Here is a 72,089-nt window from a genome sequence, read left to right on the forward strand (position 1 = left end):
TTGTGAATTAAACTCTTTTTATATTTTATTAATTTGAATTTTATTAGGTAATTTTGAATTTTATAGAATTTATATTAATTAATAAATAAATACTGAAACTCTTTGCACAAAGGCCGAGAAAGACCCAAAAAAATTTAGTACTACACTTGATCTTAACCAAAAGGTGAGAAGGTGTGATTATTATTTCTTTAGCTGTACAGTTTTATAAGGTAGGACTTTGTAATTTGATTTAAACTCTTTTTATATTTTGTTAATTTGAACTAATTTTAATTTTATTAGGTAATTTTGAGTTTTATAGAATTTATATCAATTAATAAATCAATACTGAAATACTGAACTTGATCTTAGCCAAAAGACCAAGAAAGGTTAGCCAAAAGGCCGACCCAAAAAATTTTAGTACTACACTTGATCTTAGCCAAAAGGCCGAGAAGGTGTGATTATTATTTGTTTAGCTCTATAGTTTTACAAGAGACTTTCCTGTAATCTTTTTTACTTAAAACCAATGCGGGATTTTGTAATTTGAATTAAACTCTTTTTATATTTTGTTAATTTGAATTAATTTTAATTTTATTAGGTAATTTTGAGTTTTATAGAATTTATATCAATTAATAAATAAATACTAAAATATTGAAATATTGAAATACTAAAACACTAAAATACTTTGCACATTTAATAATAGTATGGATATAGATATAGATATAGATATAGATATAATAGAAGTACTAAAACACTTTTACATGACTCATCAAGCATTTTCTTTTATTGAATTACTATTATTCATGACATAGATTTGACCAAAGTTTCAAGTTAATTAATTGCTAAACTACCTATCACATTCGCACCTCTTTTCTGGACTTGAATTTTAGATATTATAAAAAGAATTATATGACCACTTATTAATATCTTTTTGGTAGGGTACAATATAATATTTTATCGACTAGTGAAATGTTTTGAAAATTATGGATTACTAACTTTGCATAAAAAATCTTGAATACTTCAATAATTAGTTGGGATGACTGCTCCACTTGAGTATGTAATCCAATCACCGGATAAGTAAAATGTTATAATGGGTATTTGTCTTGTATCGAATTTAGATAAGAAGTTTTTTTTTTTTTTTTTTTTTTTTTTTTTTTTTTTAATGAACAGTGAATCAAGTATAAATAGATATGTATGCAGCACTATGCTATTACCCAATAACTTAACTTAGCTTAACTTTTTGGGTAAATGAGTAAACGTCCACCCGTTATAGTTAGTATCAGAGTTAGATTAAATCCTTGATTCGGTGTCACACCAAGCGTTCGGTCCTAAAGGTGTTCAGCTGAGCCACCCGGGTAAGTAGGGTGGCCGACCGTAACAAGGGTGTTGCGAGTTCGGATGGAAAAAAATGTTACAAGGGATAATTGTCTCACATCATATCCGGATGAAAAGTGAATCGGCCCGCTACATCAGAACATTTCCATGAACGTGTTGTATCCATATTCAACATCTTGAACCCTTATATTTCATGAACACCCAAAAGTTAAAAATAATTTTTTATTATTTGGGACAGTTGGCTAACAAATTTCAAACATTTGATGAACATATTTTGGACACTTAACCAATACATCCTTCACTGAGTTAAATATAAAACAAACATAAAACAATTTTTAGACAATATTATGAGCAAACACCAATGTGTTGAACCTCTTTTTTTAGAAAGAAAATAAAAAATAAATAAATAAAAATTGATATTGTAGAAGGTTGGGAGTTCAAGATTATCCCATAACATAGGCCCCTAAATATATTTTTTAATATTAGAATAAATTCATCTTCTAAATTATATAACTGTAATATAAAAAATATAAATTAATAAAATTCTATAATTGTCTTACTTAATAAATATAGATTTATATTTATATTATTGTATCATGCTGCATCCTTGTCTTATATTTTTATTAGAATTTAAGTATTTTTGCTTCTAACTTATATAACTTTAATATTAAAAAATATAAATTAATTAAATTTTATAATTATCTTATTCAATAGATATAAATTTATATTTATATTATCATATACACGTCTTTATCTTCTTTAATTTTTCTTGAATTTGACGTGCTCATATAAATATCTGTGCTCATATAAATATCTGTATCTGTGTTCGTGTTTCTTAGTCTCTCTCCCTTACGGTCTTACCCATACAGAAACCACACACACAAATATCCACATAAAATTAGCAGCCGTCCAATTATGAGATTGAAAGTCTAAAATTAGGTGAACTAAAACAATGAATGGGCATGGACTTGACTATTGAATTTGTTGACTCTCTATTCAATCATATATAGTTGTTCGTTAACGGCTTTAAACAAAAGAAAGTTGTTATGATGAGGACACCTTTACGGTGAGCTCGCATCACAAGCATCATCATCATAAACTTGCTTTACCTATTATTATTATTATTATTTTTCCCCTGTCCAAACATTGTTGCTTTACACAAAATTTATACACATAATACATTTGTTGCTTTACACATTTTTCTTTTTTCTTTTTTCTTTTTTTTTTCTGTCCAAACATTGTTGCTTTACACAAAATTTATACACATAATACATTTGTTGCTTTACACATTTTTCTTTTTTCTTTTTTTCCTGTCCAAACATTGTTGCTTTACACAAAATTTATACACATAATACATTTGTTGCTTTACACATTTTTCTTTTCTTTTTCCTGTCCAAACATTGTTGCTTTACACAAAATTTATACACAAAATTCATTGTTGCTTTACACACAATTTCTCTCCAAAAATGCAGTTAACTTGATTAGACTCGAGAAAAAGAGATCATTTTAGGGTCCATCCTACCTGTCTTATTTCACTAGAAGCTTCTCAATATATATATGAGTAATGATAGGGGAATCGAAAAGATATCTCCAAATTAATACTGAATTTAACGTGATTGGCTATACTTATCACGTGTTAAACAATTATTTTTTAGAAACTGTTTAAGTAGATGAGGTGGACAAAAACATGTCAGATTCGGAACTTATTCGGAAAAATCATTCGGTAACCCTATCATTTTTCTATATATATATATATAACAACAGTCAATAATTTTTCCCCCTTTTCCCAACTAACTACTTATATATATATACCTTATATTTTCATTTAAGACAATATGTATTCATGGAACTCATCATAAAATTTTAACCCGACAGTCAAGCTATTTGCCGCAACCTTCCTCCTTTATTAATAAATCAAAGGTGGAGTTATATATGTAAGTAATAATATAGGGTAATAACTTATACATATGGGAGGAAGGAATTTTATCATCGGTGGGTCCATTCCAAATTGCCCCACTCTGGATTCAGCTCTCTGAGGTTAAGGCGGATCATTTATCACAAAAGGTAGGATAACGGATTGCAAACTCTTTTGGCCGATGCCTCAAAGTTGAATTGAGGGGCAAGAGTCTTGCTGAAGGAAATGAGAAAGGGATGGCAGATAGCAGGGTGCTGCGGATTAAAGTGGAGTTGGATGTGTCACAATCTCTTTGACAACATGTGGTGTTGTATAGCCCGACAAGAGAGGCTTCAGTGGCCCAAATCAGGTATGAAAAATTATCTTCTTTTTGTTATCGATGTGGTGTGATTGGGCATCACTGGAAAGTCTATCAGGTGGAAGGAGGTGCTAATCTTATGGGTTTTAAGGAGTATGGGGGTTGGCTTGGAGTCGAAGGATTTATTGGTAGGGATTTGTGGCAGAATGAGAAGGATGGGGGGGATAGTCGAGGTGATAATCTTACCAAAAAATGGCTTTACGTGGATGATGCCGATTCTGAAGGGGGGATGATGTGGGTCAATCTCCCTCATCCTCTCTAACTCGGCCTTTTCCAAAGTGGCCTGGTGACTCTCCTGGTCTGTTTAGGAGTCATATCGGTCCAAGTTCATTTGTTCCTAGACCTTCGTTGCAACCACCGGTGGTAGCTTTGTCCTATGTGGGGGATCCAAACCGGATGCCTGGGGGAGAGGGTCAGGGGGAAGGTTCTACTAGGGCTGTTGGTTTGAATTCTAGGCTGCCCTGGATCATCATGGTACAGGAGTGGTGGTGGATTTTACCCATGGGGGGACCAGTTGCCTGTTCCTGAAGGAAGGCAATTGATCGGGTCCTCCTCACAGAGTCATGTTGCTTCAATGCAGGTGGATGATGTTGATACCGTTGCTCCGGTCACGTCTCCTATTAAAAGTCGAATCTTACCTTTGGAGCGTTGGGACAAGTTGATCAAGGAAAGGCAGAAAGGCAAGGCGAAATCCTCAATAGGCAAAGGCTCATAATCTGACTCATCTGCCACTTCCAATAGTCAGGGTTCTTCACCAGCTAAGAGGGGTCAAAAAAGGCGTCAATCAATTTCCGAGGGATCTACAGGGGCTCAGATACAGGGCAATAAGAGGCGGAAGGGTATGGTGGGTGATGCTATAAGCAAGATGGCGTCGTTGAGCCCCCCTAGTAGCTTGACTGGTGTTAATTCTACTTCCTCAGGGGGTTTGGGTCTACACTTGACTGATTCCTTCAATTCTGACTCCTCCCAGTTGTTCGCTACCAAAATTGCAATGTTAATGGGTGCAGGACGGTCTCCTAATTCAGAAATTGCTTAAGCTTCGGTTCTCATGACGACGGTCATGTCTTAGCTTTTGCTTAGATTTCTTTGGAATCGTCTTGTTTGTTTTTCATATGTGGTTCTTTAAGACGGCTAGGTTTGTTTGCTTGGTGAATGGCTGTTCATGTAATGGCCTTTTGGCTTTTCTTGTCGGGACCCAAAAAAAAAAAAAAAAAAAAATTTGCCAAAAAAAATCAATATTTTTCAAATTGAGCAAATATGGTCTCAATTTGAAGATTGAAATACCTAAAATGTCCTTAAAGTAAAATAATAAAAAATTAAAACAACAGAAATTTTATTGAGGTATTTTGGAGTTTGTATTTAAAATAAAATAAAAAAAAAATGGTCAAAATTGACAACCAGTGGCAATTTGCTACAAATTTTCAAATTATTGGAATTTATATGCACATACGAGAGGGCAGAAGTAATTCTTGCACATTTTTTTATATATATAACAGGGTTTTTTTTCCAGCAATTTAATCTTATATATATATATTAAAGGGAAACAAGAATGTAGATTATATTACCCTATCATTTGAACCAAACGCAAGAGGATGAAGCTGAACAGTTGTTCCATGTTCAAAAGAATGACAGCAGGCCACAAGATTAAGAAAGCAATTGGTGCAACTTTGTGAACGGAGTTGTTTTGAGCACGATCGTTTTGTCTTTGAGCTGATTGATTAGACAAGAAATGATTCAGACAGCAGAACCAAAACACAATTTCTAACCATCACTTTCAATTCCCACATTTCAATTCCATTGCCTATGTTGACATGCCCACTCAGGTAGAGAAAGAACACAATGTAGTGAGCTGGCCCAGTTCACCCACAACCCACGCCCCTTTTGCACCCCATAAACACAGTACAAAGATCGTAAAAAAAACTCAACCATTTTCAGATATATATATAAATATATATATATATATATAAAGGTGAACAAAAACAAATCTGCCAAGAAAATGAAGAATGCCTGCATCAATGGACATTAGCGTAGATAGTATCATATATATATAAATATATATATATATATATATAGGTGAACAAAAACAAATCTGCCAAGAAAATGAAGAATGCCTGCATCAATGGACATTAGCGTAGATAGTATCATCTCTCCTTCCCGAAGAAAGAGTTCCAGAGTTTTGAGTCTGTCACACAGCAATTTTGTGGGTAGGTGCATGTTTGCTTAAACTTCCAACCAAAAAAACGAAGAAGAAATGAAGAATACTTATTATAGCCTGCAGTGGCTTTAATCGCTTCCATTCATCCTTTTCAACATAAGAGTTCCTCTTTATTGTCTTTCAAAATTTTCACTTTCCTTTCCTCTCTCCTAACATGATCACCACGACATGTATGAGAGAAAATTCTTCAACAAACCCTAGTAGGATAAAGTAGTTATCATATGGATCATGGCCTTCCGATGAGAAGGTTGAAAAACTATATAGTGTTTGTTTAACAAGGCACTGTGATTTGGGGAAAAGCTAAAATAAATACCAAATTACAGTTGTGGCAAGCATTCAATCAACCTATTTATTCATACAAATCCATTTGTAATGCACATTTACTTGAACGATGACCACACAGGACAGTTGGCCATGTTTTTCCTATTCCTTATTGTACTTGAATCTACCTTGATTTCTTACTGCGCATTCCCATCCGTGATTTCGCATATCTGAAATTCTGGTTAAGCAAAACCTTCGTGGCACAAACAAGAATATGATGAATAAAGGTCACATTAAAAACTTAACACGATGAGTGAGGACACTAATATAAAATAGGGCAATAAAGAAATGGGCTTCCAAAGGATACTCCAGCCTCATACCCTCACCAGGTGGTGATGAGTAGAGAATAGTTCCTTGAAGATGGTTTCTTGCTTCAGTTGAACAGGCAGTATCCTGCACATACAGTAGGAGCATGTCTTGGTACAAAGAAAAAACAGAATTACGGATGGCAAAGGTAAGCCTCAAGTGTCTTTCTAATAATCATCCAAACAACACAAATGAAATTTAGAAGGACAAATTTGCCTTCCCAATCTATGGAGATTGATTAAAAATACAAAAACCAGCTCCAAATGAATGGAAATCACTCTTGCTAGGTTTACTGTTTTTCATATTTGTAACATCTGTATTCTGTCGACTTGGGACGTTTTTGTTCAAAATCAATTTTCTCTTCCTTTTTCCTTTCCCCCGGAAAGTCAAGCAAGTCTAAGCGAGTTACAGTGATTCCCAACATGAGAGATTCTATTTAACTATTTGTGCAAAATCATTCAGCCCAATATATGGTGCATTTTGTGCTAATACAAATGTATTTAGCACGAATTACAGCTCTACTCATAAGACGCGTTGATGCATAAAACCTGATCATCTGCTTCGAAGACCACAGTAACAAATATAAAGAGCTAACCAGTTAAACCATTTATACACGATTAATTTCACAATTTGGTTTGGGATTTGATCAACTTTTTGTCCTCTAAACCATGAACCAAACTGATCCTAATGGTTCCAACATTTTTATAACTGGAACTGAACTGTTGGTGACACATAACTGAACAAAACCAAAAGGTTCTGAATGGGTCATGGTTTAGATGGTTCCTCTGTGCATCCCAAAATTAAGGAAAATAAGTGAAAAGCCTGAAGGAGCTCCTTCCAGACAAAAATTATTACAGTAAAAAGAAGGAATATAAAATAACAAATGCATCCGGAATGATTTTTAACTTTTATTAAGCTTGGCAGACCTAAGAAATCATTTTTATTAAGTTTAGTAGACCAGAGAAAATGAATCATCAGCACCATTACCCCTAAGCAAGGCAATCCAATTCTAAGGCTTCAAATCTCAGGATCTAAAAAACTCACTTCACTACTGGAAAGCAAGTCAATTATATCTTTTAATCAAAGGATACTTCCTTGATGCAAGCTGGATTTGAATCAAATTTAGGGGAGAGTTGGGCAATATACCCGTGAGGTTGAGAAAGCTGAGAAAATGAAAATTGAGAGAAGCAACTATATTCTTGCCAATCAAGATTCTCGTAATTAAGTGAAAAAAACACATTTCATCATAGGATTCAGGATTGCTAAAATACTTTCCATGCACAGAGCAACTTGTTTATGATACGGGCCTTATACTGAACTGTAAGCATAGAATTTTTTTCGCCAGAGATCACCCGACCAGTTTGAATAATGCAAGATATAAAGCCCTTTATTCTACCCAAGGCATACTACAACTAGTCACCACGCTTTTGCTTCCTACTTTTCCGTGTCACTGGATTTCCCATCAACCCAGTAAATGAAGGAATGAAATATAGATATCAACAGAGATTTGAGGGTCCAAAAGCAATTTACTTAATAAAGATGTTGATATAGGTATTAATTCGATAATAATGCAAAACAAGCAAGCATAGGATGCAAAAAATTCCCATTAGATTCAAAGAGCATCAAGCATCATAATACCACAATATTTAACCATCTAAATATCTTATAATATTCACACATTACCCAGTCACATGTAAAAGACAACACGACCAGATCAGTACCCATGAAATTCTTAGGGGAATTGAAACTATCGTCCCTACCTCAACCAGGTTAGGAGAGCTTCCAGTGAATAAAAAAAATCCAGTTGACATGCTATCTGATATATAGTTTATTTGTTTTAAGTATGCACTAAATAGGCAGGACAAATAGGAAAAATTGAGAGCGCAACAAAAGTCAGTATCTCATCATCTACTGAATCGGATATATGCCATAATTTATCCAAAACATGCAAAGAATAGAGATTGCACTTTCTAGACTAGATTTAGAACCATGGGTAGGTAATGGACATTCAATTAGATGAACCACTCACTCAGAATCTAAGAGACTTGCGTTTCCAAGCAGTTGAAAATCAAAGACCAGTGTAAAATCATTTTAGAATCCACTATTAAAAAGAAAATTGTTCACAGGATAGAAGTAATAATAATAATAGCAAAGGCAATTGATGGACCTACTATGTTATCACTTATCAGTATGGCCACAGCCTCAGACTTGCTCAGAATCTCAATGACCTCACCATTATCCCAATCATCCAATTAACTTTCAAAATTGTGTTACAATTTACAACCCTGACTCATAATATAATAAGCAATGAGAAAATCAACCCCAATGAATAAGGAAGACCCATCAGATCTTCAAAAAACTGTTCCAAAACTCTAATGAAGGAGTTATATTAGATTGGATAATCACCGGTATAAAGAACAGAAGCGCATATGTTTGACTGCATTTGAATTCCAATTAAAGAAAAAAGGTGAGCAGTTGAATGTACACCAAACTGCTTCTTTGTACCTTGTAATCAGAGCTGGCGGCAATTAGGATACCTTCATTAAGTTAAACAACATTATAAGGGCCTTGGCAACCAACCCTTTGGGTTACAACTCTATGAGGCACGTATAGGTTGCAGCATCAATGTAAAGGAAAGTCCTAAATAAATCTGAACCTAGGATTTTCTTATCAAGGACAATTTAGCTCAGCCCCGTCTGAAGCATTGAGAACCAGTCCTACAAGCTGTTTACGGTCCCAAACCATTTCTTGTCTGACCTCACAAAGGAACACGAATTCAAATGAGGATATTAAGATTTTCCCTTTTAAGCAACTTAAAAGAGAATAGAGTCCTGTTTGCACTTGATATTCACACACACACACAAATAGATATATCAAAATTGGAACTAACCTGACCATACAAAAGCAAAAAGTATTACGGAAACCAAGTTATCAATTTAACCTTTATAAAAAATAATAATAATAATAAGGCCACAACTCTTTGTCAAATACATTCTTTTAACACCGGCAAATTAATTAAGCAGAATAGAGAAAAGTGAAGTACCTGAAAGTCAACGAATGCAACAGGAGCTCCATATGTACTCTGCATCTTCAGTTTCAAGAATCCAGGATATCTGAGAGGCCAAAACAAACAGAAATATAAGTCCCAAGTCCTATGAACTTCAAAAAATAGGAAAAAACAATAAAGTAGTCTCCAAACCTTGAAAATACTTGAATTAGCTCTTCCTCTGTACAAGTAGGCCCTAGACTAGCAACAAATAGTGTCGGACATGGGGTAGCATTGTGCGCAATATGAGCTGCTGCAGTGTTCTGTTAATGCATGGAAAAGTCCTCAAAAATATGCAAATATGATAGTAAAAATTCAAGTGTGCATTAAATACCATTTAAATAGGGAGATATCGTTATCCAAATATAAAAGGATGATAAGAAAATCAAGGAAACAATGAAACAATGAAAAATTATGCTACAACTAAATGTCATTCGAAGTAGCCTTGGGATGTAATCTTTTATGTTGTCTGGAATCAATCTTTAAAGTAACCTTTGGATGCACAGAATTGGTTTAACAAGGGAGCAAGGAAGAAGAATATCTTCCACGTCAACCAAATTGCACCTCAAGTCTTACAGAATTTGGAGGTAGAAACCATCAATGAAACCAGTATACTGTCTCCATGAGTTTGATGGGTACTATTATCTAAACTTCCTAGTTCCTAAGGACCCCTTGAGTAAATGCATGGAAGCATTGATTTGGTCACTATGTCATGGGGATAGAGAATTGAACTATCTTCAAATTAATCAGTGTGAATCAGATCTATTTCACACAAGTACTGGGGTTGTATTGTCCTTGTTAGAATGACAAAGAGGTCAACTACTTCTAAAAAATGGCAAAAACATCTCGTCATAGAAAACACAGATTATCAAGAACATCAATATCTAAAATACATTGACTAGAAGTAGTATTATAACACTGAAGGGGGTAGCTTTTCAGTGCATGTTAAGTGTACTTCTGATTTCAAGCAAGTAATTTTTTCACAAGGAAAATAAATTAAAAAAGGTGAATTACCCTAACCCCCTTTGAAGTTTCAAGTAATCACCCTCTGATGAATTTTTTGGAAAAATCACTTTGATACCCCTATTAATAACATAAGACTGACTAGTTGTAATTGGAAAATCCCTTTGCTAACATTAATATCATTGTAAACTGTTTTCCTGATGTAATAATAAGGTGATGCGGGATAACTAATTTGCCTTTTCTTCTTTCTTATTTCTTTCTAACACCCTTTTCTTTCTTTAAAATCTCTGAGACATCTGATATTTTGCCTCTCCTTCAACCCCTCATCATTGTCCCAACAACCACTGCAAAGAAAACCTCTGCCATCCTCCATGTTCCCTCTCTGGAAATCCACCTCTAAAACACTCTTCCTCAATCCCTTATCTCTGTCTCTCTTCCAAAATACTATAATCAAAGGAAGAGACGCCTGATTGTGATGAGCTCATGCTACATGTGAAAGAAAGATGAAGAGTCGTGCATAGTCCGGTGACCACATCTGATATTTTGCCTCTCCTTCAACCCCTCATCATTGTCCCAACAACCACTGTGAAGAAAACCTCTGCCATCCTCCATGATCCCTCTCTGGAAATCCACCTCTAAAACACTATTCCTCAATCCCTTATCTCTGTCTCTCTTCCAAAATACTATAATCAAAGGAAGAGACGCCTGATTGTGATGAGCTCATGCTACATGTGAAAGAAAGATGAAGAGTCGTGCATAGTCCGGTGACTTGGGATGTATGGTCCATGTTTTTTACCATATTCGGTGTTTATTGGGTTATTCCAGATTCCACAGAAGGCAAGCTCAAGGTTTGGTGTGGTTGTATAGCAGGTTTGAAAGTCCGAGATGCTTGGAGGTCCACACCTCTTGTGTGTGGTGGGGATTGTGGTGTGAACACAATAGAAGATCTTTTGATGGAGTGGAGACTTCTATTTGGATGCTAAAGCATTCCACATTAAGTTCTTTATTCTTTTGGGTTCGACCATTCGGGAGAGAAATTGTAAATCTTTGGAGGAAGTTATCTTTTGTGGATAGGTTGAGAGGCTAGTGAACCTTGGTAGGCTTGTGTAGTTGTTATTTGGGTGTGCACCCTAGTTGAGCACCTTTTTAGTGAGTTTAAAATAAAATAAAATAAAATACAACACAGATAACTAATAATTTATAAATCAAGCACAAGATCATCTCCCAACTAAACCCCGACACTGCTCTCATCTGCACCACCTCCCTTCTCAAACTCCTCAGTGTCACCGCCCCGCCCTCTTTCTCTCTCAGACTATCTGTGGGTGATCACACCACTACCTTCTCATTCTCATCTTGTAAAGACAGACAAAAAGAGCAGCATCCATGGCTCCCAAAATATTCAACCATATTGTATGAAATTGAAGAAAGACTGGAAAATGAATTTGATCGCAAAACATCCATCTCTTTTTGGCAACATAAAACCCAAGCGCATTACCCACCATTTAAACATTAACCCATCTCTATTGAACCATCATTTCGTTCAATGAGGATTCAATCTGTTCAGTTTCAAATCCTGATGGCATCAAAAATCAGGGTTTCCCATCTTGGGAACAATGACAACAATCTCGATAGATGCATTAAATCATTAATTATCCCATGGCATTCAAACAATAATACAACTTCCAAAAGAAAATTCATTTGTAATTAAAACCGGCACAAACACCCTTACCACCATGTCCTCCCCCTCAACAACCTATTAAACACCACCAACAGCGAGAATTCACCAAGAAAATTCAAATTATCAAGCGGGTTCCACCACTGACAATTCTCTATCTAAACCTTCTCTTCGCTTTCTTTTTCCTTTACCACAGACCCATCATCACAGTCCATTTTGCCACTGCGGTCCATTATTTCTCTCTTTTTGGACCCTCATCTTTTCTCTCTCACTTCCTGTCTCTTTTTTTTTTTTTTTTTGACAAGTCTCTCTCACTTCTTGTCTCTTAGAGCAACTCCACCAGCATCTCTAAAATTAGGCTCTCTGAATTTGCCACGTCAGCATTTTCCAAGCACCATGTCAACATTTTGGAGTCTCCAAATTTTAGCCATCGCATGTACTCCAATGGTGCATTTTCGCTCTTCAAAAATATTAATATTTTTTTAATTTTTAATAAATTTCTTTTTTTAACTTTTCCTAGCGGCTATATTTCTGATGACTATATCATAGCATGTCTAACAGTATACATTTTCAGCGATTTTGGACCTTTTTGGCCAACCAGCCTACTCCAATGTGGGTCGCCAAAAGTGGGCCAGGTTTTTTGGATTAGGGAATGGGTCGCCAAAAACGGAAACCGTATGGCGATCGCGGCCTGCCACACACGGGCCCGCTTGTTTTTTTTTTTTACTTTTGTGGCCCAAAACACTGTAGCCCATAAACCACTTTAAGGGCGTGTTTGGCTGGGAAAAATTTTCAAAAAACCAATTTTTTTTTTTTTTTTCCCTTTTTTAGCTTTTGTTTTTTTCTTTTTTTTTCCCTCAACAAAATTGAACCAAAGAGCCGTTAAGACACTGCCTTATAGGCTTTTTTGGGCAAAAAAAAGTTTTTAAAAAATGGAGAAAAGTGATTTTTTTCCTTTTGTAAATTTTCAATGTTCCTATCGACATTATAGCCGTTTTAGGCACTGTTTGGCACCCAAACAGTGCCTTAACGGCTATATTGGCACGAAAGCATATTTTTAATTTTTTAATTTTTATTTATTTATTATATATATATAGATATTTTAAAAAACCTTTCATTTTTCCTCTATAAGTACATCAACCCCTACTATCATTTAACCCATCTATACTCTCTACCCTTTCAACCTACAACTATAACCACCAAGTCATGTTCTCAATCTTTTATTTATATTTTTAATACTCAAGTTCAATTCCATGGATCCTCCACCACCATATTACAACTACAACTCTCATCAGTTAAACCAATCAAATGATAATTTTTATCCCTTTTTACAATTTGTTAGAGAAGAACCTCAATTTCCGTCTCATCAACCTTCTCAGTTTTCCAACATTCTTACTAAAATGCCACAATCCAGCAACTCCCAACCTCCTAGAAAGCAAAGGGTTAGTTGGTCTCCTAATTGGTCCACAGCTGGAGATGAGACTTTATGTTATGCGTGGATGGCCATTAGCTCTGATGCAGTCATCGATTTAGACAAACAAAAGATAGCGTTATGGAGCCAAATTCATAAAAGTTTTGAGCAACATATTAGTGGTGCTGGTACACCTAAAAGAGTTAGTAACGCCTAAAAGAATTGAGAAATGGACAAAAAAGCCTTTAAGGAACTGCTTGTGTCAGCCAAACAGTGCCTTAACGGCTCTTTGGTTCAATAATGTTGAGGACAAAAAAAAAAAAAAAAAGAAAGCAAAAACACTGATTTTTGGAATTTTTTTCCGAGCCCAACACGCCCTTAAAGTGGTTACTGGGCTACATTATTTTGGGCCACAAAAGTTATATATATAAAAAAATAAAAAGCATGAAGACCCGCGCGTGGAAGGCCCGCAATCGCCATATGGGTCGCCCTTTTTGGCGACCTATTCTTCGATCCAAAAAACCTGGTCCACTTTTGGCAACCCGCATTGGAGTAGACTGTGTCGCTAAAAAGGCCCAAAATCGCCGAAAATGTATATCGTTGGACATATAAAGGAAGGAAATATTAGAGAGTGTAGGGGGATGGTGGTGGATTGGGATTGGGGGATGGTGGTAGCAGCATGCGGTGGGGGTAGTGAAATATATCTGTAATATATATAGTATAATATTTATATCATATACAAATATAATATATAAATATATTAAATTTCCAATTCTATATTACCATAGAGAAAAAATTATACATATATATATATATATAGAGAGAGAGAGAGGGGGGGGGGGGGTGGCGAAGGAGGGAGACGGTGATTATGGGGGTATGAGAGGGAGACGAGAGAGAAAAGGAGAGGAGAAAATCGTCATTCAGAGTAGTGTGTATGTTTACTTTTTTTATTTCACTAAACATAACAGCATTGTTGACATTTTACAAAAGATTCTTTAAAAGACCTGATGGTCCCTTAATAGAGTGGGGGTATCTTTACTTCCACATAAACAACAAGAGGCTGACATACCACATTTTTTCCTGAAAGTTTCATAAGATAGTGATTACTTGAAACCTCAGGGGAGGTCAAAGTGATTTACCCATAAAAAAAACTTATATATAAGTCATTCCCCAAAAGTTCTAACGAATGGTTCAACCTTCGTGGTTCCTTCTCAGTTATATTTCAGAAAAGAGAATAAAACGAGGAGTAAGCAGAAGCTGAGTAAACACTAAGGCTTCCTCTCACAATCAAATTACAGAAATACTGAACAAAAATTTAGAACTCTTCGAGAACATTCAATTATGGATTCAAGAAACCTCTAACCTTTCAAATATCAAGTGATAATCCGCATAGATAGATCAACAAACATTACAGGTGCCGGAGCTTTACTTCTCATTTTAAATGAAGATTACAAAGCTATTCATATTGAATTTGTCATGCAGCACTATCAGACAGCTGGCCCTGAACCCTTTATTTAGCTAAACTTGCTAGCCTATACTCGTCCCATAACTCAGAAACAAAACTTTTAGTAATAATCAAAAGGTTCAGAACCTTTCTTATATCACAGGGAACATTTTCTCAACCTGTTATAATCTACCAATAGTTTCACCTTCAAAAATCAAAGTGATCTAAAACATCTCCACAAAAATTCAAGCTATGATGTTCAGTTTGTCAGGGAATTCTCATCACCGTTGAATTGAATTCCTGGACGGAAGTTTCGGCTCATTCAATAAAAGGACAATATCTAGACAAATCCTACTAAACCGGACATTTAAAAAATTCTATTACCCTTCCTCTTCTGAATGAAACCCATTTTAAGCTTTTCAACAATTCTCTTTTCATCTTACTTCTCAACAGTATGGGCTCACTTCCCTTGATTTTTTTCAATGTTTATAACTACATGGTTTTTTTTCCCCCTTATAAGTGATCATAGTTAGAAGTACACTATACTTCACCAGAAATATATTTAGTGAAGGAGTAGAACAGCAAATTAAAAGTTAACCAAACTCAAAAACTATTAGTTGCAATTTTTTTGATAAGTGAAGAAACCCATTAAGGGTGCAATCCATGTAAATACAAGGTATACAACCTCCACAAAAAGTCAAGGGCAGAAACTCATATCTCCCAAGAACTATAAGAGCATCAACAGTGTCTTCCTTTTCATGACAGTCAAATAAATTTTAAAAGATCTAAATTTGGTTTTGCAAAAAGCTAATTTTAAAATGAATAAAAAGATTCTAATGCTGGAAGATGAAAATAAATGAAAAATTGAAATGCCTCTCGGTCGAAAAGAGAGATATACTTTTGAAGAAAGCAGAAATTTAAGGAATGATGATTTACAACTTAGCAAAAGCAATAATAATAATGATGATCGTACTTGAAAAATTGACTCATACAATTTCTTACCAGAATCAGAATGAAAAGGTTTAAATAATTTATAGGAACTGAACTGACTTGGAAGATAGAAATAAATTGAAAAGTAACTTACTGATTTTGCAGGGGTTGTTTCATTTATAGCTCTACCATCAAAGTTTCCAGGACTGAATAATGAGCAAGAAAATAAAAAAATTAGATGAGTTTCAAAGAAGAGGTATCTTATGTAGCAGATAATGTACTCCAACTTCAGGGAATTGGGCATGCAGTAACTGCTTTAACTAGGCCACGGACCTTTCAGCTAGATGCAATCATTGCAAGTAAAAATAATGTGCTGGTTCAGATAGAAGTAATCAGTTCCAATTAATAAAAATGTGCTTAAGTAGTGCAGATGACCTTTGTGTAGGTGGATAACCAATCATGTTGAAAGCAGAATTACCCATTCCAGGCATGTGAACGCTGCCAACACCTGTTAGTGCCCAAGCGTGCAAAACATGTGCTATGTGAGCTTTTGGAATAATGTGTTCTGCATGTGACTAACTAACTAGTATCCCAAGTAAGAGATCAGAAAAGAACCAGGTGGTGTTAGGAAAGTTTAGCAATCGCAGAGAGAGAGAGAGGTAAGAAGAAAGAAATTAAATCTACTCCGCATAAAATAATCCAGAATTTTTTTTTTTTATTGAAAAAATATATATACTATACAGAAAGAGCTTCTGATGGGAACGCCACATCTTACCCGCATCAGCACCACCCCATGAAAATGCAGCAGGTCCTTTAAATCTCTTGTCTGAACCAGGTCTTTCATCCTCTGATTTTTTTATGATCCACAAGTCCACAGAATTCAGTTTCCGAACAGTTAGCATGAAACAGAAGAAAGGTTAAAAATAAAAAATATAACTTGCAATTTTACCTGTTCTTGAGCGCTTAGATCTGGAATTAGATTTTGCAAGATCAATATATAAGGTCGACCCCTTCTCAAGGTCAAACACCATGCCCTGCAAACAAGATTTCAAACCAAGAGCTCTCAGTATGGCGCTTATCAGTGTTGTTAAAGGCGCGCCTAGGCTCGAGGCTCAGGTTTAGCGCCTGTTGTCATCCCAGGCTCACTGATGTTTACTAGGCGCGCGCCTCGGTTGCGCCTCGTCCTGTTTGTGAGGTGCGCCTAAGCGCACCTCACTAATATTTGTTTTAAAAAATACGATTGTTCTATTTCTTAAGCCAAAAAGGGTACTTTTGGCAACTTAATAAACAAAAAAGAAAGCTCAATCATACGATATAAGGAACTTTTGTTCAAAAGAATAAAAAAAAAATAAGAAAGCCCAAGAGTCAAAGTGTTAACCGAACAACGATAGAATGAGATTGTGAGACAAAGACGAAGCCCCAGTTGCAAAGATGAACGACACATTTTGCTTTGCCTTTCAAGAAAACAAATTTGTTCTCTGTTTTATGGTTGTTGGATGCTTGTATAGTTGATGGATTTACTTTTTTATATTTGATATTAATTTTTAGAATATTAATATGACTTATGAGATATGAATGTTACTATGGTAGTTTAAATTTTCAATTGTACGCCTCACTTCACTCAAGCGCGCGACTCGCCGTGCGCCTTGCGCCTAGGCTCCAAAGGACCTCAAGCGCCTTGGGGCGCCTTGGGCCTTTAATAACTATGGCGCTTATGGTCCTTGTATAGTACATGGAAAAGTGTACTGCTTTTAAATTAGAAGAGCTTTTACGTTTGCAAGCATTGTCAGCAAGAACATGAAGCACACAAATCTATATACAGCAGACTCCAAAATATTATCAAAGATTATCCATTAAGTAATACAATTTCAAATCAATATACAAACAACTAATGGCAAGATGTTCTTACATTCAGTGCATTCACCAAGTTTTCTGATTTTCCAAAAATTTCAAATCAATATACAAGTTTTCTGCGCATACAATTTCAAATCAATATACAAACAACTAATGGCAAGATGTTCTTACATTCAGTGCATTCAATGCTGCAACTGCTGACTGTTGGTCCATGAAGACAGCAAAAGCAAATGGCTGTGAACAACCCAAGAGCAATGTAGAGATCAGTAACCTCATTGAGAGAAATGGGAACTATATATGCAAGACTAGCTTCACAAATTTGTAGAGAGATGTGAATAGAAGTGTTTGCCAAACCATGATGAATATTGATACAGCTAAGTTTCACTAATATTTCCTCATCTTAAACCAAAAACAATACGCAAATAAAATTGACAACAAATGCGCAACTTAATTAAATAGAATTGAGGTGGTAATATTCTTGCAGATGAAGAAGCAAATATACTTTATATATAGAAGTCTCCGCGAACCAACACTAAACCATTATTTTTTTTTTTTTGTTTTTTTGACATAAGTAAATAGAGAAATGAAAGAAAGAGATGTAATGGCGTTTGGAGGCGGGTTTATGACGAAGGCTAAATGGGTAGTAGGCGAAAGGAAGTTTGGTCAAGACCAAAGACCACTTTCACAACTACAAACCCAGTTAAAAGCACAAAACCCGTACTATGATGCCATCATTTCCCGAGAAAGTAGTGAGAAAATTTTGCTGTGTAGGGCTTGAAGTAGCGGGGCACCAGTAGAGAACCTACAAGTTTTTCCAGAGCCACAAATATGCTAATGCATACAACTCTCCCCCTATTTGCATCAAGCCTTTTTCATTACTTCAATTCAACTTTTATTGTTTAAGCTCAAAATCACATTCTGTGTTTGTGTGTGTGTGAGAGAGAGAGTGAGAGTGCGAGACCCTAACCTAATATCTTTGGTATGGTTAAATCTGGACTTGTAATTGTTTTGTCCTATACATTTGGGCTAATACCAGTAAATAAGATAGAGGCCAAGGCAGCATTAAGCTATAAAAAGGGGTACATGACTAATACAGTAAAATTAAGTCGAATCAAATTTAGTGGTTGAACAAACCATAAAAACTGCATTGTATCAAACAAAGTGTTAGAAAAAGGTCATAATCTGTCAGCATTTAAATTCCTAATTTAATTCTCTTAACCATTTTCTGAAGTATGGAACTTTTAGGATCTCAAAAAATGGGTTTCTTTCAGTACTTCCTTGTCTAATGTGGTTAGGTCCCTATTTACTATAGCCATGCCAAAGAGTGGAGTGTTAGGTTAATATTTGTATGTTGGTGAATTCCGTTCCAAAGTTAACTTTTTTTGCTAGGGTATGTGAACAAATGTAAAGCGAGTCGTGTTGCCTGTTGGTCATAAGTCCTTGTCAATGGAGTTCAAGCACAAAGTGAGGATTGAAAATTGGGGATTGAAGCTACATTGGATTATCTTGACAATGTGCTTCATGAGGTTCAATTACACTTGGGAAAAGGTAAATGAGCCTTTAGAGAAAGACTCACATAGTTTAGAGCAACTTTTACCTAGGCTTCAATTATGGATAAAATTCAAATATTGAACTTAGATGATTTGGATAATTTCAAAAAGGTTACAGCTTTGGATTGTGAAGAAAATAAAATTCAAAATCCAAGCTCAAACCCTAGCTAATTTGGTTTGCAAACGAAACACCTACTGTAACCAAAAAATACCCAAATTTTCAATGTTCAATTTCGACATATCATCATGGTTATCAATAAGATTCAATATTTATTTGATATCAATTGGCAGCACTGAACAAGCCCACAAGCCCTTGAATCAAAACCGAAATCCAACCCAATTCATTTGCATCTAGGGAAATTTAAAGCTAAATACATGAAATTAAACACAACAATTGAACATGACTTTGACCACTTCAAAAATTTTAACAAACACAGCACATGGAATGGGGTTATAAGTACCTGTGAAGTAGAGGTAGCGGTTCGGAGGTGAGATGATTCGTAACCTGGGAACTCCCGAAAGAGATTGTAGATTTCTCGTTGCTTGACGTCTTCGGGAAGCCCAGCGACGAATAGGGTTCGGACATCGTTGTACGAAGGTTGCGGATAGTACGCAAGCGGCTGGTGAGGGTGGTACTGAAGAGGTTGAGGCACCGCCTGAGGCTGTGGTTGCGCTGCCCCAAGCGGTGGCTGATTAGGAGGTGGTGGGTAGTACGGGTAGTGGAGGCCCGCCGGAGGAGGGTAGTAGGCTGCCATGTCGTCCATTGGAAGCCAATACTCGATCAGTGTCGAAATCGAGCCCTAACATTTTGCCTCCTTTATGAAAAACATTCTGGGCCTGTTTCCACAAACCCAGGCCCATGCTAAAAGCCGATAAGGCCTGAAGTACCACTAGCCCGGCCTTAATAATTGGCTGTGTCAGTTGGTCTTCTTTGTTGTTTATGAGAGGGGTTTGAGTTGTGACACTTAAACCGAATTGTTGGAGTGAATTGTGAGATTGAATCATTTTGTTCGGTCATGTTTGTAACATATAACGAAAGGTAAAGATCTTAGGAAATATAAGTTTGGTGAGAGTTAGGCTTGATTGTAAAGTAATTCATGTTACATGTGATTTAAAAGTTGAAGTCTAAGACTCTAAAATGAATTTAGCATCAAATGGACTGTTCACATATACCATGGTCCTTATAATGATTGACTTAAGCCTATGACTCAGATGAGTTAAACTATATGGGTAAAATAGTCATTAAACATGCTGAAAGTCACTTTGAACCTAAAAATATTAAAATTCAAAGTTACAAGTGACTAACACGATTGACTCTAGACCAATTTCTCCTTTTAATAGGAGTTCTTCCTTTTCCATAGGAGCTTTCTCTGCTTGTCAGAGTAGATTGATTGGTGGTAGCCTTCTTTTTTCCTTCTCTTTTCTTGATCAATTTGGTGTTAGTTGTTCTTTATTCTCTCGTTTTTTTTATTTTCTGTGTGTCCCTTGTGCGTTTCGGATAACCATGACCTCTATGTCTACCGCCTGGTTATTGGGAACTTTCTTATCTTCTTGCAGATATGGTGGAGTGTTCAACCGTTGTTTGCTATTCGTTGTTCTGTCCCTTGGACTATCTACATATTGGGTTTTTCTTGGTTAGTTGGTTTTGGGGGTTTTTGGTTTATTTTGTTCCCGTTCTGCTTCTTCTGGTGGTTCAGCGATATGGTTGGGTGGCTGTTGGTGTTGCTTCTGGTCGGTCTTTTTTGGGGGGTCTCATTTATAGCGTGTTGATGGAGGGTTTCCTGCGTGTTGTGCGGTGGCTTCTTATTTCATTGGTGGGTTGTTTACGGCGTCGTTTACGGCAGTGGGTGATGATCAGTTTTCTTCAATTAAAGGTCTCCTCTGGTCGACATGTTTCCGGTCGATGGGGCTATCTGTTCTGTTTTTGGTTTGGATGATGTTTAGGGTACGAGGAATGGCGTCGTATTCCTTTGCTGGGATGGGGTTGAGGTCATAGATGTGTATTGCCAAAGATTTCTCATGGTCATTGGTGGGCCATGGCCATTTATACCCTCGAGCCCAGTGTTTGACGTTAATCCTTATCCTACTTCTCGTTTTCCGTTTCTCAAGGGCAGTTTTCAAGGTTTATTTGTTTTGTGTAGTTGGGGTGATGCAAAGTATCCCATACGTTTATGTCACTGATGTCATTACTTAGTTATTGCATTGGGTTATGTGGCTCCTTGATTTACCTCATCTTAAGTCGTCTTATATTGACTGGGAGCAAGAACAATAAGTTTTGGTGGTCCCAGTAGTTGGTGTAACGACCCACTCCACCACATAGTATGATATTGTCCGCACTGGCGAGCTACAGGTGCACAGTCCCACATCGCCTAGGTAGAGGAAAGGTGAAATGTTTATATATAAGTGTGTCATCTCCAATTGGTATGAGGCCTTTTGGGGTGAAGCCTAAGAGCAAAACCATGCGGGCTCAAGTCCAAAGCGGACAATATCATACCATGTGGTGGAGTGGGTCGTTACAAATGGTATCAAAGCCTGACCCAGCCGGAAGTGTGCCGACGAGAACGTCGGGTCTCTAGGGGGGTGGATTGTGATGACCTTGTGGGCGGGTGTGTTGTGGGTGGGTGCGAAAGACACTGTCAAGCTACCACACTGGCGAGCTACCGGTGCACAATCCCACATCGCCTGGGTAGAGGAAAGGTGAAGTGCTTATATGTAAGTGTGTCATCTCCAATTGGTATGAGGCCTTTTGGGGTGAAGCTCAAGAGCAAAACCGTGCGGGCTCAGGCCCAAAGCGGACAATATCATACCATGTGGTGAAGTGGGCCATTACAAATGGTATCAGAGCCTGACCCAGCCAGAAGTGTGCCGACGAGGACGTCGGGCCTCCAAGGGGGGTGGATTGTGATGACCTTGTGGGCGGGTGTGTCGTGGGTGGGTGCGAGAGACACTGTCAGGCTACCACACTGGCGAGCTACGGGTGCATAGTCCCACATCGCCTGGGTAGAGGAAAGGTGAAGTGCTTATATGTAAGTGTGTCATCTCTAATTGGTATGAGACCTTTTGGGGTGAAGCCCAAAAATAAAATTATGCGGGCTCTGTCCCAAAAAGGACAATATTATACCATGTGGTGGAGTGGGTCATTACAGTTGGTAAGCAAATTGCACACCTTTTAAGCTTAGGTTTAATCACGACTTGCGTTGTTGGTGGGATTGGGTCAGCCTAGTGCTCCAAACACCTTTTAAGCTTTAGGTTGTTATCACGACTGTTGTCGTGTCCTAGCTTAGTGTTGGGTTTATCTGTGGTTGGTTATATTGTCAGTTTTTGTGGTTCCTTGTTGTATGGATGTGTATCTGATGTTTGATGTAAGTGTCGTTTGGCGGTTCTTTTGCCAGGGTAAAAAAAATAATAATAATAAGTGACTAGCATGTCTACATGTGTAGTAGACGTCTTCATGGCCGCCTATTAGAAAAATGAACATAATGGCAAAGAAGTTAGAGACGTCTATGCCTTTATATTTCGGCCATAAATTACAAGTGAGAAGTTAGAAAAAAATAATAATAATAATAATAAATCTATACAAACGTCTATATGTTTGTATATAGAAGTTTATGCGCTTAAATATGCATATTCAACATTTATACATTATAGATGACGTACATGCCTTCGTGATTCAAGATTTAACCGAGAAGGAATTTTCTGAGCTCAACCCTAAATATGTCTACCTAAAAGGTTACATACGTCTCATAATAAAGTAAAAAAGTTCATAAATATCTATATGGATTTAGACAAACGTTAAGGGCCTGTTTACTAACGTTTTTACTTTCTTACTTTCGCTTTCTCGAAAAGTAAAATCATGATTTTGATTTCTTTGAGATGAAATAGAAAGTAAAATTATGTTTAGTAAATTGCGAGCTACTTTTGAAATTTGAAAGCAAAACACAAAAAGTGTGTTTAGTAAACTACTGTCTACTTTTGAAATTTAAAAGCAAAACACAAAAAGTGTGTTTAGTAAAAAATAATAAATTTCTGTTTTTGCTTTTGGTTCTTGAATTGCTTTTGGTTCTGATTTTGTTAAGATGCAAAATCAATATGTATAAAGAGAGAAATGGTTTGAAGTAGGCAATACACTCTAATCCATAATGTAATATTGATTGAACTTTTATATGCAGGAAATTACTGGAGTTTTCATGAAAAATTGCATGTTACACTATGCAGCCTACAGGATTATATACCTATTATGGGCTTTGGCAGAATTCCGAAAACGGGTTCCATTGTAATCAAAGAGTTGTAGCTACATAACTAATGCCTAATTAGATTGAATTCATGTAATAAAGAAATATTATGTATAATTAATTGTTATAGTAGTAGTAGTGTGTGATATTAATGTATCCCATCTCTGTTAGTCAATACCAATTTGTTCATGTAAATCTATTATATGTGGGGAAAGGCTCAAATGCTTTTAAGTAATGAGGCATTTCCCCTATAATAAAGTTGAAATAAGCCTGGGCAGATTATATTAGTATAGTAACAAGTGAAACACAACTCTAATTTTTCGGCCCAGCATACACATAATAGATCAGAATCATGCAGATTATAACATGAATTCAAATGGCATTTAGATACCAAATTAATCCAAATAAAAGCGACAGTATTGCAATATCCAAATAGAAAATTAATCCAAAGTGACAATATTACAATATCCAAATAGAAAAATAAAAAAATAATCCTAATAAAAGTGACAATATTATAATAAGCAAATAGAAGTGATTCATCTATCACGATAGCTGTTTCACAACTCATTTGCAACTGCATCACGGGTTTCACTTATCTCTTGAATTAGCTCATGTGTAACATTTACTCTCTGAGAAGTACCACCTAGCTCCACTTTTTCTTCTTCTTCTTCTTGAAGATTGGCATTCTCATCCCCATATTCATCAAAAAGATGATCTAAATGGGCTTCATCACGAAAAAAAATTATGTAATGCGCAACAAGCAATAACGATGCGTGCTTGTACACTCAGTTTGTAAGGAGGCATCAACTTAAGGATTGTCCAATGCATTTTTAATATACCAAAACAACGTTCTATCACATTTCTCAGTGACGAATGCCTATAGTTGAATAGTTCATGAGGACCCCTTATTCGTCTCCCCCTGTATTCCTGTAAATGATATCTTTCGCCACGATAAGGTGCTAAGAAGTACCTCATATTGGTGTACCCAGAATCCACAAGATAATACTTACCTGCATAAACAAAAAAATAATTAATTTTTTTCTAATTTAATATGATATCTTAAACATATGATATCTTAATTTAATACCTTTGGGTGGTAACGAAAAATTCATTGTAGGATCAAAAATAGTTTCCAATAATACTCTTGAGTCATTCGCAGAGCCTTCCCAACCTGCCACCACATATGTAAATTTCATGTCGAAAGAACAAATAACAATTACATTTTGTGTTGTGTCTGATTTTCTTCCACGATAAGGAATTTGTGAAGATGCTGGGACATTTGCATGGATGTGTGTACCATCAATTGCACCAATGCAATTCTACAACACATTATTTTGTTAGTAAATATAAATTCATAATACCAATTAATTAAGTAAAAATATTTATAAAAAAAAAACTACCTGAAAGAATGGAAAGTATTTCTCATTATGTTGAATCTCCAAGGGTACCTTATTCATATTTGGTGGACATATTATACTCTTCCCTAATTTGCAAACATACTTTAAAACTCTGTGGAAATATTTATACACAGTCCCCATTAAATGTTGATATCTTTCTGCCACCACTCGAGTACTCTCATTGTGTGCTAGAGTATACAAGAACATTGCAACTTGTTCTTGTACGGTTAAGTACCTAGAATCTTCCAAGCCCAATCCCTTTAAACATTCACATAAATTTCTAAATACATGTTTATCTTTCCTAAAGAGTCGATAACACCTAATAGGGTAGCCATTTACCAGTTCAAGTATATAGTTATGGCCTTAAAGCATAGAAATCATACATGGTCTTGGTGGAAGCATATAATGTTCCATGTACTCTATGACCATGTAAATAAATAACAAACGCACCCCCATTTCCTCCTTTTCATCTTCTTCATCATCATCAATTAAAGTAGGCAAACAAAATGGATCCATAATTGTAAACCTGATGCAATGAAACATGAGATGCATAAAATGATAATGCAATCAATAAAAGTTAGGGCAAAAAATAACTTCATCTTCAAATGACACATATAATATCTCATATTAACACAATAAAAAGGACACAAATTAAAGCAAAGAAATGATAAACATTAGCAAAACATTGTCAAAAGGCAAGTGTACTAGTTCTAAATCACAGACATAAGTTTACTAGCTTAAACAAATCCCAAATAGAAATTACAAACACCAAAAGAAAAAACATTGTCTCAAACAAACACAACAATTGCAACCCATCAACACATAATGTTGCAGCCTATCAATCTAGTCCCAGTTGCAGCCTATCAATCTAGTCCCAGTTGCAGCCTTTCAATCCAGTCCCAGTTGCAGCCTTTCAATCCATTCCCGCTTTTTCTCATCACTAAGTTTAACAAATACTCTAGTCTAGAGCGGGTCATCATGAAATTGTTTTAGGGCTTTGAAAAATGTGTCGCCATCAATTGGTCCCATGTCTTCTAAGATTTGCAAGCATTCAGTAATTTTAGCGGAGTCTTGATTAACTTGAGACATACCACTTGAGCTTCCACCCTTGTCTAGTGCCTCTGCCTTTTTCATAAAATATTCGTCATATCCACTCATAACAGAGGAAATTGTCTTTTGAAAGCTCTCTTTAGTTAATCTTGTACGAGCAAGGTCAGCAGACCGACTCATATGACGAGAAGTATCCACTACTTCATTGATCTCATTAGGATTTTTATCTCCCTCATCACTACTAATGCATGGGCTTCTATTTGAAGGGTGAGCATGATTACCAGTTGCATATGTATCACCAAATAAGTTACTAAGCAGATCATAATGTTTGCACCCTTTTTTCTGAAGCCGCTTAGCATGCCTGACTTGCTGCAATTATATATTATTGTTAATTTATATGAAACAATAGATAGTATTACAAATAATATATTCCAACTAACCTTTTCCATCTCCTCCCATTGGGCATCTGTAAGTGTGACTTGACCAGTTACAGGGTCCCATGATGAACCAGGGTTGGATAGAAATTTTTTGTATGTTTTATATCTGTCTCTCAACCTATTGAATTTATTCCTCAATTGTAGGTTCGTATACTTTTCTTTAGTTAACCTTAACATCCCTTCTTCTAAATTTTTCCATCCTTCAATAGAAAATGTAGTGCCTTTCTGATTTCCATTCTTTCTTTCTTCTTCCATCAAAGTTATTAAGATCTCTTCATTTTTTTCACTCCATAAAATTTGAGAACTTTGATCCTCGGCCACATTATCCTCATCCAATAATTGAGCACTTTGATCCATCACTACAACAATTAATACTATGTGAACAATTACTATATACCAAAGTTGCTAACACAACTTAATTAAGTACTTTGATCCATCGCTACAACAATTAACACACTTCTACAACTTATTAGATCAGAATAAAATAAATGAGCAAACAACCTAGCATTCACAATGATTCCACAAGAACATATAATACTGTAAAATAATATAAGGAACAAGATCTTGGGACAAAACAAAAAACACAGCATGCTTTTAAATAAAATGAGCATTAATCTTAAACTGAACCAGCATATCCTTATTCGATTAAAAAAAAAAAAAAACTCTTAATTTAAAAAATTCTGGACTGGGAACAAGTTGTATTCTTGAGCAGCAGTTTGTTTGCCAATTTGGATCTGATTCTCTCTAGTTCCTAATTAGTGCTATTAAACTAAAAGTGCAAGATGCATGTTATATCATATATGCAACAATGATAATCATAAATGTGCTGGGTAATTGAGAGACATCATTTTCAAACTCAAACTGAAATGAGAACTTGAGATGCACAAATTGATGATTTAGTTTATCCTGGGGAATTTTTGCTATATTACAGTAACTAAATTTTTGCTATATTACAGTATCTGAACTCCAAGAATTTATTCCTCAATTGCCAATTGAAAATTCCACTCATAATTAGTCAATTGAAAATTTCAAATACCAATACGAAAGAAAAGCCTCTGTTTTGTCGTGGAAATTATACCCGGCATAAATATAAAACACGAATCTAGGCCAAGCAGCAGGATTATTCACATTCTCCTTTTTACATGGTCAACCAAAAATGGACGAAATTTTAGGCAAAATTTTCAAATTAAAAAAATAGATAAAGAAAGACCAGATGAATTTCATGAAAACATTCAAATGGAAAAAGTTTCAAAAGCCAATCAAATAGAACCAACTATCAGCTTGTGAAGTGTGGCCAAACCAAACTCGGTTTTCCTTTTGAGAGTTACTACTATAGAATCAAATAGAGCCCACGAAATATATAAGAGATCTACTATGCATCACAGATCCAAAATTCACCAAAATTTTACTCCGTATAGCTCTCACCTAAGGGCCGCAGCCCATCAAGCCATTTGCAAAAAGATTCAGGAAAAGAAATTGTAGATTCTAGGGCAAAATCTTCATATACGAGGAGAGAGAGAATCTGAGAGGAGAGGGCGAACTTATAGGTGTTGTTGTTGGTCGGCCGCTGAATCTCCTTTGTCGATCTACGGTCGCAGATAAGGGATGAAGAATCGCCTTGGTAGAAGCAGATCTGAGGGCGAGAGGCTAGGGTTGCGTCGTTAAGATGATGACATAAACGAGGACGGATTTTAGGTTTTAAAGTTAGCGCTACAGTGTTTTTACTTAGTGCTACAATGTCAAAAATAGTTTCTCCGCACAGTACAAAAAGTAGAAAAAGTGAGCTCTCTTTACAAATTTAGAAATTACTTCCTTAAAATGAAAAAGTAAAAGTAATTTAATAAACGTGATTTTACTTTTATTTTTGCTTTTTCAGAATTGACAGTAGAAAGTAGGAATTAATTCCTGTTACTAAACAAGCCCTAAATAAACATCGACTTTCATTATACCAAAATCCAAACACACCTCTAAGTGCTGATTCTTTGAAATCATTTCAGTCAAAGAATTTTTTTTGACTCTTTAAAACTTAGGGTTAATTCACTGACACCCCCTTAGGTTTGGTCAAATATCACATTGAAACACCTTTTGAAAATTACTATCACTTAAGTCCAATTTTACTTTTTCGTCACTGACAATTTTACCCCTAATTTTTTAATACTTTTAATTCCAAAATATTATAAAACTAAAAGGACCAAAATGCCTTAATTAATTACTCTGACATACCATTATGCAATTTCTCCCTCTTGATGTTATGTCTCTGAAGAAACTAGAGAACAACCTGCAAGAGTCCCATTGCGTCACCGTCTCCTTGCGGAGCAGTAGGCTGGTGGTAGTGGAGGGCTTCCGTTGAGTTTGCTTTGCAGAAATAACAGAAATAGTCCAATGGGAGGAGATAACCATTTTGATTCTATGGTGTTAAATATCCCTCGTCTTCTCAATGGAGATTGTGAATTAAAGGGTTAATTAGAACAGATGATAATGATGGTAGGTAATTGTGTTGTGGAGGAGGGGGTTGCTTCGTGGTGAAGGGGCTGGTGCTGTGGGGGATTTTGGGTGAGTTGCTTTATATGAGAGATGATGAACTTTTATGTGTCTCTGCATTTAAGGTGATATATACATATACACATATATATACGAAGATGGTGGATGGTTTGGGTTAGTGTGTCACATTTCGCAATTTTTTATTTTTTCGGTATTTTTTTTAATTTTTCAGACGATTTTATTTTTTGCACCTCGTTTTGTGTGCTACACACCAATTAGCGTGTCATGAAGTGAATTGGGGCATTTCTTTGAGTTTAGGACTTCTAATGACCCGGTCATTTTCCTCCCTTTCCTTTTTCTCAAATTTTACGGATAAATTTTTTTCGTTTAATTTTCTTGCCTGAGTTCTGATTCTCAACGCTTAGTGTTGTCTCGAGTGCTCAGAAATAGTTTTCGAGACTCTTTCATTTGGATTGACAACTTCTTTTAAGAACCGAGTCATTTCCAGATTTTTACTTTTTGGATATTATTCACTTTTCGTCCTTTTTCCCTATTTTATATTTTCCCCGTTTGTCACTTTTTGGCACAACCTCACTTTCTGTGCTCGTAGTTGGTTTTTGACTTCACGTATCTTTATTCTAAGTGGTTTCCACGAAATACGTATCTTTACTTTTACAGAAAAGTACTCTAGTTGCTCCCAGTGTCCATAGGGGTATGGATGTATAGTTTTTCAAAAAAAATTTCTTTTCTTGGGGTGTTTTTCAAAAATATATTTTGAAGATATTTTATTTCAGGGGTTTTTAAGAAAATATTTTGGAAGATATTTTCATTCTAGGTCATTAGTGCAGTTTTCACTTTTTAGAGAGGCCATTGTGCAATTAATGAAAGTTATTACAAAAATGCCTCGTTTTGAGCCTGAATCCTCGTATGGGATTCATTTTTACATTTCGTCGAGTTGAGTGCCTTTAGAATTTCCTTCTAATCGTTTTTCTCCAGTTTCAGGGTTTCTGGCATCGGTTGCCACCAAACTTGTTCGAGGCATATCTCTCTACTCGGGACTCAGTTTTCGACGCCGTTTCTTCGGTTGTTCATATTTTCATATTTTGGTTCTTTTTTGTTCACGGAGGTTTGACGTTTGAGCTCGTCTATTCAAATTTCACTTTTCCGGACCCAGCGGGGCCCTTTCGGGGCACTTTTAGGGTTTTCCTATAAATAGGGGGTTATAAAATTAAAAAGTCATCTTCCCCTCTCTTCATGCACGACCAGAAGCTGCCATGGCAGCCCAAAGGGGGCTGCCACCCTTCTTCTCTCAATTAAACCTTCTTCCCTTTGTTAAAAAGTCATAGTGCCTTTGAGTTTTGTGTTTGTATGGACTACACGCATCTTTTCCCTTTATTAGAACCCATTTTTGGCCAATTTTTGAGTTCGGGTTTAAGGTCAAGTTAGGATTTTGGTAGGTCCTCTTTGGAGTTTAATGTTCACAACGTTGTCCCCGACAAAACCCCAAAGTATTGTCGGATTCGGAGCCGTTTCATTTTGGTGGCTTTTGAGATTTTCATCTCAAATTGAGGTAGGAGATGTCTTAATCTTTTATTTATGTTGTATTGATGATTTTATAAGCTTATGCCACTTGTATGCATGTTTTGTATTAATCCTAGAATTTAATTTAATTATTTTCCTTGTATGGGATTTAATTCTCAAGGATGTGTATAACTTAGAATTAAAGTATAGCATGATAGTAAATTTGGCCATGGTATAGTTGTTGACATATATTAAATTTAGATCATTTGAACAAGAATTGCAACTTTTATTTAATATTTTTCTTTTGTGAAAGATTAATTCACATCGCCGTACCTTGCATGAAATTAACTTGTGATAGGCTATTAAATTAAGTCTTGGCATGCTCTTTAACATATTTTAATTTTGGAGTATTTGGATGAGTATGAGAATCTAGAGATTTTAATTAAATGAATTAATTAAAATCGATTTAAGGGTTCCATTGGCTTAATTGAGTTTTAAACTTGATATTTGAATTGACTAGGACTTGTTTAGTAGCATATATTAATTTGGGACCATTTGAAATTGCTTTAGAAGTTAGAGAAATAATTATCATGATTTAATTAAATTCTACTTTGTTGTTCCATTGGCTTATTTAAGATTTTGAATGGATGTATGTAATGGCCATACAATATTGTTTAACATGTGTTAATTAGGGATCATTTGATTGGGATTTGAAACTTAGAGAAATTAATTAGTTTATTTAATTAATTTCCGTTTCTATAGCGTTAATGATTTAATCATGTGTTTGACATTGGTTATATGTTTAAATCATGATTTTGGACTTGTATTAGATTCATGGGTTTATGATTTCAATGTTGAGATATATTGTTATAGCGTGTAACGAATCGCACACTGAAAATTCGACATTTGTCATGCTTTAGTAGTCGTGGACTTAGAACATGTATTGTATGTGTTTCCAAATTCAGTTGTGCATAGTAGAGAGTTGATTATCTTGTATATACATGTTGATATATACGTTGTTACATAACTTGTTGATTTTGGAAACTTGGAGATGTCGTTGTTTGACTACGGCTAGGACATGGTTCTAGTACGGGGGATTGTCCCTCTACAGTCTAGTGCGTACATAGGGAGGTTACCCATAGGCTAGTAACCCTAAAGTAATTATGGTGTCGGTCTAATCCGGCGTGATATTCAAGTATCCACTTTGTTTGATTTCGCATTTCGTTTCAAGTTGATAACTAGATGATATCGTAACTTATTGTTCTTTAATTGATTTCTCGTTTTGAGTTTCAAGATGTTAACTTAGAGGAATCATACTTTATGCGTTGTATTGGAAGTTTCAATATTGGTTAAATTGCATCGATATTGTGAGTTATATTTTGATGTTCAAATTTAACTTAGGAATAATCCTATAAATTCATTAGAACATAGATGTTAGGTGGCATGATCCACTTTAGTTGTTTTCGTGTTTTAGATTTCAAGTTGAAAACTTTGAGAATCTATATCTTGATATTTTGCATAATATGTTTCCATGATTATTTGAGTTGCATGAACGATGTGATTATGCTAAAAATGGTCTAAGATAGCTTAGGATGATTCCTTAAACTCATTGAAACATAGACGCTAGGTGGCATGACCCACTTTAGTTGTTTTCGTATCTTAAGTTGCAAGTTGATACTTTTGAAAACCTATATCTTTTTTCTTTGTATAACATGTTTCTATGTTGTTTAAATTGCATAAATGATGTGATTGATGTTCCCTGAGTCTCATCTTAACATAGACGTTAGATGGCATGAGCCCCTTTGACTTGTTTCACCTTAAGGTGATAATTTTGTAAAATGTTAGGTTGACGCATGCTTATCTCCTACGAGTAGGTTTATGTTAGTCACCCACGTAGTGGGGACATTTTTCAGGTACAAGGACCTTGATTTGGGATGTACACTAAGCCATGGAAATTCGTAGACTTGAAGTATCATTTTCATGAAAATATTAGCATGTAATGTCATTTTGTAGCCTTATATGTCTAAACTTGTATCTTCAATTCCATATATGTAATGTGTACATAAGTACACCTTTTACGATGTATTTGACTTGTGTGAGATGATGTCAGAGGCCAATGACATGTATTTTGTATCCTATTTAATTTTTTGACTTCATGAAATATTATGAAAATATTGAAAAATGTTAAGTTATTGCTTCACCATGGTTGCATCGGGTGTGGAAATTCCATTTTCATTTTTTCCATAGGGTCTCATTAATCATGTATGAAGTGTGGCCAATGGTCAAATGGTAATTTGAAGCCATTTCATAATTTTAAATTTAAAATTTTTCATTTCATTTGCATTTTCGTCTTTTTGGCCGTTGAGGGGTCGGATTTTGCATCAGCGGTATTTTCAAGCCAGGGACCACTGTAGCACGTCCTAATAGGTAAGTTACGTTTGTGTGCATGATCGTTTTCAAGAAAAACCTCATCCTTGGTGATTTGAGCTTTTTATGGACTCATTTTGCTTTTTTTTTGCATAATTTGATTTTAGGGCATTTTGGGATTTTCCTTCGAGAAATAAATTCCGGTCTTTATATGATCACTTAGAAAACGTGATTTTGGGGGTGGGGGGGGGGGGGGGGTTTCTTCTTCTTGTTTTTCCAGAAAATGTCGTCTTGGTACCGAAAATCCCTCGCGAAGTTCAGTTTTCAGTTTTGCATTTTAGCAGCTTTTTAACCCTCATGACCTGATTTCATGGAGGGGCATTCTGGGTATTTTATAATGTGTTTTTTTTCATATTCTTCTGCGCTGCCAGGTAGAAAACTCAATTTTAGGGGGGGTTTCTTTTTTTGTATTTTTCTAGAAAAATACGTTTGGTAGCCCGTCTTTGATCTCAGATGTGGACAGTCATTGTAGCTGCTAGAAAAATACGTTTGGTAGCCCGTCTTTGATATCAGATGTGGACAGTCATTGTAGCTGCTTTTTGCCCTTTTATCTGGTTCTGATCTAGGGGCATTTTAGGGATTTCTCAGTGTGTCTTTTTCGTTTCCTTCCGCGCTTGTGATCGATGAGCAAATTTTAACATATAAACAGAGTGTGAGGTTCGGCATTACTGTCTGAATTCTTAATGAATGATGAGCGCTAAAAAGTGCCAATTTAAACCCCTTAAGCTTATGTATTCTAGGACCTTTATCTATCTTATCTTCTGCCTTAGCCTAATTTCATGTTATTTTCATTTTCAGGAACTTATCCCTAAAATAAGCTAATTCAGCCAAATTAGAGCATAAAAGAAGCAATCTCAAGCTGAATGGAAGAATGAAGCAAAATGGAAGCAAAGGTGGAAATCTGCAAACTTCAATCGATCATGAATATTTTCGATCGATCTCACATCGATCGATCTAGCCATTTCAAGATGGATCCAAGCCTTTGTCATTATCTAAAAGATTCCACCATATTCGATCGATCCAACTTTCCTCAAATCGATCGAAATCCTTTGATCTTATCTCCACCTACCACTTTTGTCTTTATTCCAAAAATATCTCAAAGTTATCTTTATTCTAAAAGGCACCGCTAAGGATGGATCGATCTCACCAACATTGGATCGATCTCACCAAAGTTCGATCGATCTCATATGAACTCGATCGATCGAACCTCCTCAAGTCCGAATTAAAACAAAGTCCAGCTCATTAAAAGATGGCTCATGGTGCAATCATTGAAGGGACCTTAGTGCACGAGTCCAGACCATTGGGTGTGACACTTAAGCCTCCTATATAAGGATTTTGAGCCATTTTTACAAGGAGGAGGGAATTCATTCATTGATCTTCATATCACATATCATCTATCTTGGAGAGGAGGCTAGAGCTTAGAGAGACATACACCATATTTGGGAGTTCTTCCATTCTTCTAGGGTTCCAACTAAGGAAAAGAGCATTTCTACCATGGAGATAGCCCTTGAGGGTTGGATGACTATATCAATAAGTGGCTAAACATCTTCTTGGGGCTAAAGTTAGCCCCAAGCATGCCTTCTAGACCTTAATGCTTTGTATTTTGAGGGGATTTATGTTGTAATGTTGTCTTGACACTTGATTTATATATAAATCTTGTTTATACAATGATTTGTGTGGTTTAATACTTTCTATTGATCATTTCATTCTATCCATATGTCTATGTATGCTAGAATAGATGTTCATATGTTTATCTCTAGTTTTTGTGATGTTGATGCATGTCTATGTGTGTTGATGCTATGGATCTAGAGATTGTCAAGGCATAACGCTTAAATAAAATACTTTTGTGGTTTATTTGATGGTTCATACTCATTTCTTGATGGATTGTGCCTCTCCCTTAGCTTAATTAGTTTAATTTTCATGTTCCTAGCTTAGTTGTAGTGTAGTTGCCTTAGTTTATTAGATGGGAGGACAATCCATGCTTATTGTTTGATGTTCCATACTTATGAATGCAAGTAGTATTATTCTCTAACTTGTTAGTGTGTTGATTGTGAACTTAAAGGAATGATTAATGGCTTAGTTTGATATATTGTGCTATTCACTAGGTTGTCTAGACAATAAATGTTTAATGAGTCAATCCATGCTTGTTGATTCAATCAATCACACATCTTTGTATTGCAACACATGTTTCCCCTTCATTTATTACACATTGAATGTCTAGAATGGTGATATTTAGTGGTGACCTCTAGATCCCAAGACCTCTCTCTCTTGTTCTCTACCTTTTTATTTACTTTAGTTGCTTAGTATTGCATTTATTTATATTGTAGTTTAATCAACCAAACAAATAACCTTTTGATCAATCGACCTACTAACCCTATTTATTGTTTCCATAGCAAACACGCCCACAATCCTTTGGGACGATCCCTACTCACCCTAGCTTTATTTAGTAGTTAGAGTTAGTAGTGATTTTTTATAAATTTAAAACTTGGCCACACTATTTTGCACAAATTTGGAGTGTTGCGACGACGGACCACCAAGTTTTTGGTGCCGTTGCCAGTGGTTTTTTAATTGAGATTATTTGTTTATTTATTTGTTTTTACTTTTAGGGTAAAGTACATAGACACCCCCTGAGGTTTGGGAAAAGGCCATGCAAAGGAAAGTTTGTCTATTTTTGGACAATGACACCCCTTTAAGTTTGAAAATTGGACAAAAAGACCATGAAGATGGTGAATTGACCTTATTACCCTTTGATATAAAATTGTAATATCGCTAATTTTAAAAGGATAGTCTCGGTATTTATTTATTTATTTTTATTGTATTTTTTTAATTGTTTAATTGATTATTTGACTAATTGTTTATGTGTTTAATTGAATTAAGTGTTACTTGATTAATTGGTTACTTATCTATGTGTTATTTGTATTTTGTCTAGGTGTTATTTGTATTATTTGTTTAATTAGATTGGGTGCTTAAATGATGTATTTGATTAATTGTAATTAATTGTAAATTAAATGATTAAATGTTTTATTTTATTTTATTTTATGGTTATGGTTAGTAGTAATGGGCTAACTAATTGGGTCCCATGGACTACTTGGATAGGAGGTTGGATGGGTACGGATAATTACCCATGGATAGTTGTATATGTATATATATAGATATATATGTATATACATATATATAAAAATGAAAGTAATTTATTAATATTATAGTAACTTTAGTATTAATAAATAATCTGATGTATATATTTTATATATTTATATAATAAGGATATACATATATTTTATATGTAACATGTTTTAAGTTACATTTTTAATATTATGGTAACTTTAGTATAAATAAATAATCTGATGTATATATTTTATTTATTTAATGAAGATACAGATAGATTATATACGTAACATGTTTTAAGTTACTTTTTAATATTATGATAACTTTAGTATAAATAAATAATCTGATGTATATATTTTATTTATTTAATGAGGATATAGATAGATTATATACGTAACATGCTTTAAGTTACCTTTTAATATTATGGTAACTTTAGTATTAATAAATAATCTAATGTATATATTTTATTTAATTAATAAGGATATATATAGATTATATACGTAACATATTTTATGTTACCTTTTTAATATTTTCATTTTTTATTTTTCTTTATTAAGTTGACTTGAATTGGGAAAAGGAATAGGGTTATTATTTAGCCTATAAATACACAACTATAGGTTGAAAAAGGAGTGAAAATATATCACGTAATATATTCTATAGAGAAAGAGTTAGAGAGAGAAGGAGAAAGAGGAAGGAAGGAGGAGAAAACCCTGTAGAGAGAAGATCAAGGAAGAAGAAGTTTAACTTTCGATTCGAAAGTTTAAGGCAAGTTCTTCTTCTATCTCTTTCCCTTTGATTCGTATTTCTGTACATGCCTAGGAAATTCCAGAATTTATTAAACACATAAAATTAAATAATTATGCATGTTTAATTGGATTAGAATATAGGTTTTATGAATTTGGTTCATATCTGTTCTTGGGTTATGAATCGATAAATGCATGATTTTGATTTGATTTCTGGTGTGAATTTTTACATGTTTAAATTATGTATTTTTCATATCTGTGAAATGATGGAACGTAAAAACATGTCTAGGATTCTTGAACATTAAATAGAAACTAGGTTTGGGTTTAAATAAATTTAAATAGACTCAATCATAATGATGCTTGCTATTTGAATGTTTTAAAAAAATGAATGAATTTAATCTTTTAATATGTTTTAACAATTGAGATTAAATGTGTAGAATGAATTGGATATGGAGAATGCTTATTTGACGGTATAATAAAATATCATCATATGTATAAGATTCAGTTTATGTAGGACATATGATATATGAAGCTTAAATAAATAATAAGTCATTCCTATTTTATGATAACTTGATATCATATTATCATAGTTATTTCTGGATTGTTTGATGTATTTCCTTAATCGTTACATTAATTGTTGGATTGTGTGGTTTAATGCACCAATATGGGACGGTGGCATTCTAGGGACGGATTAACTTATCAGTTAAGTCCTACCTATTTTATATAAGGGAATGGATTAACTAAAATGTTAAGTCCTACTTATATTCAAGTCAGGTCAGCTGAACAAGTTGAATGACTTATGGATGATTAATTTATTATATAAGGGAATGGATTAACTAAAATGTTAAGTCCTACTTATATTCAAGTCAGGTCAGCTGAACAAGTTGAATGACTTATGGAGGATTAATTTATACCGGATAGGATGGTTACTAGATTTTATATATATAAGTATGGTGCTATGATATGAGCTTGAGTCTCAGGATCAGTGGTTAGGGTGCGTATATCGCCAGGTATGTGTAGCTAGATATAGTGTAGTTGTGTACCCTGGTAGGTCTAGGTATTCATGCTCACTATATGTACGTTTTGCATGTTGCCTACTATTCAGGTTGAGACAACCCTATAGTCTAGTGAGGTTCCTTTAGTGTGTGTGTATATATATATACGGATTACTAGTTACTGTTGGATTGACTAGGGTGTATACGTGTATCGGATCTCTACTTGGACTGTAGTAGAGTAGAACTTGTTTGTGGGCCTGACCCACCATTATTTTTCAGGTGTTCGTCAGGAGTCGAGGTTGTTCGTGCTGAGCAGGGATCAGTCTACTTCATTCTTCCGATGCTACATAGGAGTTCTTTTATGATTCAATTTCCTGATTTAGACAGTTATTGCTGTCATTTCTTTAGTTTGGATTTTCTAGGGGTCCACACAGTACGGATTCCCAAGTTGTATTTTGGCGGATCAGTTGTATTAGAAGAGTTTATTAATTAATGGAAATATATTTTGAGGTTTATTATTAGATTATCATTTTAGTTTCTTGTCAACATTTTATTTATTCTTCTTTATTCTTTTGTACTTTGTGTTCGTTTATTATCAATTTATTTTGATATCCTCGGATATTCGGGCGTGGGCCTGGCCAACCCGCATTCGGAAATCCGGGGGGTATCACAGTTGGTATCAGAGCACTTCAGGTTCAAGTGTCCTTAGGAGTGTCTTCCGTCATGTGACTTCCGCGTTGCGTCTCTTAAAACTTAGAGCCTGTATTAGGATTCATTGTACTCTATTTATGATTCGTTAGGAGGAGCTGATGTCAATTATATTTTGTAGTTACAGAATGGTTGGCACTAAGAAAAGGATGGGTTTAAGGCGAAAGCGACAAAGACCCAAAGGAGTAAAGGAATACGTTATCGATTTCGTTGCCAAAAGGCAAAGTTAGGGATCGATGGTTTAGGTTCATTTAGCGTTACTTTAAAAGTATAAGCCAATGAAGGATTTAGGTGTACGTGATAGGTCACCGCATATCGGGGCCAACACGACTTCAGTTGATCTCAAAAAGGAGACAAGCGAGGAATAGGAGCCGAAAAGGATCTTAATGGAGGAGATTTATGTGCATCCAATAAAAAGGGTACTAAATCTTGAAGATGGATGATCGCGCGAGGTGATCTGAATTGCTACTAGTATAGCGAATGTTATTAGTAGAATTGGGGTTGATCAATCTACAAATAATTAAGCTTTCTTGTCATCTCTAAAAGAGATATATAAGAAGTACTCTTCAGAAGATTGGGGTTTTGATGGAGTTCTTATCAGAACGAAACGTATGATTTTGTATCACATTTAGGAAGGTATTGGTATTATGTTGTGACGTTCTAATTCGCTTTATAAAGCCAAGTTAGATAGTTTACATTCAGCGTGTAGGGAGGATGAGGGTTAAGCCCTTAGTATTTGCTTAGGCAAATATATGTTGCTTTTAAGCTCTGTTTAAAGGATATGTTTCGAGGTTGGATGATTACCTACGAAACTATAAAAGGATATTGTGAAACAATTTGGTAGTGTTGATTTCAAATGAGACTTTCTTTTCTAGAAAGAACGATGTCCTAAGTAGGAGTATATTTTGTGCTAGTGTGTTTGTCATACGTGTTTTATTTTCGTTGATTATTTCGGTTAATGGTATATGGTTTAGTTGGGGACACAAGTATGTGATCAGCCAACTATTGTTTTTAATAATATGGAGTAATAGCGCTATTTACGCTAGATTTGTGAGCATGCGGTCGTAGGATATAGTAGATACACATAATTCTAGCCAATCTATTAGACCTGGACATGCGTCATTCTAGTATATTGTTTGGGATGGGATAGTTAAACCATCACTGTGAGTCAAATAATCTAGTATGATTAGTTTGATTTACTTTACTCTAGTTATGGATTTATGTCATATTACAACGCCATGATAATCGTGGTTGTTAATATTTTGGGATGCGTGAGATGGTGGTAAATAAAGATCACTGTAACGCCACGATGATTTATCTGAGGTGCCGGATTTGCTGACATCTTCTTGAAAAATTCCAGAAGTTGTTACTAAGTCGAAAGGAGGATTTAGTACGGGTTTAGGTACTTATTAGAATGACACCGATTGAGGATAGTAGACTGAATAAATATTCATCAGTCTATTCTTAATCAAGAATTTTATTCGTGAGGGCGTGTCATTAGGAGGAGTTGCCGGTGTTGCATATAGAGGAGGAAACTAAGTCTTATTCACTTGCATAAATAATATGAAATTTTTTTTTTAGGTCATAATTTGCAACAATTAGTTGTTGCTAGGAAATTGATAACTTATGTAGAGGATGGAAGGATTTCATATTCTTTTGAAGTTAGACAAAGAAGTCGGATTGTCATTAACGTGTTTTAAAGAAGCAGGGTGTGTTAAAGACAAGATGGTGAGACCAAACACCTTTATAAAGATGAAGTGCATAGTATGTATGGAAATGTCGTAATTTGTTGACTTTTGTTGAGTTAAAGTCGTAGTTGACTATTGATAAATGGAATTACCGATTGACTTTCAATATCGGTAAGTTTATCACAGATCAGTAGTGGATAGATTTAGTTGCAGAATTAGCTTTTGAAGATGCTCCAATTTAAACAATGGGTACAGACGAAAACTGGTGGTACCGGATTAACAGTACTTTCTGCAGACAAATTGGATGGAGGATGCAAAGACTAAGTTTCACAACTCTTAGTTCTTTATTTATCCTAGCGGAAATATGATACTTCACGGTATGAAGCAGACGTTTGGAGGACAGGCAGAAGGGGGGACATAGTGATTTTGTCTCCCATTGTAATTTTTATTAGATAGTCGAGATGAACCATTAGAGATCACTAGATCATTTACAACTATTTCCTATATTGAAGTGGAAATGAGAAAGCATTTTCCACGGATTTAGTTGAGGGATTGCTGACTTCGCACAAGGGTCATGATTCTGGATGGGATATTGGTTGACTGATAAGTTAGGTCAGCTTAGTTCTTGTCTATTTCAAACTGGTAGGACTTTAGTTCATACGAATAGAATGGATCACGAGACGGTTTAGATAGATAGAAGTGGTAATTCACACTTTATATCAAGTTCCGTCTGGTGGAAGCAATTATGGAAGTGGATGCTCTTAACAAATGATAGAATATTTAAATCTTTCGGTTTGTTGTTGAGCTATTAGATGCATTTATAGCAGGTGTAATAATAACACTTGTTATTACTACGGTAGTTGAGAAGGTCAACTTTAAATATTGGAGCTGACCTTGGAGACAGTGTTACCTTACTTATATGGAGTTTAAGGTACTCGAGTTTGTAGTTTCTGTAAATAATGATATGACGGTCGGGCGACTGAGATGGAAATTTATAATTTTCTTGGTACACCCAAATGGTTAAAAGGTACATCACGACATCAAATGTCGATTTTGGTGAACAGATACAGATAAGGATGCATATACAATTGCCTTAAGTGTAAAACCTACTACAAAGGTGGAAAGTTGATCATCGGATATCGTAGGAATCTTTAGCCACTTCCTATAACAAATATGGAAGTTGAATTAAATAGGAGTGACGGCCGATAGGAAGGATCGACATTGATTTGGAATTTCAATTTTCCATATGGAATCTGAGTGGTGGATTGAGAAAGATCGCTTGAGGACATAAATTTGAGTGATACTTATTTTAGAACTTCATAGTAGTTCTATAGTTCAGTGATGGTGGTGTTATAGCATGTGAATGTCCATATTAGTGGATGCAAAGTGCTATTTCGAAGGAGCTTTATGAAGATTTTGGAGCAGCAGCTCTACTTCATATCTATAAACGGAGGATTTAATCGAGAGATTAAATTAGACCATAAAGGATATGTTTGAGGTGTATATCCTAGATTTTCATGGACAGTTGGAAGTGTTTACTTCACTTGTCGGAATTTTATCTGTGATATTGTTGGCACAAGGAGGTTAGTGTGACAACTTTGGAGGTTTTGTATCTTTCACAATGCATACCTCTCATTTGTTGGTTAGAAATGGAAGTATGGGTTGTACAATCAGACCTTGACTTCATTTAAAAATATGTCGGAAAGAGATATTTCCCTTTGTATTGAACTGCGCGCGGTTGGGAGGCAACAGTAGGATGTTGTAAATAGTTGAAGTCGTATATTAGAGTTTTTCTATCAGGGAGTAGTTTGCTCGTTCTGTTTTCTATGTAGGAAGAAGGCGATTTTTGGAGAAAGGTAAATTTTACTTATTACATTGACTTTTAGAAGATTGTGTTTCGCAATTGAGGCAGTCGCCTCTGAATTAGCGTTACCAAATTATTAGCGCTGGGTGCATAGGAGTTTGTGCATATATTCTATGGCACTTGGAGGTATGTAGATCATTCTCTTGTCGACATGTGAGGATTACGTTGATACAACCTACGCATCGTATGATTATTGTGTTTCTTAAAATATAGGAACCTTGTATACCACTTGATATATTGGAGTTAAGTGGAGCCCTTATAGTGAGGCTGCGTCTACTTGGGAATATGAGGATGTTTTTCGCTCACAGTTTCCAAGCATAATGGAAGAATAATGGAAGGAAGTAAGGGCGAATTCCGAGGACGGAATTCCTTTTGTTAGGGGGGAAGAATGTAATACCCCTAATTTTAAAAGGATAGTCTCGGTATTTATTTATTTATTTTTATTGTATTTTTTTTAATTGTTTAATTGATTATTTGACTAATTGTTTATGTGTTTAATTGAATTAAGTGTTACTTGATTAATTGGTTACTTATTTATGTATTATTTGTATTTTGTCTAGGTGTTATTTGTTTAATTAGATTGGGTGCTTAAATGATGTATTTGATTAATTGTAATTAATTGTAAATTAAATGATTAAATATTTTATTTTATTTTATTTTATGGTTATGGTTAGTGGTAATGGGCTAACTAATTGGGTCCCATGAACTACTTAGATAGGAGGTTGGATGGGTATGGATAATTACTCATGGATAGTTGTATATGTATATATATAGATATATATGTATATACATATATATAAAAATGAAAGTAATTTATTAATATTATAGTAACTTTAGTATTAATAAATAATCTGATGTATATATTTTATATATTTATATAATAAGGATATACATATATTTTATACGTAACATGTTTTAAGTTACCTTTTTAATATTATGGTAACTTTAGTATAAATAAATAATCTGATCTATATATTTTATTTATTTAATGAAGATACAGATAGATTATATACGTAACATGTTTTAAGTTACTTTTTAATATTATGATAACTTTAGTATAAATAAATAATCTGATGTATATATTTTATTTATTTAATGAGGATATAGATAGATTATATACGTAACATGTTTTAAGTTACCTTTTAATATTATGGTAACTTTAGTATTGATAAATAATCTAATGTATATATTTTATTTAATTAATAAGGATATACATAGATTATATACGTAACATATTTTAAGTTACCTTTTTAATGTTTTCATTTTTTATTTATTTTTATTAAGTTTACTTGGATTGGGAAAAGGAATAGGGTTATTATTTAGCCTATAAATACACAACTATAGGTTGAAAAAGGAGTGAAAATATATCACGTAATATATTCTATAGAGAAAGAGTTAGAAAGAGAAGGAGAAAGAGGAAGGAAGGAGGAGAAAACCCTGTAGAGAGAAGATCAAGGAAGAAGAAGTTTAACTTTCGATTCGAAAGTTTAAGGCAAGTTCTTCTTCTATCTCTTTCCCTTTGATTCGTGTTTCTGTACATGCCTAGGAAATTCCAGAATTTATTAAACACATAAAATTAAATAATTATGCATGTTTAATTGGATTAGAACATAGGTTTTATGAATTTGGTTCATATCTATTCTTGTGTTATGAATTGATAATTGAATGATTTTGATTGTATTTCCGGTGTGAATTTTTGCATGTTTAAATTATGTATTTTTCATATCTGTGGAACGATGGAACGTAAAAACATGTCTAGGATTCCTGAACATTAAATAGAAACTAGGTTTGAGTTTAAATAAATTTAAATAAACTCAATCATAATGATGCTTGCTATTTGAATGTTTTAAACAAATGAATGAATTTAATCTTTTAATATGTTTTAGCAATTGAGATTAAATGTGTAGGATGAATTGGATATGGAGAATGCTTATTTGACGGTATAATAAAATATCATCATATGTATAAGATTCAGTTTATGTAGGACATATGATATAGGAAGCTTAAATAAATAATAAGTTATTCCTATTTTGTGATAACTTGATATCATATTATCATAGTTATTTCTGGATTGTTTGATGTACTTCCTTAATCGTTACATTAATTGTTGAATTGTGTGGTTTAATGCACCGGTATGAGACGGTGGCATTCTAGGGATGGATTAACTTATCAGTTAAGTCCTACCTATTTTATATAAGGAAATGGATTAACTAACATGTTAAGTCCTACTTATATTCAAGTCAGGTCAGCTGAACAAGTTGAATGATTTATGGATGATTAATTTATTGTATAAGGGAATGGATTAACTAAAATGTTAAGTTCTACTTATATTCAAGTCAGGTCAGCTGAACAAGTTGAATGACTTATGGAGGATTAATTTATACCGGATAGGATGGTTACTAGATTTTATATATATAAGTATGGTGCCATGATATGAGCTTGAGTCTCAGGATCAGTGGTTAGGGTGCGTATATCGCCAGGGATGTGTAGCTAGATATAGTGTAGTTGTGTACCCTTGTAGGTCTAGGTACTTATGCCTACTATATGTGCGTTTTGCATGTTACCTACTATTCAGGTTTAGACAACCCTATAGTCTAGTGAGGTTCCTTTAGTGTGTGTGTATATATATATATACGGACTAATAGTTACTGTTGGATTGACTAAGATGTATACGTGTATCGGATCTCTACTTGGACTGTAGTAGAGTAGAACTTGTTTGTGGGCCTGACCCACCATTATTTTTCAGGTGTTCGTCAGGAGTCGAGGTTGTTCGTGCTGAGCAGGGATCAGGCTACTTCATTCTTCCGATGCTACATAGGAGTTCTTTTATGATTCAGTTTCCTGATTTAGACAGTTATTGCTGTCATTTCTTTAGTTTGGATTTTCTAGGGGTCCACACAGTACGGATTCCCGAGTTGTATTTTGGAGGATCAGTTGTATCAAAAGAGTTTATTAATTAATGGAAATATATTCTGAGGTTTATTATTAGATTATCATTTTAATTTCTTGTCAACATTTTATTTATTCTTCTTTATTCTTTTGTACTTTGTGTTCGTTTATTATCAATTTATTTTGATATCCTCGGGTATTCGGGCGTGGGCCTGGCCAACCCGCATTCGGAAATCCGGGGGGTATCACAAAAATTAACACTTTAATTAACTTAAGTACCCTTAAATTAATTAACCCTAACCCTAACCCATCTTAAACCCTAACCCGAACCCACCCTCTCCCTTTTTCTTTCTGTATGTACATTTCAGAAATTGGGGCCTGTGTAAAGAAAAAGGCTTTGAAATGAAATGCAAGTTGGAGGAAAAAGGCATGAGACCATGACATAGAAGGGAAGGCAATAAAACCCTTTTAGTCAAACTAATTGATTGTTCTTCGGCAACACAAGAAGTGGGGGTACTGGAATCAATTCGGGACAGACGGATTCCACCGCCACCACCTCATCATCATTCTTATGTGGTGGTGCTTGAACCTATCATCATGGTGGTGGTGATGACGATGCATGCCGCCATAGAACATCATCAGATCGAAGTCACTGTTCTCACCGAACAATATTATGTCATTGCTGTATGAAATTTCGCGTCCGTGAAGACGAGGATTCATCAGCTTGAAGTGGTGGCCGCAACCACGACAAGAGAAATGGAAAGAGAAGTGACGGTTGATTGGAGCTCAAAACAGTGGATTTGTTAGTGTTGTGTTTGAGGTCATCATTGGTGATGGTGGTTGAGGTGTAGCGGTGGTTCACCGGTTGGGGTGGTTTGAGGTTTATTATAGGTTTGGTGGTGGGTTTGAGAAGGGTTTGTTTTTTTCGTTGTAATTAAGAAGGGTTTGTTCATTTGTTGGTTTTGGGTTTGTGATGATGGTGGTTGTGTTAGGTTTAGCAAGTACAGAAGTGATGGTGGTTGTGCTGGGTATTGATGGGTTCGAGTAAGAAAATAACGGATCGCTTGTCCAAAGGTCGAGTTTGGCCGAACTGAGGCCGATCTCTGGCGAGGTCGAGGAGGTGGTAGTGGCAGAGCTCCGGCGAGGTCGAGGTTGGGGGTGGTGGTTACTGTGGTTGTTTGTGTGTGTGTATATATATATATATATATATATATTTATTTATTTATATATGAAAATGGTAATTTGGTCATTTAAGTATTTTGATATTTTATAATTAAAATAAATAAAATACTGAAAGGTAAAGTGGACTTTTCATATGTTTTAAGGTTATGTTTGGATGACAAATTTCATAGGGGTGTGATTGTCCAAAAACAAGCAAACTTTCCTTTGGATGGCCTTATCCCAAATCTCAGGGGGTGTCTCTGTACTTTACCCTTACTTTTAGGAGATACATTCTTTACGCTTATTTTTTTTTTATTTTTGGTTTTGTTCAGCTTGAAATAATGATAATGAATTTTTTTTATGTTTCGGCAACAGGCAAATCCAGCAGCTGAAAAATGGAAGACTACTCCAATTTCCAATTATGATAAGTTGTTGGATTTATTTGTCAATGATATGGCAATTGGGTCTAATGTAGCAACTGCCAAGGAGAGGAATAATGAATGGGCAACAAAAGGAAAATAGAAGAGTAATGAATGGGCGTCAAGTCCTAATGATGATCTGATGGAGACCATTAATGGTATTGATCACTTGGTGTCATGAAATGAAGCAAGTTTGGATAATATGAGTTTTATGGATCACAAATTTGAAAAAAGAATATGATGTCTCTTAGAAACACGTTCAAGTGCACCTTCCCATTCCACTACTTCTTCAAAAGGAAAAAGAAAAATGAATTATTCGACTGTTGATGATAATGAAATGGTTGAGGTAGTGAAAGGTATGGCTGTAGCTCTTAAAGAGTGAAATGATCTTCATAAAACTTTCAAAAATCCTAATGAGAAGTGCAACCAAAAGGGAAATTATGAAGAAAAAAATCTTTAAGGAGTTGGCGAAAATTGGAATAGAGGGGCATGCAATTGTTAAGGCTTTCATTTTTCTAACTAAGCATGACCATCCTGATCATAATGACACAATTTCTTGGTTGGCCACCTATGCTTCGTAAGACACTTCTGGAGGAACCGATGTCCAATGATTCTGGACGTTGACAATGGTTTTAGTTATACTGTTGAGGAGGCCCGAGATGACATGGGCCGGATATGACTTGCAAACGAGACATTCAGTCCGTACAGATGGGTCAGGCCCATAGAAAGACACTGCCATATGGGCCGAACGCGCATAAGCCCATCAAAGATGACCAGGACCCACGGAGGAACGGGCCTAGATCCAGCAGTCCATCAACATTTGTAAATATCTATAAATAGGAGAAGTAATGGAAAGAAAGAGGAGATATTTTTTTGGTTGAAATATAGGAATTCTAGAGAGAGAAAGAGGGAAGGAATTTCTTGTATCTTCAATTGGCGCCGTCTGTGGGAACGCATGGAAGATTGGTTGATCAATGATTAATATCGCGTGGATTCAGACTAATTCGGGTGATCGAGACTCGATCTTTGGGAGTTGGATCCAGATCTGAGCGATTGTGACCTACTCTGGAGGAATTTTAGTTCCTGAAGCTTTGGCAGAAGTGGCTTCAGATCTACGCAACAACGAGTTGTTCGATTGTGGCAGGATCTGACGGATTTAGAATTCGGACAATTCAGATCTCGTCAACCGTGAGCATAATTTGGAGAATTCGAAACCAGATCTGAAAATTTCCCACTCACGAAGCTCGGATCTACTCGCGAACTTGAGATTAATGCCTTTACTCCGTTCAGGAATAATGATAGGTGAAAGCTCCAATCCGATGGAGGCTGTCCAGCAAACAAAGCTTGAGGAGTTGATGAACTTGATCGAGGCTCTTAAAAAAGAGAATGTAAAATTGAAAGCTGGAATGCAACATCAGCAAATGCCCGCGGTTTCGCGTCCACCTCCGGCCGGAGAAGGAGGTGTTCAATCTAATATCGCGCATCAAGGCGAGCAGGACGAGAACAGTCAGTCAGCTCTCCACCGTGATTTGCCGCCAAATGCTCGTCGAGTTGAGGATCACGAAGGATCGACTCACGTTAATCCGTGACATGAGCAGATCAGACAGAATGAAGCCATGACCTTAGATTCGCATCGGGAAAGGTTCAACCGAGAGGAGGTGATAGAGGTTGATCGCCGCCAAGTTGCGTCGCCTTGGCAAAGAGAGCTCATAGAGGAACGGTCGTTCGATCCGTCCTACCGGCCCTCCATGGCTACAATCACTCATCGCGGTTCGGAGAGCAGAACCGTAGCCCACAGAGCTACCACTGGGCGCCAAAGAGAGAATGTAACGCTCCGATCCGCAGCTCGAACGGTTGATTCACCATTCACTGATGAGATCCTGAATGCCCCTCATCCAAGGAAGTTTGCTATGCCAGTATTTATTCTGTTTGACGGAACAACCGATCCGATCGATCATGTGTACCATATCCAGTTGAAGATGGCCCTGAATACGGAAAACGATGCTTTAATGTGCAAATGTTTCCCTACAAGCCTAGCTGGACCGGCGCTCAGCTGGTTCAAGAACTTGCCTAAGAGCTCCATTGGTAGCTTCCGAGATCTGTGCGATCGGTTCATAAGTCAGTACTATAGGAACAAGCGTCCGCCAAAGGACATCTCAAGCCTATTCACAATGAGACAACATAAAGATGAACGTCTCCAGGCTTTTCTCACCAGGTTTAATCTCACTAAGAGTATGGTGATCGAATGCCACCCTTTTACAGCGGTTCAAGCCTTCAAGTTAGCCATGACACGTGGCACTCCGTTCCATACCAGTCTGGTAGTGAACACGCCGACGACTATGGATGAACTCAATGAAAGAGCCGACGGCTTTGTGCGCCTAGAAGAAGAGGAGGCAGCCAATGCTCGGACAGCGTCGCTCGTGTCGACCGAGGAGAAGTCCAAGGCAAAGATCAGGCAGAAGCAGGCTCAGCCGCAGCGTCAGACCTCCTGGAAGGCAGAAAAGAGGTCCAGGGAGGAAGAGCTGATCACTCCGCTGAAGGTCACTCTGGCGAGGCTATATCAGGAGAACAAAGATAAGTTTCATCCACCACTGCCAATTAGGCAACCCCTCGAACAGAGGGATCAGACTAAACATTGTGCTTTCCATTCCGATTTCGGTCATCAGACTAATGAATGCAGGAATTTGAGAAGGCAAGTGGAGATGTTGATAGCTAGAGGGGAGTTCGCGAATTATGTTCAAGGCTCGGCGACAGAGCAGAATCGACTGATGGAACAAGTAAAAAGGAGCCATAAACAAAGCTCCCACAATTCACAACCAGTTCGTATAATCAATGCTATCCACGGTCGACCCGAGCCCAGCGAAGATTCAGATGAGCTGTTCCGAGCGCGCCTACGGCAGGCGCAGATGAAGAAAAGGGTCAGCAGTGTGAATACTCTACACCAGCAGATCACATCGATACAGATAAAGTTCGACAGGACAGACCTGCAGCGTGTTCAAATCCCCCATGAAGACCCGTTGGTAGTCAGTTTGACAGTGGCGGACTGCTTGGTGCGCAGAGTTCTGATCGATCCCGGGAGTAGTGCGAATGTCATGCCGAGGGACACATTTGATCGGCTCGAGATTAAACCAGAAAGGCTCAAGCCCACTGGAAATCCCTTGTTAGGATTTGATGGCAAGAGGGTGGAGCCCGTCGGAATGGTGGAAGTAGAAGTTCAAGCTGCAGAACGAACTCTTATGGAAACTTTTGTGGTTGTAGAGATTCACCCCTCGTACAATCTCCTGATGGGAAGAAGATGGATTCACAGAGTCCAAGGAGTACCCTCAACTTTGCATCAGGTCATAAGGTGCCTCGGACCCGATGGAAATAAGGTAATAGACATTCGTGGGGATCAGGTTGCAGCCAAAGAGTGCTATTCCGTCACACTAAAGTATGCTGGGAAAGGGAAGGCGCCCGTCCGACCGGCAAGCCCCAGATAGTAATTACAGGAACCTCCGCCCAAGCAGAACAGGGTGGAGGGGTCAGTTGACTTGACCGAAGAGCCCCTTCTGGATGTGCAGATCGATCAGTCCAGGCTAGAACGAACTACCAGAGTAGGAATAAGACTGACCAGGGAAGAGCGGCAAGAGCTAGCTGACTTCTTGTCTCACAATGCCGATGTATTTGCATGGAGTCACCTAGACATGCCTGGAATTAATCCCTCCGTATCCTGTCATTCTTTGAATGTCAATCCCAATTTCAAACCAGTAAAACAGAAGCAACGAATATTTGCTCCAGAACGCAACCAAATCATAGCCGAGGAAGTTGATAGGCTGCTTGATCCGGGATTTATCAGAGAAGTACACTACCCTGATTGGTTGTCCAACGTCGTTGTCGTGCAGAAGAAGAATGGGAAATGGCGAGTATGCATTGATTTCACCAATTTGAACAAAGCCTGTCCGAAGGATAGCTTCCCGCTGCCAAAGATTGATCAAATGGTGGATGCTACCACCGGGTATGAACGCTTAACCTTTCTGGACGCTTATTCAGGTTATAATCAGATCCCTATGGACCCGGCAGATGAAGAAAAAACTTCTTTTGTAACCGAGCGAGGGACATACTGCTACAAAGTTATGCCTTTCGGACTAAAGAACGCAGGAGCAACTTATCAAAGACTTGTTAGCAAAATTTTCAAGGATCAAATAGGAAAGATTGTGGAAGCCTATATTGATGATATGGTGGTAAAGAGTAGGAAGAAGAATAATCATCTGAAACATCTGCAAGATATATTTGATGTGCTGAGGCGATATGGGATGAGGCTCAATCCAACCAAGTGCTCGTTCGGTGTGAGTTCCGGTCAGTTTTTGGGACACGTGGTCAACCGCAGAGGCATCGAAGTTAGCCCCGCTCAAGCAGAGGCTTTGATTAAGAATGCCGAACCAAAGACGATCAGAGAGGTGCAAGCCCTCACAGGACAAATAGCTGCATTAAGTCGATTCATTTCAAAATTGTCAGACCGCTGCAAGCCGTTCTTTGACACGATTCGGAGTCATGGAAGACAGGTCTGGGGAGATGAGCAACGACAAGCATTGACCCATCTGAAGGAACATATGCAGAACCCACCAGTCCTGTCAGCCCCGGATCCAGAAGAAAAGTTATTTTTGTATCTTGGAGTATCTAGTGTTGCGACAAGTGCCGTTCTGATTCGTTGCAAGGAAGACGTGCAACACCCGGTATTTTATGTTAGTAAAACAATGACCGAGGCAGAACGAAAATACTCGAAGGCCGAACGGGTGATACTTGCACTGGTAAACGCAAAAAGAAAGTTGAGGCATTATTTCGAATCCCACCCTATAGCTGTTCTAACAACTTTTCCAATCAGAGTGCTTATGCACAAGCCAGAACTCTCGGGCAGAATGACAAAGTGGGCCATAGAGTTAAGTTCATTTGACATAACATATGAGCCGAGAACAGCTGTCAAAGGACAAGCGGTAGCCGATTTCCTGCTAGAATGTGACTCTGAAGATACGGAAGAAGACCTCAGGTGCGGCTCTTGGAAACTTTATGTGGATGGCTCCTCTAACCAGATGGGGGCTGGAATTGGGGTTAAACTGCAAACCCTAGAGGGTACTTCTTTGAGTCAAGCATTCAGACTTGAGTTCCGAGCCACCAATAATGAAGCAGAATACGAGGCGTTGCTGAATGGGTTAAAGTTGGCCAGAGAGCTACAGGTCAGAAATTTGACTGTTTATAGTGACTCACAGTTGATTGTTCGGCAGGTAAATGGTGAGTACGCGACCAAGGATGACATGATGGAGGCATATCGTTCTGCCGTTCTGCATAAAGCCAAGGACTTTGCAAAGATTGAATTCATACAGTTACCGAGGGAACAGAACGCAGATGCGGACCGGTTAGCATGTAATGCTTCGAGTTCCGGTGAAACATTGGCGAGGGTGATTCCAGTAGGAATATTGACCCAGCCATCTATTTTTGAAGAACCTTTGGACTCTGACCCTTGGCAAGTCAACGTCATACCGTATGAACCGAGTTGGATTGACCCCATCATTACTTATATTCGAGATGGCGTTTTGCCTATGCAAAGGGATGAAGCTAGGAAACTCAAAGAGAATGCCGCAAAATACGCCATCGTGCATAACCAGCTGTACAGAAGATCCTACTCTGGCCCATACTTGAAGTGTGTCACCCCCGCAGAGTCGCAGTGGGTATTGCGAGCTATTCATGAAGGTGTGTGTGGCAATCATTCTGGGGGAAGATCGTTAGCGCATAAAGCAATGACACAAGGGTATTTCTGGCCGAACATGTCAAGAGATGCGGAGGAGTTCTCTCGAAGGTGCGATAAATGCCAACGATATGGACCATTGATCCACCAACCACCTGAGGAATTGCACGTAATGGCCTCGCCATGGCCTTTCGCGCAATGGGGGATGGATGTGGTCGGTCTTCTGCCAACGGCAAGAGCTCAGAACAAGTATGTGTTACTGGCCACGGATTACTTCACTAAGTGGGTGGAAGCAGAACCATATCCTAGCGTGACTCAGACTCATGTGAGACGATTTATTTGGAACAATATTATCTGCCATTTCGGCGTTCCAAGATCAATAGTCATGGATAATGGCACGAACCTCGATAGCAAGCAAGTAAGAGAGCTGCTGGAGGAGTATGGAATTAACCAGAAGTTGGCTGCAGTAAGTCATCCTCAGGCCAATGGGCAAGCAGAAATTACAAACAGAACCATTTTCGCCTGCATTAAGAAGAAGTTGGAGGACCATAAAGGGAAGTGGTTGGATGAGCTCCCGAACGTCCTATGGGCTTACAGAACCACCCCAAGGCGGCCGACTGGGGAGAGCCCGTTTGCAATGGCATATGGTACCGAGGCGGTTATACCGGTTGAGCACTTGGTCCCAACTATCAGAAGCTTAGCATGGAGTCGAGATCAGAACGACAAGATGTTAAGATTGAACCTCGATATGATAGACGAAAGGAGGGATGCTGCAGCAATAAGGTTAGCATCATACCAGCAAGTATTGGCGAATAGTCACAACAAAAGAGTGAAACACAGAGATTTTGCCCCTGGCGATCTGGTTCTGAAAAGAAAGGTGGGGATAGTCAAAAAAATGATGCCACCCTGGGAAGGCCCATACAGAATTGCAGAAGTCATAGGCAAGGGAGCATATACGTTAGAAACCATGGCGGGAAGGTTGGTCAGCAAGCCCTGGAATGCCACGTCTCTGAAGAGGTACTACCAATAAAAGCTAAGTTTCGGCTTTATTGGGTGTTGTTTGTTGTCAATCAAGTACGTATGAATGTGCAAATTCCCAAAATTTATAAAAATAACTTTCCTCTTCAATGGGTTGCTAAAAATACAAAAAAAATGAAAAGCCAAGTGGCAAGTGGCATTCTAGCCGAGCGCCAGGCACTTAAGCAAGATAAGTGGCAGCTGGCACCATAAGCCGAACGCCAGGCACTTGCTAAAAAATGAAAAGCCAAGTGGCAAGTGGCATTCTAGCCGAGCGCCAGGCACTTAAGCAAGATAAGTGGCAGCTGGCACCATAAGCCGAACGCCAGACACTTGCTAAAAAATGAAAAGCCAAGTGGCAAGTGGCATTCTAGCCGAGCGCCAGGCACTTAAGCAAGATAAGTGGCAGCTGGCACCATAAGCCGAACGCCAGACACTTGCTAAAAAAAAAAAAATAAAAAAAGCCAAGTGGCAAGTGGCATTCTAGCCGAGCGCCAGGCACTTAAGCAAGATAAGTGGCAGCTGGCACCATAAGCCGAACGCCAGACACTTGCTAAAAAAAAAAAAATGAAAAAAGCCAAGTGGCAAGTGGCATTCTAGCCGAGCGCCAGGCACTTGAGTAAGATAAGTGGCAGCTGGCACCGCAAGCCGAACGCCAAGCACTTGCCATAAACAAGCACACGACAAAGTTAATATAAAAGAAAAGAGAGAAAAGGTATATATATATTGAAAATGGGTTTGAACAGAGCGCAACACAAAGGAAAAAGAGAAAAAGAGTTCTGTCATCTCATTCATAATAAGCATTGGATTTACAAAAAATGAAATATTCAAGTCACATTATTACAAAAAGTATGGAATCGAAGAGTCCGGAGGAGTCCTAGCTAGCTACCTCAGTACCGACAGCCTCCTGGTTGTGCCGACCCACCTCCTCGGTCCCATCAGACATCTCACCCTCACGAGGTGGGGAATCAAGATGAATAACAGAGTCATTCTGCTGGGGGCCAACGTCAACAGTGGCTATGGGAGGTACCACAGTTGACGATTGAGGAGCGGTTAGAGGCAGAGCGGTAGGAGGAGCTGTAGTGATCCTAGAGGAAGCAATGTCCTGGCACTCATCAAATATGTGCTCCGCTTCGGTGGGTTCTGGGTCAACATAGACCCCCAGAGGGTCAATCCCTAAATCCTTATCGACCTCATCTGGAGTTGAGCTGGTCTGTCCCTCATCCGGAACTCGGTCGGAGAAACCTTATCGGAATCCTTGAGCATATCTAAGAGCGCCAACCCTTGAGAACCGAGCATGAAGAGCCAGCATCCCACCGTTCACTCTGCTGATGGTATCAATCAGAGCAGTACGCTCGTCCAGAGCTCTCTTCTCAAAAGCCATCCGAGCAGACTGTTCATCAGCCAGAAGGCGCTGGAGCTCTGCCTTTTCGTCTCTGATTGAATCACGCTCAGTCTGCCAGACACTCTTTTCAAGCTGGAGGGCATCCTTCTCATCCTGAAGAGAGTCGTTCTCCTTCTTCAAGACATCTCTTTCTTGTTCGGTTTTTTCAAGCCGAGCCAATACCTCGGTATTCTTGCTGGCGAGAAGGTCATTTTCCTTATTGGCCACCTCCAGGCTATCAGAAAACTTACGAGCCCTGGCGTTCCCCATTTTAACCTGCTTTTGCATAGCCATCATTCCGAACAAAGTCTGCATAGATATACATTAATAATGGTTAAACCGATAGTCTGGTCGGACGAAGGCAAGACCAAATAATATGAGAGGATTCATGAGTTAGAAAATAAAAGTCACCTCCATGGCAGATTGGGGAAAGCGGCTAAACACATCCTTCTGGGATAGACCTTTCGCCGCCTCAAGGTCTTTCGGAGTCCACATGCTCCTATAATACGCCATGGCGGTCTGGCCATCCTTTAGCATAGTCTCGTTCGGCTTCACGAACGTCCCATCCGTTCGGGTGTACCGAGGAGCCCATGGTGGTAAAGTGGGAAGAGAAGGGGAGCCTGAAGCAGAAGCAGAGGCACCGGCTGCAACAGGCCCGGAGGGGGCAGGAGCTCTGACCGGGCGATGCAAGAGAGCACCAGGCCCAGAGACCCGGGTCCTTCTTATGAGAGGTTCCTCCTCCAGGTCGACTCCACTGTCAGGATGAGGCCTTTTGCCTTGTTCTTTGTCCCGAGCGCCCCCAGCGTTAGCAGGGGCTGTAGTGATTTATGGAGACGCGCTCGGGTTGGTAGCAGGGGTGCTGACAACAGAGTCAATAGCCACCGTGCTCAGGATGGTGTCAGAGATGGTGGCTGAGGAAGAGGCTGATGCAGGAGAGGAGGTTGCCCCAGCAGCAGAAGTGGCTGGGGGAGTATTTTTCTTCCTGCCAAAGGAGGGAATCTGAAGCCTGCTCATGGTATAGCCGAGGGATGAGAGCGCTAGGAGGTTGTCTGAAGTGAGGAGGTCTGAGCAGGAAGGAATATCGTTCAGAACGTATTTCTTCAAGTAATTACTCCTATCCCTGCAAACACTGTAGCTCAAGTCATCACAAGGTATTCCTAAGGAGCGGCATAAGAAAGTACAAAAGCGAGGAACACATGTTTCGCAGGGGCAATCGTTTTTGTGAGATTTGAATTTCTTATATGAGGAAACAGAACAGACGCCAAAGGCGCTCGGGATTGGGTAATCCTCTGCAGTCGGCGAAGACCAAGCCCCACTAATGCCCACGATGTTATCCCTCCAACCCTTTTCAGATTTGATTGTGTCCGTACATATGGACATCTTCTCGATCGGGTAGAGGTGGTAGAAGGGCTCATTAGTTCGGATCTTACTGACCTTATAACACAGAAGAAGATCTATGAGGTCAAGGTCCAAACTTCTGTCACGAATCAACAGTAGCATAACGGATATGATTCTAAAGAAATTGGGGTTTACCTGCAGGGGGGATATCCCCAGTCTATTGAAGACATAATTAAAGAAGGGGTGCAAAGGGAACCTAACGACATTCAGTTGAAGGTTTGAAAATAAAACTTCGCCGGGAAGGAGGCCGGCACCGGTCATAATATTAACATCCTTAGGGCAAACCCTAACTTGGATGTTGTCAGGAAGTCTAAGTCTCATACGAAGAACATCTAGATCTACAACCATGGTGGAAGTGTTTGAAGGATCTAAAAGGGTAAAAAGAAGCCTGCCGAAAGTAAAAAGGAACAAAACTAACCTCTGAGGTAGAAAGCAACAAAGAGCACTGCAAGACCGCTGGAAGAATGACTCTTGAAGGATTTCACCGGAAAAAGCTTAACACTGTTCTAAAAAGAGAGAGATTTGACTGATGATGGAGACGGTAAAAAGGCATGAAGTGGTATTCTAAAGCCTTATAAAGGCGAGGGGGACCCGAGGGCCGAAGCGTAAGGAAGGCGAGAAATTCATCGAGCCCCGGAACATTGATTCTGGATCTGACCGTCCGTTCCCCCATGTGGGTTTCTCGAGCCGTCAACGTCATGATGAGACGCCTTCAATAATTACCCCCTTATTAAACAAGGGGTAATTATGGGGGCAGTTGAGGAGGCCCGAGATGACATGGGCCGGATATGACTTGCAAACGCGACATTCAGTCCGTACAGATGGGTCAGGCCCATAGAAAGACACTGCCATATGGGCCGAACGCGCATAAGCCCATCAAAGATGACCAGAACTCATGGAGGAACGGGCCTAGATCCAGCAGTCCATCAACATTTGTAAATATCTATAAATAGGAGAAGTAATGGAAAGAAAGAGGAGATATTTTTTTGGTTGAAATACAGGAATTCTAGAGAGAGAAAGAGGGAAGGAATTTCTTGTATCTTCAACTGTCTTTTGGGGATGCGAACCGTTGATAACTTTAAGCTATTAATATTTTGGAACAATTGGTGGAACTTCCTATTATGTCTAAGTTTAGTTATGTAATTATTATTATTATTATTATTATTATTTTTGTGGAGCTTTTGGAATGTAAACTCTATAGTATTAGAACTCTTAATTTTGTACTAGTCTGTACTTGTGCTTCACTGTTTTTCTTTTTGGTTCCCCTCAATCTCAATTAACTTTATGGTATTAACTCTATGGATGTATTATTATTATTAATTTTTTATTATGGGAATGACTCATATAAGGAGTATTGTTTATCGAACAACAGGCAAAGCACCGCAATGCCCTATATGGAGTATCATTTAGCAGATCTGTAAACATAGTGGTTTGCTGGGAAAATACTGCAACTTTGTGAACCTTAATGCTGGTTTGCTGGGAAAATACTTAAGACTTTTTTTTTTTAATTAAATTAAATAAATAAGTTTATAATAATAAGTTTATAAATATTTACAAGTTGACCAGTGCATCAATTGGCTGTACAAAGAAAAGAAATTCCTATACAAATAATGAAGGTTATATTGGTTATCTATATAAACATTGAAATTAGAGTTCTTAACATTTTTTTGTGGTGTTATTTTTTATACTTGTCTTTCTAGCCCCCAGGTTGAAAGTTCCAGACTTGACCATCATTTCACAATTAGCCCTTTCATCCACTAATCAGACGAACTCCCTTAAGTACCTTAATCTTAATTGCTTTTGATAATGAACAAATTAGTCCCACCTAGGTTTTTAGAAGCTTAGAAAGGTAGATTTTTAAAACAAGTCATTTGATTTAGATTAAATACTAAAGGATAACATAGTAATTTGGTTATTAATTTTTCTTTTCCTTTCTCTCTTCTGTTTTATCTAAACAGCAATATTTTCATTTTTTTTCTTTTCTCTCCTATCTATGTAAACATAAATATAAATTATAACTATCATTTTCTTTCTTTTCTTTTCTCTCATGAGTATCAAAACGGAATCTTAGACTATGTTTAGTACAAAAGGATAACATTAATTATGAAGGAAATGAAATGAAAGAATAATGTTAAAAATAAAGAGAAAGGAAAGAAAGAATAATGTTAACCTATATTCGCGTTTAGTTGATTAATGAAAATAATAATAATAATAATTATGTTTGAAAAAAATAATAATAATAAAATTATTTCAATGAATTTACTACATTCCTTCTTATATTTTAAAAGCAATGCAATTTACGAGGGAGCATGACACCCATTGGTCGCTAAACATAATTGAAGATCAGGCATCGGCCCACTGAATTATTTTTATTATTTTTTAATATTATACCTACCCGACGACGTCAGCATAAACTATCTATTTTTGGCTAACATTTATTAGAAATTTCTCACATTTTTTATTTGGAAAGTACCCATTCTGAACATGCACAATACACACACCTTTTACAAACCATTTACAAGTAGCAACAACTAATAATTTTATGGCAATAAAATAATTAACCATACCAACAAAGAGATAATACGTGGCAATAAATAATTAATCATATAATACATAACTGTTTCAATGTAAATGCACCAGTAAAGATATAACACATGGCCAAAGGCAAATTGAGTTTAGCAACCAAGAACTCGTATTTATTTATATTTTGGAGGTTGACCGAGGGCCACAATGTTACGATGATTAGAAAGTGACATATGGTAGTAGTATCATGGACCTTCTAGGAGGGCTGGAACATGGCACCAGAGATCATAAAAGGAAGCGGATACTGGAAGTAATAGAGGACATGGTTAATTTTGGGAGAAAGAAGTTACCAGCTGGTGCGCTCAAAGAATAACAGTAAAAAAAAAGAAGACCGTAGTAAAAGCGGTAAGTCATTGTGACAAGCAGCAGACATGAAGAGGCAGAGATGAGGAAACGAGCGAACGCCACACTGAGAAGAAGGCAGTGGAGTGCTGTGAATCATCTGAAACCAACTTGGAGGCACACAGAGAAGTGCCAGCCACAGAGCTATTTCCAACAGAGAAACAAATAAAATATTCACTAGTACTCACCAAGGCATCACAAGTGCAGGTTGTATGCCCTTTAGTCCACTGATTGTGTGTGTGTGTGTGTGTGTGTGTGTGAGAGAGAGAGAGAGAGAGAGTAGGCTCAAGCTACTCATCAATTCAAACCAACATCAAAGGTACCTGGACCAGTAACTTCAAATGCTCCACTAGGTGATTCTCATTCCTGCTTTAATATCACAAATTTATGCTGCTACTCTTTGAAGGGGAGGTACATTGGCATATTATACAGACGCCATTTTTATATTTTATAAGTAATCATGAAACGAACATCCTGTTATGAATTGAGATCAAGTTTATCTCCAATGAGCATCATATATAAACAGAAGACTATTCAAAACCAGAGAAGTATTTTATACGGTCTAATGCAGTTTACACAAGGGCAGCTTGATCATTTCCAAAACACCAACAATTTCAATCGAACCAGTATCAATATTCAGATGAGAGGTGGGTATTGTTTGGCCTGCAGCCGGACCCTATTCTTGTACTCCACAGCATCCTGCATAGGTATTTGAATGATTCAGCGTCAGAATATTAACAACTCCCATCCTAGTCTATCTCTATTTTAGGATCTTGTCTGTTTTCAGAAAAATCAACAGACATTTGTTCATCCATCTAGAGTGACTTTATTTTTCAACAATCAGGATACAGAGTCTGAAGGGTCCTACTTTAAAGTGTAACCACAAAGAAGTTGACAAGAATATGTATTTGATCATTCAATATACAAATTATTTTGCGGGAATATTCAGGCAAGTTATATTTCGTAAGAAGTATACCAACATTTTATTGGTTAGATCATTTAATAATACGAAGTTTTTCAACAATTGCTTCTAAATGGAAGCAAAGCATATGCTGGATCCAAACCTTTAAAAATCAAGCAGCAGGCTTTGCATGGCTGAATGTGGCCACCGGAGAAATATCTGATCGCAGGCAAACTGTTCTTACAGTTCATCAGGCCACTAATAATCATATTTCACCACACTGGCACGAAGAATTTTTCCATCATTACACAAAAAACAGGAAGCCTTTCCAGTGTTTTACCTGATCATTCAGGGCACAAATGACAGAGCTCTTCCAAACATTGATGTGCTGCAATGTGAGAAGTGAAGCAGAACACTCTCCCCACAGGGGACCACAATGTAGTTTGAGAGAAATTACATATATGCTGAGGGGAATCATACTTCTAATTTAAAGAAGCCGTAAGTACCTGAATGAAGAGATGATATCCTTCAGTCTGTGCAGGATCCGAGGGGTTGGGCTGGTCCAGCAAATCCTGTATGCCAACAAGAATTTGCTTCACCGTGATGGCTGGTCTCCATCCCTATACCCACAAAAATAAAATCATCCCCAATCCAACATTGTAATTCCATAATACTACCAAGCATTTGTCAAAACGAAAGCAGTACTTACACTGTCCTCATTGAGAATTGACAGACAAACAGTTCCAGATGGGTAGACATTAGGGTGGAAGAAACCAGGGGGGAATTTACACTTTGGTGGTTTGCTAGGATAATCTTCACTAAAATGGAGTGCAAGTGGGTAGTAACCACCCTCCCAATCAGTCTGCAATCATTACATGTCATGAATGTTCATGTCAGCAAAACTATAATAGAAGACACGGTAACAATTCAAGAAAAACAGCTTTATGTTTTGTTATCTTTACTTTCTTTTATTGAATCTATTAAAACCTCATATTTTAAACATTAAACAGAATAGAACAGGCATGAAGCCATGAATAAACCCACTGTAAATGGTTCTCCTGAAAATGATCTAAAGCCATAGTATAATCAATGAATTAACAAAGGAAATAATTGTAATAAAACGTATTAATAAATTACAAATGGACAACCAAGAAATACAAAAAGAAGTGATATAATTCCTCAACAATTTGTTGAACTTATTCTGCATCTATATTTTAATTCCTCCAAAACTTGCAAAAATTATAAACAATGGCCAATAAGTACCCAAAAAAAAAGTGATAAAATTCCTCTACAATTTGTTTATTGAACTTATTCTCAATCTTATTCACTTCCTCCATAGCTAAATAAATCAAGGAGAATCCTAGTCAAGAGCAAACTCACCGTGCACAATAATCCATGTAACAAATGCTTTCATATCTGGGTTTATGGACAGAAGGGAAGAAAGATAAGTATAATTTATGATCCCTAACACAGGAATAGACTCTTTTTTCGTGTAATAAGTAGCACAGATATAGACTTTTTGATAATCAACCTAAAAGGATAGAGGCAACGCCAATCCCTGAAATTCGTAAATTTGTTTGTCTCAACTCAAATTCTTTCAGTGCTACTTGTAGCAACAACTAATTCATCACAGCTTCAAATTACTCTTTCTAATTTTAGACAAAAGGACCACGAATTATCTACCAGTCCTACGAAACAGACCACCTAACCTCTTATTCGGAAATTGACATATACCTTACCTTTGTCAATGGGGGAAAATATGAGGAAAACTTTAAGTTCTCCCTGGGAAATTTAATGAATCCCATGAGCATATTAATGGTGGACCTACCTAATCTCTATCAATATATAAAAGAAAATAAGCTCCTTTAGGACTCTCCTAACATTGTGAACATACAAATATCCACCAAGTGTTCAATCACATATTGAAGTACCATTGGAAGCCATTCAATTGAACCTTCAATGATAGAATGTCACGAGAAGCTTTTTGCAATTAGCTGCTACACAAGACTTAAAAAATACCCTGCCACATGCTTTCATTGTTATGGAAAAAGCAAAAGGGATGAAAGGCAACACAAAACAGAATGTTGAAGGAAAGGAAGATTGAAGTTTGCCCTATTATTCAAGTAGTTTTCTGTCAACTGATAAACTTGTGCAGCAATGCAACTGAACTATAAACAAAACAAAGGAAAAAGACGCAACTGCCACATAAAGAACTCAACATGTACAAATTCTATTTTAAAAGGGAAGTTGAAACAAAGAAAATGTTTTTCCACTCATCTTTTTTGCAACTGCAGTAGAAGCCAACTAAAAGTATAATACTTGCTCATGCACGGCCTCATTTCTATGATTCCACAAATTTCCTAATTTAACATTTTTTGGAAAGTTAGCACACATATCAATATGGTAAAAAGTAAATTTTAGAGTGACAATTTAAATTTTCAACCTTCACTAATGCAATATGTACACATGAAATGTCACTTTTTATAAAACCTAGAATCTCCAAAAGGAACATCAAAATTGGGAAGGTCGGAGTATAATGACTAGATTCAATAAAATTCCAATTATCATTATATTAAGTTTATATATCAGCACTAAATTCTGACCCTTACACAGTTTCCAGTTCCTTTCACGAAAATTTAGGACATGCTTGATAAAACCAGAAATTTAATGCTTAAAATTACTGTTAGAAATTAGTAGTAAGAATTTTAAGTACAAGAAGTAACATTTAATGATAAATTTGTCAATTCAAATTTTAACTTAATGTGGTCCTCAACCAAGATCATTCAACAGAAAATTCAGACCATTAACAAGTGAAAACTTTCATTTTGGTAGTAACAAGTTACTCTTCTCAAAGGTAAATAATGCTTACAAGGGGTAAAAACTTATAAAACAACCCCTTAAGTGTTTGATAGTTGCATTTTATGTACGGATGGGCAACAAAGTGTTTTTTTTTTTTTTTTTTACCTCCATGCATTCATGTTGGGGTCTCATGGTAATTCAAAAAGTACAACCAAAAGACAGAAATAGATGAATACAGGAGAACTGTCCCAACCAAGGTCTCAGGATATACAAAAATCAGAAAACAAATAAATAAATAGAGAAATGAACACATTTGATACTTAATGGGCAAAAATCCACGTCTCAATCCTTATTCTCTAAATGAAAAGTGATAACATCGTAGCCCCAGGTTATCAAAATAAGTGACATCAGATAACATGTTGCAAGATCCATGATATGGTTAGCAAATAAAAGAAATGATATAGTCATATCAATCAAATATTATCTGGCGAAAAATAAATACTGATCAAATTGAAAAAATATAAAAAGAATAGGGAAAATGGAATACTGATATGGCTTAATTTTGAATATTGGATCAGGAATAAAAAATCAAAGATAGAGACAAGGCCTGGGCGCAATGGTAAGGTTCCAACATTGTGAAGGTCACGGAATCGAAATGGGAAACAGTCTCTCCGCAAGCGGAGGTAAGCTATGTAAATCTGATCTCCCTAGACCTTGCCCTGGCGGAAGCTTCTTGCATAGCCTGGCCCTTTTCTAGATAATAGGGGAGGGGAGGGAAAGGAGTTTTAAAGCTACCAAAAATGATTCGAAAATGAGATGGTTGTAGAACAATGATCGAGAATGATTGGACATTGTCATTATATTAAGGTGCTACTTCTTTGCCTGACTTGTCCAAACTATACCGTAGGTACAATGGAATGAAATGCATAAATTTGGTGGATTGGTGGGGGGAGGGCTAAAGTAGACCATGTGGAATGTAAGACGAGAGGTGGTCTCAAATCAATAAAGAATCCAATATGAAAATTTGTAGGAAATATGATAAAATTAATATGAAATATTAAACAGTTTCTGTTTGGGAAGAAAAAGATGTGAAGTCTTAAGGAACAATTAAAGAAACTTACAGAAAGTTATGTAGAAATATTGAAAACAAAAGGCTTCAGGAGCTTATAAAAATAAACAGTATCGTAGGAGACCATTTTCTATAAGCTTTATAAAAAATAAAAAATAAAATACAAAAAATAATGTTTATGTCATTCTTGTCGAAACCCATGTTACATGGACTATTCAAAAGTAGGTGAAGTACCCGTGTTGAACATACAATACTTGAACATGGAAATGGGATATGTCCGGCTCTTTTGGTTGAACATGCACCTAAAAAACATATCTAATAGTTCAAGTTAGTTATATTATTACTTTAAATGAGTGAAATGCATATCTTGAACACCATTACATAAAGAAATTATTTTTCTCTATATAAATTTAAAATATTAAACAATGACTGTGTGTCCTATTTGGAGATATGACACATCTAATGCTTGGATTCATACCAGCACCCGGCACAATACTTGAGTCCATGTAACATAGGTTGAAACAAATAAATACTTTTCATGCTTATATAACTCAAGGGACACCTATCAGATTTCACACAAAACTTATATAACAGAAATATTTAGAATAAATCAACTCCTCATACCGAACCTAACACAACAAAAAACCAAAAAAAAAAAAAAAAAATAGGTGAGAGCGTTTTTTAATCTTAGTTGTGGTAGGGATAAAAATTTGATTGACTATATGGTATTCCAACAAGTTAGAAGAGAAAAATGGGTATTAGAGATCTTTTTCTTGCTGACATCAGCACTTCTAGACTTTGAACACGGCTCATGTGTATTTTTGCTTAAGTTCAAGTTAGGGGAGCTTCAGTGTAATTTCCCTAAAAATTAAAATAATAATAATAATAATAATAACAAAGAAAACATTCCTTGTGATCACCGAAATAAATTAATCCCATTTTCCTTGTCGGCAAGCACCCTAAGAATTTCCTCCATCCAGCCATAGAGTCCCCATTAAAATATTACAACCACCAAGCTTAAGCAACACAAATTCACAAAGTACAGTAAAACAAATCCTCAACACACACACAATAGTTAAGCAACTAATTAAGTGACTAACCAAACCAAATTACAACAATGGAAAATGATAATATTGATAACAGAAATGACCAAGCAATCAAAAACAACATCTATAATAATAACAATCCCACACTGAAGGTGATAGAGGCAGAAATCACAAACAGAACCTAATTCTTTCACATGGCAGTAAAATTCAAAGGGTCTGTAAATTGTACGGTGACAAGCCATGCAGAAGAAGATGATAGAGAAAAAAACTTACCCCGGCCTTACCAGGGATTGTGCACAGCCATACCATCAGATTCACCGAACCATCGGGTAGAGTCTCTGGTTTGGCAACGAAACCCTAGAATCAAGACAATTGAATAAGGAAAACGCGTGAATTAAGAAAAACAGAACAGAATTAGAAAAGATCTCCATGGAATTTCAACAAACACAATACAGATATGATTATATATATATATATATATATATATCTATATGTATATGTGTATGTATGTAGAGAGAGAAAGGGAGGGGAAGATCGAACATGAGGGTGATTCTTCCGCCAGGCTTTTCGCTCCTCGGCAAGACGGCCACGCGCTATACCTCCAGACATTTCTCAGTTTCGCTCTCTACGCTTTGTCTCTCTATGAATGAGCAGTAGAATCAAATATAATCAGACACAAATTGGATCCAATTCCAAAGCCGCTGTTTCTCTGCATTGTTATTATACATATTTATATTAATATTATCTTATAGAGAGACCAACTAAAAGTCAATGGAATTAGTACGTAGTATACTTTTCTATCATGGCGTGAAATCCACGCCGCTATGTGGAATAAAGCTCATGACTTGCTGGGTATTTAAGGATAAATTATTAGGCAATTTCTAATATTAAAATAAATAAAAAACAATTGCTAAGTAATCCCACGAGGATAGCATAATTTTTATTTTTTTTTTTTATTTTTTCAGTGAGGATAGCATTAGGTTAAAAAGCTAAAAAGCACATATCTAATACACTACAATTAGACACAAGCACTGAATTTGAATTCTTAAATTGAATAAATTTGTTTATATTTATAGATATTATACCTTTCTTAATTTCTAATACTTGATTTTCTATGTCTACATTGATAAAATACCGGCTTCATTGAAATTAGAGTTGCAATTCGGACAGATTTGAGGTATAACTCGAGTTCAATTCAACATATGAAAGGCTCAACTCGAATCCAATTCTAACCCTATTTTCAAACCTAATTACTCAACCCGAGCCTAGCCAATTCTTTTATTTTTTAATCTGAAAACTATATGGCTAATTTTCACACCAAAATTTAATGTGATCTTGAATTAGTTTCAGATTAATTACTCTTAAATAACAACAAAAAATTTGAAACTTATTACAGATTTTTAATAAATTACAAACAAATTTTTAATAAATTATTTCTCCTAAGTATTAACATACAATAAATTAAGATTCAATAAAAAAAGTTGAAAAGAAAAAAGGTAATCATAGTTTAATTATTACGGAGTATATATAACGTATTTAAATATATATTTAAATAATATTAGAATTTGAGTTCGGGTCGACTCATGTTACTAGCACCTTAATCCAAGCTTAACTCTAATTAAATTTGGGTTGAGATTTTTCAACCCAATCACAACTCTAAATGTAAAAATATTGCCCAAGCCCATGAAAATTGGATTGGGCTCGGGTTGCCCAACCCAAGTTGGGTCCTAATTGAAACACAATAGGAAATTAACAAGTTTGAATTGACTTCAACCTAATTAGACCCATTTTATTTAATTGTGTAACCATATTTGGTCAACCTGATGAACATGTAACCGTGTAACTCAATTACTTCAAATATTTATATTATGTCAATATAAATTCAATATTTATATTGTGTTTGGATTTATTTTTTTAATTGTGTGGTCCTAATTATTCTCATTCTTTTTTGAATTTAGCCATTCATTATTTCAAAATTTTCATTATATTTACATTTTATACCTAAGTCAATTAATGAGTTACATTGCCAAATTAAGTTAAATAGATCATTAAATTAAACGAGTTGTTTAATTATATGATTCATTTATTAAATGGGTTATACAAATCATGTCATATTATTCATTTAGTAAATGAGTAATGTTGTGTTGAAAATTTCTGACACGGTTATTAAAAAATTCACTTATTTATCACAATATTTATATTATAACTCACCGATACAAATTGTCAGCCTAGTTGCAAAGGTAATTTAAGGAGTTAGGTTCCTATAGCGCATTTCGATGATAAGTTGGAATGCTGGATCCTCCTTAATCTTTTTAGCAGTTTGGTGTGCTTGCTGTGCAAATAAAGATTAACGATGATAAGCACAAAATAGAAAATGCAAGACTGATAGAGTTAGAGAGATGGGAAGAGGTCATCTAAATCCCACCATAGCCTCATTTTCCTCCCTTTTATATATATATATATATATATATATATATATATATATATATAGTGTTTGCACTCATCAAATAAAATATGGATCCAACCTTAAAAAATGAACGATGTATAAAGACCGATTTCATGAAATATCATTTTGAGCTTCAAGTATTTTCATTTTATTATAAACTCACCATTTAAATATATATATATATATATATATATATATATATCAAAATGATTTGTTAGAGCTAAATTTTTTATATGTTATGCTTCATATGTAAATGAATAATTCTTACAAATATTCCAAATATTTCTAAAAATAAAATAAGATTGCTGTAACATATTATTAGATTGTCTATTTGTCTCTGATTATAATGATATGTTGTACAAATATTATATTTATGAAATCCTTATTTCATAAGCTTTCCGTATATATATTATTTGTAATCTTCGGATGCACGATTTTTGAGAATCTCTTCAATATTAACCTAACAAATTCTTAATAGATATTTTTTCTATCTTTTTTTTTTATATAATTTTTTTATTTATTACCACCCGAATTGAAATTCTAGCTCCCAACGGCCACTACCGGTACATAGACAGTAAGTGGTACCACAAACTTAAAACAAAGCCCCTCTAACAACCATCAATGATGCAGCCCCTTCCGCCGCTTTACTGGTTGCACCACCAGTGAGCATACGATCACCACTGCCCCATAGATAACTCCAGTTCAGTATTTGCTGCTCTCACCACCTTCACAATAAAGAGTTCATATGTCCCTTGGGACAGGAACTTAAACTAACAGCAAGTTGTTTGGTTAAAAAAAATAAAACTCGAACTAAAACATGCAATGAAAATACTAGACTAGTTCATAAATAAATAAATTAATTAAATTAAATATTAAACTTTTAATTATTTTTAAGGATTTTGTTTTTTCTAAAAAAAATAAAATAAAAACAAAACATGTTATTATTTTTTCTGTCTTAAAGCACGGCCATGTTAACGAAACAGTTACAACAACGTATACATAACCCTAACAAAAGACTTTAACATAACAAACAGCAACGGTAATTCCTATGGTTTCTAGTGAACAATCTTACTATGTACAATTTTCCGTGTCATGCTGCTATAATTGAGAAAAAAATATCATAAAGTTGTTGTACAAAACTTTAACAAATTCTTCCATCATTGTTTATAAATATTTTTTTTCCCGTAACTTTACCTACTGTTTGGACCTCTTAGAGGAGCAATCACGCCTCGATCTCGTTTTATATGGATGGACCATCTCAATGGATGACTAAGATGTACTACCACAAACAGTCGAGATTAACTCTCTAGAATACCCTACAAAATATTATATATATTTATATTCGCTTTAGGATTCGCCTAGAAACATCTTGTGCATGATTTGATTAATTACAAATATTGTAAGCATGCAATTATAAGGAATTTGAATGTGAAATATGCATGTGGGAGACGCGCTGGCACTTCGCATTTTTAAAGTGTCCATTAATTACATAATTTTGAAGTCACCATAAATGAAAGAACTCCTTGTGACTAGGGATGGCAACGGGACAGATTTTGAGAGAGCTTCTCTAAATTTCATTTCGCCCTTTTTAATTTTTATCAAGTCCATGCCCGCCCCGAGACTCGCGGCGGGTTGAATTTTCATGTCCAGCCCCGCCCCGTTGAGAAATACTGTGCTCCCGTACTCGCCCTGCTAACAAATTTATTTCTCCCACTTTTTGGAACTTAAGTTTCTACTATTTAAATGTGGAAAGCCTGATAATAGCACAACATAAATGAAATTATGTATCCCAACAAAGATAAAAAAAATAACTTGCACATAACATAATTCAGATAACATAATAAACAAAAATAAAAGTTTAATATAACCAAATCACAATAAGTTCTAAGTTCCAACTTCCACCATAACCAAAACAAAAGCAAATTTAATGCCAAGTTTACATCCCAAATTAGGATTGTAAGAGATGGGTAACTGGGTAAGCCGCTAAAATAAGTTATTAATATATATATATATATATATATAGTTATATGTTTAGCGGGGCGGGGCGGGACCCCTTGGATATGTATAATAAACCCTTACCTACCCCGTGACCCGTGACGGGTACAAAATTTGTATCCATGCCTCCCAACGGTATAAAAAGTGTTTCCATATCCGTTATTAACGGGGCGGTAAAAATTGACATCCCTACTTGTGACAAGGATTGAATCAAATTAAATCACAATGATTGTTGAGAAAATATTGTAGCACATTCAAATAAGATATAAACAAAATTTAGTTGTTTTCTTTTATATATATATTTTTAAAAAAATAAAAAAACGTTACCTATTGTATATAGGTGGACAATTTTTTTTTTTCATAATTGAGGTATCAAGTACTTTACCCCGATTAATTTACGAAATCTGTGTAAAGCGATCCCTGCACAAGAATGGGTAAAGTTCGAATTATGTTTGTGGTCGTGGCTCCTGAAGAGTTGATCGCACTCGAGATGATTCAAACCTAATTAGGGGTGACAAAAATCCCCAATCCGGTGGGGAACCGCCCCGCCCCCGCCCCATTTAAAGCGGGTTTGGAGAACCGTTTACTTAAATGGGGCGAGGATGGGGGTTAAAAAAAAAAAAAAATCGGCCGGTTGCGAGGCGGGGGCGGGGGACTGACATCCTCGCCCCTTACCCGCCCCATAACCGCCCCGTTAAATATTTTAAATTACTAATTTATCCTACCATGTTAATATATTTACCAAATTAACCTTCACACACACTCTCTCTCTATATATATTGGAAACCCTACACTTAACACTTCCATATATATATATCTATGTGTGTGTGTGTGTGCGCGCGTGCTATGATTGTGTTTAAATAAAAATATAATCGATTATGGGGCAGGTGATAGGGCGGGGGTGGGGCAAGTGGGGCGGAGGCGAGGGATGTTATGGGGATTAGAGGCAAAAAATTAACCGGTTATGGAGCGGTTTTAGGGGCACCAAAATTAAACGGGGGCGGGGATGGGGAATGGAAAACCCGTCCCAAACCACCCCATTGCCATCCCTAAACCTGATAATACTTAATGCTTCATAAGATACCAAGTCCCAGAATCTCACCAATGGTTATATAGGTGGTCATTTTTAACTAAGAGTTCACTGAATTAGGGTTGCCAAATATAAATAAAACAATATTTATGCGAAAACTTATCCTAAGACCCGTTAAATATTTTCTAAATTTTTTTATTTTTGTGTTTTCCTTTGGTAGTCCCAAATTCAAAGAAAATCTTTTAGTAGGAAAATAATTTCCCAAAACTTAATCATAACAACTTACCAATTAATCATCCCAAATTTTCCGAATTTATCAATTTTACTCTTAATCTCCTCAACAAAAGCATATAAAATCGAAAACATCAATCAAGTGCATAGAAAAGTTACATGGTGGCCAAAAAACAGTCTAAAGAAAGAGAGTTTAGAGAAAGAAAGAGGGCATCTATAGAAAGGGAAAAAAAAAAAAAAAACCATTTAATAAAGAGAGAATTTTTAGAGACATGTGTTATATTGATCACAAACAAAATAACTATTCAAAGAAAAGCCAATAAGCCCAACACCTATTGTGGCGCAAGAGGCAGAGGCCAATCTCTTCTTTAACAACAATCATATAATTTTCTATTTTTGGTTAATTTCTTCAATTTGCTTTTATTACTTCTTTTTTTTTGTCATCGTTATTAGCTTCGTGATTAACCTATAGTATTACTTTCTAAAATCTTAAAAAGTGATACGTAAAGTGGAAAATAAAAAATAAAAAAACTCACTTGTTGCATTCAATGATAGTGAGACTTGTTTCTATTTCCTTATCACTTTTTAAAAAATCAATTACTTATTTTTTTTTATATTTCTTGTCAATTAATTATTATTGTTGGTATAAAAATAATTGGACCAATTGATAGTAAGAGAAAAATTAAATAATCAATGACTCATATAAAAAAATTAATTTTAATTCAAAAATACGTCTAGAAGCCAGACACAAAAAAAAAATAGAATAAAATAAAATAAATTTTCAAAATCTTTGTCAAACACCAACAAATAAAAAATAAAAACATTTTACATGAAAAAGTATTACATAGAAAATATTTTAGGAAAAAAATATTTTACTAGCTTAAATTTATGAACCTAAATATTTGATACATGTATCATATATGGAAAGACTAACATGTCACTGGCCTAGCGGTACCAAGTTTTTACTTCTAAAAAAAGGTTAGGGATTCAAGAGGTATATGTATGTGAGTACCAAAAAAAAAATAAAAATAAAAATAAATAAATAAAATAATCATGTATGGAAGGCTACGTGTAGTCATTGTATATCTTGGTTGTACCATAGAATAAAATACACGTGACCGAAAGCACACTACTGTAAGCCGAAGTTGTTAAACCCAGTCACTGTAATGGTTTTAGATGTACAAATCAAAGAGAAAACCAATGTTTTTATGAGCATTATGTATTAGAAATGGAAATATTCTTTATTATAAATATGACATTATAGATACCTGTTTCTGCATGGGTCCTGGAAGAGTCAAGAAAGTCTGGGAATGAAGAAGGGTAGAAAGAAGGGAGAGAAAATCAGTCCAGAAAGAGAATCTTGAGCAATGGTAGGGAAGGAGCTGCCGTCAGTTCTTACCCCGTTTCTTTTTGTCACTGCCTCCTTTTTATAACCCTAGGTCATCCAGGTGGTACATTGTTGGGCCTCCATCTTTAAAGCGGGTCAGAATCATGCCTCTTTGGGTCATGTTGCCCTAATCCCTATATTTTTAGATCAACTGCCAAGTGTACCTTTTCTGTTGAATAATCCAAGAATGACTGGCTGTAAAGGCGATTGTACTATTCCAGTTGTCCTTTACTTCTATCCTGGGTCTTGCCTTAGTGGGCAAGACATTACTAATTTTCCATCCTCCATTCCAAAATCCCTTCTACATCTCAATGTCACTCGAAGAG

General features: G+C 36.3%; 3 protein-coding genes and 1 pseudogene across 5 annotated transcripts; all 4 read right to left on the reverse strand.

Annotated features, from left to right (window-relative positions):
• Window positions 1–299: 299 nt before the first annotated feature.
• Window positions 300–435, reverse strand: LOC132267711 (U2 spliceosomal RNA; annotated as a pseudogene).
• A 5,565-nt stretch (window positions 436–6,000) lies between these two features.
• LOC132266913 (RNA-binding protein L) lies at window positions 6,001–20,105 on the reverse strand. 2 transcript variants are annotated; one of them, XM_059767932.1, is made up of 10 exons: window positions 19,761–20,105; window positions 17,921–17,983; window positions 16,845–16,929; window positions 16,671–16,742; window positions 16,331–16,403; window positions 16,050–16,101; window positions 9,626–9,735; window positions 9,470–9,539; window positions 6,428–6,536; window positions 6,001–6,290 (listed from the first exon to the last, which is right to left on the reverse strand). In XM_059767932.1, exons 1-9 carry the CDS (start codon window positions 20,061–20,063, stop codon window positions 6,435–6,437), a joined length of 930 nt encoding a protein of 309 aa, XP_059623915.1. In that variant the 5' UTR covers window positions 20,064–20,105; the 3' UTR covers window positions 6,001–6,290; window positions 6,428–6,434. The 2 variants fall into 2 exon arrangements, with proteins under 2 accessions (XP_059623915.1, XP_059623914.1); XM_059767931.1 differs by having other exon boundaries at window positions 6,428–6,513; window positions 19,761–20,104.
• Window positions 20,106–24,088: 3,983 nt separating this feature from the next.
• LOC132316526 (uncharacterized) lies at window positions 24,089–26,772 on the reverse strand. The gene is made up of 6 exons (XM_059815000.1): window positions 26,419–26,772; window positions 26,020–26,347; window positions 24,932–25,014; window positions 24,619–24,850; window positions 24,371–24,541; window positions 24,089–24,255 (listed from the first exon to the last, which is right to left on the reverse strand). The coding sequence occupies exons 1-6, from the start codon at window positions 26,770–26,772 to the stop codon at window positions 24,089–24,091; spliced, it is 1,335 nt and encodes a 444-aa protein (XP_059670983.1).
• Window positions 26,773–59,191: 32,419 nt separating this feature from the next.
• Window positions 59,192–65,383, reverse strand: LOC132266914 (SUMO-conjugating enzyme SCE1-like). Of its 2 annotated transcripts, XR_009468768.1 has the most exons (6): window positions 65,215–65,383; window positions 64,948–65,031; window positions 60,470–60,622; window positions 60,267–60,380; window positions 59,924–60,040; window positions 59,192–59,558 (listed from the first exon to the last, which is right to left on the reverse strand). XR_009468768.1 is itself a non-coding variant. In XM_059767933.1 (5 exons), the coding sequence occupies exons 1-5, from the start codon at window positions 65,281–65,283 to the stop codon at window positions 59,496–59,498; spliced, it is 483 nt and encodes a 160-aa protein (XP_059623916.1). In that variant the 5' UTR covers window positions 65,284–65,383; the 3' UTR covers window positions 59,192–59,495. The 2 variants fall into 2 exon arrangements, 1 of the variants encoding a protein (XP_059623916.1); XM_059767933.1 differs by lacking the exon at window positions 59,924–60,040.
• Window positions 65,384–72,089: the final 6,706 nt, after the last annotated feature.

Source organism: Cornus florida, unplaced genomic scaffold (genome assembly GCF_030987335.1).
Source record: "Cornus florida cultivar Cherokee Brave unplaced genomic scaffold, ASM3098733v1 CherokeeBrave_3.0.0_Hap2_Chr07, whole genome shotgun sequence".
Taxonomy (NCBI): Eukaryota; Viridiplantae; Streptophyta; class Magnoliopsida; order Cornales; family Cornaceae; genus Cornus; species Cornus florida.

Bases quoted from the DNA above. Each gene is read 5' to 3' on its own strand.
- LOC132266913 (XM_059767931.1), bottom strand. From the start codon at position 20,063: ATGGACGACATGGCAGCCTACTACCCTCCTCCGGCGGGCCTCCACTAC. The intron at 16,930-17,920 runs GTAAGAACATCT...TCTTGTTTGCAG, and splicing joins CAGCATTGAATGCACTGAAT to GGCATGGTGTTTGACCTTGA. The intron at 6,291-6,427 runs GTATCCTTTGGA...CCAGAATTTCAG, and splicing joins GGTGAGGGTATGAGGCTGGA to ATATGCGAAATCACGGATGG.
- LOC132266914 (XM_059767933.1), bottom strand. From the start codon at position 65,283: ATGTCTGGAGGTATAGCGCGTGGCCGTCTTGCCGAGGAGCGAAAAGCC. The intron at 65,032-65,214 runs GTTCGATCTTCC...TCTTGATTCTAG, and splicing joins GGCGGAAGAATCACCCTCAT to GGTTTCGTTGCCAAACCAGA. The intron at 60,623-64,947 runs GTAAGTTTTTTT...TAATGATTGCAG, and splicing joins CAATCCCTGGTAAGGCCGGG to ACTGATTGGGAGGGTGGTTA.
- LOC132316526 (XM_059815000.1), bottom strand. From the start codon at position 26,772: ATGGATCAAAGTGCTCAATTATTGGATGAGGATAATGTGGCCGAGGAT. The intron at 26,348-26,418 runs GTTAGTTGGAAT...ATATAATTGCAG, and splicing joins AATGGGAGGAGATGGAAAAG to CAAGTCAGGCATGCTAAGCG. The intron at 24,542-24,618 runs GTATTAAATTAA...TTGTTTATGCAG, and splicing joins TTTTTCGTTACCACCCAAAG to GTAAGTATTATCTTGTGGAT.